Source organism: Coloeus monedula (assembly GCF_965178545.1).
Source record: "Coloeus monedula genome assembly, chromosome: 4".
Lineage (NCBI taxonomy): Eukaryota > Metazoa > Chordata > Aves > Passeriformes > Corvidae > Coloeus > Coloeus monedula.
This window is the reverse complement of record NC_138784.1, coordinates 51,645,184-51,717,272: the sequence shown is the minus strand read 5'-3', so window position 1 is coordinate 51,717,272 and position 72,089 is coordinate 51,645,184. Positions and strand designations below refer to the sequence as shown.

At 39.8% G+C, this 72,089-nt stretch overlaps 1 protein-coding gene across 1 annotated transcript; it reads right to left on the bottom strand.

Moving 5' to 3' along the window:
* Positions 1–25,102: 25,102 nt before the first annotated feature.
* TES (testin LIM domain protein) lies at positions 25,103–53,687 on the bottom strand. The gene is made up of 7 exons (XM_082280811.1): positions 53,656–53,687; positions 42,644–42,729; positions 33,394–33,643; positions 31,953–32,288; positions 28,424–28,639; positions 27,738–27,896; positions 25,103–26,539 (listed from the first exon to the last, which is right to left on the bottom strand). Exons 1-7 carry the CDS (start codon positions 53,680–53,682, stop codon positions 26,348–26,350), a joined length of 1,266 nt encoding a protein of 421 aa, XP_082136937.1. The 5' UTR covers positions 53,683–53,687; the 3' UTR covers positions 25,103–26,347.
* Between the last annotated feature and the right edge of the window lie 18,402 nt (positions 53,688–72,089).

Here is a 72,089-nt window from a genome sequence, read left to right as displayed (position 1 = left end):
CTTGCTGACTTTCAGCTGAGATAGAGCTGAAAGAAGTTTTGTTTATGACTGTCCCTCCACTGGCCAGAGACCAGAGGAGACAGCTCAGGATTTAGTCCAACCAGCAGCTTGGACCCTCAGTGATCCCAAGGCTGGCTCTGCTGGCTGCTGGCTTATAACCCATACAGCAGTTAGGAGAACAAATCCATTCTTCTCCATTTCTTCTTGTGGTCCCCAACCACAGAATTTCCACCATCACTCTTATATATATTATTTTCTAACACCTGTGTATATTTTTCAGTTGTTACTTAAATGGGACTTCTCCAGTGAACTGTGCTTATGGCATTTTGCTGACTCACAGGTAGAGCTTCTCCCACAGGGATGTTTAAATTAGCTGAAATGAGAAGACCATGTTAGGTGAACAGCTCTTCTTTTCTGCCTGGTTTCAGTTCAGTTCTGGCTACAAGTGCACTTGGTACATGCTCAGCTCCTCACTCGTGTTCCTGCTCTGTGGGTCGCTGACTCACCCTTGCTGGCTGAGTCAAGGTGTAGGAACAGTTACTGAAGGCTGCCAGATGGACTAATAGGAAAAATACGTAGGCCAGAGTTTTACAACAAATACCAAAGCAGTTGAGCCTGTTTTATTTCTTGTCCTACAATAAAAGTTTTCATTGTTGTCTAAGCTCTTGCACTTTCCTTTCTTGTGCTTCTTTGCCAAGGTTTGAATCTCTCTTGTTCTTAAACAGAACAAAAAGCACATGGTGAGACTGGGGGAAAGATTTCCTCCACCAAAAATCAAATAGTAACTTGAAGATGAAGAGAAAGAATAAAAACTATTACTGGGATTCCCACATTGCAGTGTCCTTCCTTTGCAGAATATTTACTTCCACTCTCTATGTTGCCTTTTTTTGATCAGCACCTAAATTTGCTCTTCTCCATACAATATGTGGGCGATTGTATGCCTCAGACTGCCTGTCTATGGCTTTATTCACATTTAGAGGTTATTGAAATAAAGCACATAAAGAACAATGTTCTTCAAAGAGTGGCAAAGGGCTGTCAGTGTCATTTTTCAGCTGGGCAAGATTTCTGTGAAGTGCTTCTGACAAGGCTCATTCCTCAGAATACTCTTCATAATAGGGTGAAGGCTCTGGCTTTTCATGTATAATCCATCTCCAGTGATTTCAGACAGGCCTGTATGAATCTCACCTTGGTTAGCATCAGCAAATAAGCCCATGTCTTTTTTCAATTAAAGACTGAAATTTTCATTCCTTACACTGAAGAGCTAGTAAATTAATAATTTTTCCAGGCTCACATCCTCTGTTATTTGGCAGCAGTTACACACACATGTACCAGTGGCTTACACAAATGAAAAAAAAAATTGAAACATGATTCCCATTAATCAGGAACTCCAGATTATTTCCCTGATATTGGCCCATGGTTTTCAGTGGGCAGAGGCTGAGCACTCACCACTGAATTTATAAACTGTACATAAGTCTTCAAAACAGGCACGATATTGTTAAAACTGAACACATGTAATTGAAAGATGCTTTTTGCAGAGCACAGATTCCATGTAGATTGTCTTCTCATATATTTATGGAGTGTTTTGCAGCATTACATGCAGCATTTGAGCCAATAAATTTTATTGCTCCAGAATTTATGTGTTTAGAGACCTGTCTAGGTCATTGCCTTTGGAAAGTCAGGTACCTCCTAATGGTAATCCGGTTTGGTTGCAAAGAATGCATGAAAAATCCTGTTATCCTGAAGTCAGTGAGGAACAAGAGGGGCCAGTTTTCTCTAACGTGTGCAACTGTTCTAAAAGAAGCCTCTTCTGGCCTTTACTGCTGTGTCACACCCTAATCACTTGCTCACCTCTCTCATCCTGGCTAATTCTGCTGTACAGACATGGTTTTTGAACACACATGGCTCCAGTAATCAACGCCAATGCTTCCCCTGCAGAAACCTGTAATCCAGCTTCTTCCCCCAGCAGTAGTTTGCCCTTGTTCAGAGCTTGTTTTCGTTCTTAAAAGTGCTTGTCAGAGTGAAAAGCAGAAATATGCTCAGGATCTGATCTTCTTTCTGCTCTTCTCCCTCTGCCACTATAATCTGGATTTTAAAATTATATTATGGATTAAATCTGGAAAAACCCAATATCATGTAGAAAAATATACTTGGTGGGAGTCAGCCCAATTGAAAATAGCAATAAAACCAGCAGTATGTAAGCTTATTTTATTCCATTAGTAATTGGCCTTGCTTTTCTCATAAAAGAGTCTTTGCATTTAATTTTTTAAAGAGCACATTAAAGACATACAGCTTTTCTCTCTTGTTAGAGCCTTCAACTAAGGTGTGACAACTCTCCATTTTGTTACCTTTCTTTTCATTTCCATTGCAATTTCCCAACTTCAGGATACAGAACAATTGAGAAAGCTAATGTCCCTGTTTCCATTTCATTTGCTTAAGCCAGGAATATGATATGCCACACTGTATTTTTCCCTTTCTGTCCCTATCTCATTTTCTAAGCATCCCAAAAGAATCATCTTGTCTCAACATACTGTTCAGAGGCAAGGGTGAAACCAAAGCACCAAGAGAAAGAAACTTTAAGGCTTTATGCTGGCTTTATCCTTTTCCTAAGTGAGACCAGAGTGTAGGGAGAGTTGGTAACTTCGTGGGAGATATTCACAGAATGCTAAGACAGCACTTTTCTCAACTCTGGCTGTTACACACACAATAGCAGTACTGTTGCTGCCTCTCCCTGCACCTTGCCCTCTCTCTGTCTTGGAGGCAGTTCTCAAAGTCTCTATGCCACCCCTGCACAAAGCTTGAAGAACATAACAGCTTGTCACCTTTACAACCTCTCTTGGCTTGGACAAAATCGTGTACCATCAAGCAATCAGTCAATCAGTTCAGTGCTAGCTGTGCATTTTATACTGTTACCACTACTGCATGTTACTCAAAGCTCTCCTCTCTGATTATTGGGTTTTATTAAGGTTTTTGGGGACTTGCTGTGTCACACACACAGAGGAGAAATTTACAGTTGTTCTGCAGACAGAAGACTATTCTAGCTAAATTTTTGTTTGGCACGATTTCAGTGTGAGATTTTTTGTTTGGGTTTTTTTGTTGTTTTCTTTGCATTTTTTTTTTGCTTGTGTGTGTCCCCATTTGTTTGTTTTTTCTTTTTCCTTTGTATTTGCTGCAGTAACCTTCTTAAGCTTGCTTGAAAGAAACCATTAAGCAGCTTGTATTAATCTTTAGGCTGCTTCTTTTTGATTATTGTGTACAGAGATCACTCCTCAGCTGCCCTTGATCCACAGTGCTCTCCTGCTCTTCTCATTTAGATATTGGTTGCATACATTGCCTCCTGTTTGCTTCTTCTTGGTGGAAGCTGGGAGCTTCTCAGCCACAGAAACTCGGAAGTGTTATTCAGGTGCCAAGTTCAGCATAGAGCTTGAAGCCCTCCAGCCTTGTGCACTATCTGGATTTAAAGTGCAGCACTTTAGAGGCTTCTGATACATGAAACAAATAGTAGCCAAAAAAGTTCTGAACCCTGTACTTTATTCCTCACTGTAAATAACATAGAAATATGTCGCCATTCACACAAAGCTGCAAGACTGGACACAACTTTCTCTGTTGCTGGCATTTTGGGCTTTATCTCTGCACACTCCTAGGTCTTTACTAAGCTCAAGTCAGATTCCTCTATGCATCTCTCATCCTGCCTCTGCAAACACACTGAGTCTGGGGCACAGCCCTGCTCCTTTAAAGACTCACAGGCTTGTCGTGCTCCATCCTGCTCTGTCACCCAGCTCTCTAAACAGCCTGTCCCCACACATCTGTCCAGATATTTAATTAGAGAGGAGGGGATGAAGTGGAAAAAATTTTGAAATTTCCAAAGAGAAATGGAAAAATTAGGTCAAGCAATTGAGATCAAGAGAGAAAGATGAGCAAAACAATGGAAAGCAGAAAAAGATGTCAGCTATTTCTTTCCAGGTCAGCGCCTCAGCAGTAAACCCACGGTTTATTTCCCATGCCATAGGTCTCTATATACAACAAAGAAGATGAAATTTGAAATTAATTTAACAAACATCATTTTATTTCAGCCAGTGAATCACTTTTATCTGCCTACTTATTTTTATAGCTGCCTTCATCACTGTATATGTAAACCACTCAGATAAATATGGTTTGCCATCACAACACTTCTCCAAGGCAGAGAATGATTATGAGCTTATCGTGTCTGGAAAACTGAGGTACAGAAAAATTAGCTACTTGCACAAGGTTAGGGAAGGATTTTCAAATAGACTCCACCCCAGATCACTGACTTTCCTCCTCCATTTTTACAGGGTTTATAAATATATAATCTTTTGTCCTTCTGAGAATCTTATAACTGTTAAATGACTGATTTATAGCATTTCATTCATTTATTTAAAAAATTAGAACACTTAGTACTGCTGATAGATACATTGAATTGGGATTCTTGGCATATGAGTCACAAATTACATGTATTATTCAGAGGCTTCCTAGACAGGAATATGAGCGCAGTTTATAACCCTGCTCTCCCAAGGGATATACGCTAATTTGTTCTGATGGAACCACCAGGAAAAAAAATAGGTATTTATATCTAAACTGATGCTGGCAAGACAGGTGGGTTTGGTATCTTAACTTCCCCTACATTTTGTGACTGCATAGGCCAAATATGTTTCTGTGCCTTTTTGCATATTTCTTTATATTCCACTACATATGCAATTGTCATTGTTATAATAACCACGAAAGATTGAAATAACTGTGAAAGATTGAAATCGTAGTAAAAAGGTGGAATTATCTACTTTTTAACCCCATTCCCATTACTCTAAAGATCAAAGCATTAAAAAAATATAAAGTAGCTTTAATATTAAGTTTCTGGGTTCTCTAGAAAAGTGTCTCAAGACAAATCTACCAAATGTATGGAGCTGTGCAAATAATATTTTTCTAAAGGCTGAATTAAAAAAATTTAATCATAAGCCCCCACTATTTTTAACAGGCTCATGCTTTAAATGGTAATAAAAATAAAATTAATTTAAAATATTTAAATAAAAGTAAACACTTTGTTGGATTAGAAAAATGAATAATTTATGGCATTTTAAATAAAACCGAATAAAATTCAATAAAAATAGGGTACTGTTTTCCAGTTCAGCACTGGTAGCCTTGCTCTCCAAAGGTTACAGCATTCAATTACAGTGCAGTAGAGAACATAAAAGTACCTGCTCTAACCATCTTTGAGTATCAATTGCAGCTCTTCCAGTCTGGTACAAGTTGAAGCTATTCTGCTGTTTAAATTCATGTAAGGCCTAAAAAAAGTGTGCATTCTTCCCTGTTAATGATTCAGTGTTTGAGTACAGTACATTTTTTTCTCTTTTTCTCATTGGGGCATCCTCACCAAAATGATTTCTAATCAGGAAACTAGAGATTTAATATATGGTGAAACTCTAGTTTTTACTTTTAATAAACAACACCCAAATGTAGGGGCTCAGATCCATGCTAGGTCTTGCTGCAAAGGGTCCCAAATGCCAGGCTGACAATATAGATGTTTACCTGAGAATTGACAATTACTGGCATCCATAGGTGAGAGTTATTTTTTCCTCATTTCATTTTAGTTCACTTTAGGTAACTCTTCTTTTGTGTAATTTCTAATGATTATCCATGGACCCTGATCATGAATGGCTGAGGATGCTGGAGTTAATTTTTGGAACAAAATGTATCTGAATTAAGGAATGACAAAGATTTACCTTATCTCTTTGAAGACAGTTTCTGTTAGGTTGTGATGTGTCTCAGTGGAAAGAGCTGAACTTAAAAGCAAAAGTGTTACAGCATTAGTTTTGATGAGTTATTAAAACATGCATTTAGAGGATAAGAGCAGTTGGTGAAATTCTGGCACAGTTACCATCAACAGGAATTTTGTCAGTGACTGTAATGGATTTGCAAATTCACCCATTTAAAGAAATTAAATGAATGAACAGTCCCTTTTTATTCTTTTTGCCATTGTTTTAACACTTTTCTTGCATAATTTTCAAAATACTAAGTGACCAATTCATTTCATCCCATTTTCTCCAGCCTCTTGGAGAGTATGCTTCACAAGAAGATCCAAAAAATCCCCCTGATCTTTATCTTTGTCCTTCTCTGGACCAGTCTGCTTGTGTTTTCCTATTGAGAAGCCTCCTGTCTGCATCCAAGTGCATATCACTGGGCTCCGGAAGGAACCTCTGGTTATGGCATGTTCTGAAGGCAGCTCGCCCAGGGCAGGGAGGAGGGACGAGAGGTGGGTGTTTATTTCCATAGTGGCTGATCTCCCAAATGAAGAACCTAATTATTCATCTCCCTTGCTGAGTTTATGCCTGTGAATAAAGCCAATGCATGTCAGTAGCTGTGGTAGGGAGGGCCCCTGGATCTGGAGAGCAAATGCTGGGGTGGTCCCTACTCCCCACCAAAACTTGTTGGAGCAGAGTCTGCTGCTGAGGTACCCTTGTGTAGTACAAAGGGAGGTTATATTTTTGGGTACATTTTAATTCTTGCTGGTATTAGTCATAGCCTCGGTGACTCATCGATCTGGCTCACAAAGTAAAAACAGATTTACCCTTTATAGGGTTTGGCAGTTGGCAGATGATTGTTTCCCCTCTATGAATCAGACTTTTATTTATTTAGTGTAATCAAGAAGGAACTGTCTGTTTTGTGACCTTCTAGGTTAATGAAAGGGAACAAAGGATTTTTCTTTATTATTATTATTTTTTGGCATCATGCAGTTAGCAGAACAATGCAAAACTATGATAAAGAATCATGCTCTGGTTGGCTGGCTTCTCGGACTGTAGCTGCATGCCACATTATTATTCCAGTTGGTCTGAGGAACTCTGTTACATAAGCAGAAATAAGCTATTTATAACAAATAAAGTAGAATCCATACGCTTTAGAATCAGTCAGGAAACAATGTTCCCTTTTGACAGATACCTAGATAACCATTTAATATTGAGGCACTGAAAGTTCCTCGAGTAACTGCTAAGCTGGACAAAAATAACAAGAGGCTTTTGCAACATGCCTGGCTGTTGGATAGAGTACATCCTTCCAGATTACAGACATATCTCATGCAAATTACAAGAAAAAAACTCAGATGGCAGTCAGGGACTGTGGTAAGGAACTCAAGGACAGCAATTTGGGTAACAGACCTGAAATTCATTTAGAAATTTCTCAATGACATTGGAGCTGAAAGAAATTAGAAAAAGCTAAGAGTAACTAACATGAAATTATTAATTGGTAACTGCTCATTATCCAGATAAGGAGAAAATGCCATTTAGAAAGTTCATGCAGTTCCTAAACTCTGTATTTTGTTTAAAGAAAATGGCTTCACCAGCATGAAGCACAGTAATTCACTCCCTGGGCCTGGCGCTCTGTAGGAATTTTGCTGAGACCTGTAAATGATCTGCAATATGTTCAAGGAATGCCAACAAACATTATCCCTCACTACAACTGCATTTGTTATATAGTTTTGTAAGCTGGCTATTTCTAAACGTTTTTCCCTTCTGCATTTAGCCAGCAAAATGTTTCACATGCCATGAAAAACCTTGGTGCAGAGGGAAGCTGCCGTGGGGCTCTGCAGGGTGGGCTGGCAGTACGTGGTATGCCCTTACCATGAAGGGGCCAATGGCCTTCCTGGCACTGGCAGGGCTCTGAACATTTGCACCCATGAGGAGACAGCTTCTTGTCCTCACTGCATTTCTGTGCTGCCGCACTGTGAAGGTTGTAAATGTGCTGGTTTATTAAGAGTCTCGCCTAAGTAAGGGTATGCTAGAAGAAAAGTTAGAAAAACACTGGTTCCTCAAGCTACATACTTGAAAAGGTACATTGCAAGGTAATCCACACTTCTTTTAAATCAGCACTTTCTAGGGTATTAAAAGTCTTCAAGTTTGAGATGGGAAGAAGTCTGTGTTAGGTATAAATAAAGCATGACTGCCCAATTAGTTTAGACAGGTCAGAGGCATTGCAATAAGACCTCCCATGAACAATTTCTTTATTAAGAAAGATCTTCCTTAATTAGCAGATCTCACTTACCAAATTACCAAATTGAGAGTGTTTTTCAGCAAAGAGTATGCTTTGCTTAGCAGTGTATGGTCAATGAGTGACATCAGATGACCAAGGGATGCTCCAGGTTCTTCCTCACTGGGATCTGCAGACAGGACAAACAATCACCTGTGGGGAACGGTTTCACTGGAAGGTGAGTCAGTGGTATCTTGAGAGCTCTTTCACCACTCTTTTTTTATCTATTAAGGGAAAGATAAAATGATGGAAACCATGTTTGTGGGTCTGAATTCAGAGGTGCATAATTTGACATGGAAGAAGATTGATTCCATTTCTGTTGGAAGTTAATGAAACTCTGAATAGACCCCATTTCATTCTCAGACATATAGCGTTATTGACTTAAGAGAAGACATAAGGAAGTGCTCATATTGAAGAATGTACTTATGGCACATTGCAAGATTCTTTACTCTGACCCTGACAATACCTTGACACACCACTGTTAGTACAATTTTAGTGTGGCTTAACCTGAAATACTCCCAAAGCAAATGTTCTTGAATTTCATAGTGTGAGCTATCTTACAGTAAAATGATCATGAATACAACAAGGAGAGAATTACTTGCAGACACACAAGTGCGCTTTATTTTTCCAGTTTCTTTTCCTCAGAAACATAATAATCCTGAGACCAGCAACTGTCAAAAATAAAACAGTAAAAATAATGCACTTTGTATTTGTGTAAAGATGGTGATTGAAGTTAGTGATATTCATGATTTATGGCTTTCAAGATTTTTAGTGTTCTTCAAGACTTCTTTTCCCCTGTTTTTCTTGTGCCATATGAGAGGCTCTACTATTGCTTAATAAAAAAAAAGATTCTAATCTGCATAACATGAAGAAAGACCTTAAGAGTTCATAACCAGATGCAGAACAGAAAGAAAAAGACAGATTGTTTTTCTTTTTCATTTAAGTATTACAATTTTAAAGTCAACCTAAAAGTTTATTTGTCCTTCCTCTGGATTTGGGGTCTCTGTGTCCTAAGAAAAAAGCAGACTCACTTCCAGAGAACCATTCTGCATACATATACAAGATAAGCAAAGGGTGGGGGAAGGAAACTATTGTTATGAATGTGGAAATTGAGCTTAAGGGATTAATCTGCCAGTGCTTTCAACACTAGGTTATACAGATAAGGTCACAACCCAAGAGGGCACAGAGGTAGCCTGTGGGAGAGCTGGGAACTGACCCCAGCTACTCCTTGGGAGGGGACACAAGTGGCATCAGTGAAAAAAAAAAAAAAGCAGTGCTCAACAGTGATAAAACAGTTGAAAAGCCTAGTGCTACCTTAATGAGTATCACTGTGAAAAATCTCAATGGACTGCCACAATTATCCATGTTTTTGTCTCTAGGTTAAGGGACAGAGATGAGAAACAGCCCAATTATTGCTCTTCATGAAATAGTAGAGCTTGGGAACTGCTGGCCACAGAGTGCTGTGAATGCTAAAAGTTTACAGAGCATCAAAAGGAAGCTGGACAAGCCCACAGGTAAGAAATCAGTAAATAGTACCAAATTAAAAAACACCCAACAAAACCAGTCTGAAGCCTACAACATACCCATATTGTTCTTAGGGCTTACTTTGATTTGAAAATTACCCAAGGGTGAGAACGCATTTCTGTGATATATCTTGTGATTTCCTAGTTCCCACACTCTTCCTTAGACACTGACTTGTGGTCACTGCTGGAGACAGGATGTTGGTGAAAATGGGGTTTTGTTGTGACCTACTACAACTGTCCCAAGGCTGTAATCTTATGGGGGGTGTGCTCTGACACCAGCTGGAGATCTAACCCATGAGCTGTTGGAAGTTTTCTTGATGTTATGTGGGCTTTGTGGCTATTAAGTAGTTTCCAGAGATGCCTTTTCCCAGAGTCTCTTGGCCCTGCAAATAAAGCAATTCTGCATGGTTCTAGCTGCTTTAGACTCTCTGTGAGTCAGTGGTTGGTGCTGCAGCTCATGGAAGGGACTGAAGGCCTTGTTACCAAGGGTAGGCTGCACCACACTGGAAAATTTTTTTTCCTCAGTATACTCCTGACATTTCTAAAATCTAAGAAATGGGCTTCTACAAATAAACAACATCTGTATGTTATCAGTATTACCCATCTTCAAGATGGAACACATTCATCTGGGTAGATCCTGAAAGCCCTCCCAGGAATATCTGAAATCCATTTTCTAGGTAAAGCAAACAGATACTTCTGCCCCAGCCCTGCATCCTACACTGACTCCTGCATTCACGAGGAACCCCAGTGACCTCTCTGGGTCAATACAGGCTAACCAGACTGCAGGGCAGTGCGTTACCTTTTAGAATTAGTACAGTATGGTTTTTTGATGGGTATACTTCAAATTTTTCACTTCTTCCAACAAGGAAATTATGTTTAAATTGGCATCGATGAATAAATTGAAATGTTCAAAGGTCTTAAATGAAGAAGTGTCAAATATCCATGTAAGCTCAAATCAGATATATAAACTATCAGATGAGAAATATAGGTCTTGAAAACAAAGGCTCATCAATATATTTTTTTCAAAAAAATGCATTTCTGTGTAATTAAAAGAAAGACTTGCGGGTGACGTAAATAGTTTGGAAGCTAAATAAGCTCCACTGTAATAATTTATTAAGAAGAAATATGTGTGAATTTCAACGATTTGTAGAAATATAGACCAAATTTGTGAGAAAAAAATCACAACACTTTAATTAAACTGTAGATCAGACTTACACTGTAATATAATTATTTGCCAGCTAAAAAAAGAAAAATGTAGTAAAGGGGAAAATCTTACCATTTTTTCCCCCAGAATCTGCTGGTGAAAGAGTCAATAGTTCTTCAGGCTCCCATTTCTAATTCCATTTGCCTTCTTGATTGCAAGATATTCCTGGCTTTCAGTGGTCTGGCAGTGACTGACTGCTCCAAGCGTGTTCCTGGTCTGTTGCAACCATGAAGTAAACTGGGTTTATAAGCATTCACCCATGAAGATTTGTTTGCTGGGACCACAGGCACATCCAGCCACTGCCATTTGACTGAGACACAGTAAAGATGTGTTAACCTGAGCTTGTGGGAACATATCATTAAAGTGCCTTCACTTCACTAGAAGAAGTATGTTGTGTCAGGCTTGTAATAAAAGTTTTATTTTACTGATACTACATGGAAATTAAAATAAAGCCAGGTACCATGCAAAGGTTCACATCTTCTACCCACATTTTACTCATTCTAGTTTTTATGATCAAGCTTTCCATTTCTTCCTTACAGTACTAAGTGCATTTCCAGAGAAAAAGACATTAGATATTATCACAGGGTTTTTTTGCAGTTTTTATCAGCATTCACAGGATCTCAAGACCACACAGGAAGTCTTTGGCAAACCTCAACTACAGAGTTTTTCACAATGCTGTGTGGCTGCCTTTTGAGAATCTTTAGCTTCAGTTGTGATCCAATTGTTGAAAAAAACTTTTTAACATGTAAGAACTGAAGTGCTGTGCTTTTTTTTTCTCAATAAATTATTAATTCATTTTTAGCTGTGACACCACACCTAGATAAGAGCTCCACTCCTAACAGGCAGTTACTTCTCACTGCCTGAATTCTTTCCATCAGAGAGCTAGGTATAAATTTATCACTGTGGGTGTGACAGCAATCTGCAGATTCAGTAACAGATAAGAAGAGAATAAATTATTTCTCTCTGACAATTTGGTGACCAAGTGATTTCACCTTTGTGTAATAGAAAAAAAAAAAAAAAAGAAGAATTCAAGAGGCTGGTAGCACTTATTTTCTCTTTCTGCTTACATGCAGTAACAGAGGGTACAGACCTTAACTTTGAATTAAAATTATATCAATATTTTGAGCTGATACATAGATTAAATGTGAAATCACTACAAATTCTGCAGAACTTAATACGTAATTAAACTCAATTACTTTGACTCTCAGAAAGTCAGTTGTGTAGTCTAAGCTAAAGTGCTAGCATCAAGAGAGAGTGAGAAAGAGAGGAATAAGTGGGTAAAATTCAATCATTCATAAATAAATGTCTAAAACAGAATCACCCTCTGGAGATGCTTTTACCTCTTCTCTTTAATAACAGGCTGAGTTTTGATGATTAGCTTCAGATTGACATCTTACTGTTAAATGGCTAAAATTAGGTGACATGAACCTTATCTTGCCATTATTTATTTTCACCCAATGCAGCAAAGCATTTAATAGCAATCTTATGTAAAATAAAAAGCCATAGATCTTTTTAAGTGTATTGCTGGACCAGGCCAAGAGGGCTCATCAGTTTGCAGGATTAAATACTGTATCTCTAATGGTGTTTAGCACTTGAAATTCCTATCAATATCATTGTTCTTATTTGCAGTTACAGCTTTAAAATGTGAGGACCAGGTTTGAATGGATTTGTTTACCACTTGTCTATTCTGCCTTTACCAGAGGGTAGTGGAGGTGTAGGAAAAAGAGCTTGCACATGTCACATCCAGCTGAACACTAAGCATCTGAAAGTTATTTTCTTTTGTTATTTTAAAAAGGCAGGAGAAGGGAAAAGCACAGACACTGAAGTGGGAATAGATTTAAATTACAATTATTACATTTACTTAGTGATATACTGTGCTTACTTTAGGCATATACCTTAGGTACAATTAAGGAAATGCAAGTTTAGGAATCCAGATTCCCTTTACAGTCAATGAGAAGAGACATTCAAAGGGACAGCGGGAACATCAGCATTAGCTGCCCATAACCTCCAATGTTACCTATTTTGCTATTTAATTGCAGCATTATTGCCTGGTTGTTTCCTGGCAAGGTATAAAGTACACATGGAAAAATTAGATATTGCAAGAACAGAAAGCACCTTTTTGAGCCCATTTCACTCCCCTGCAAGTTGGCAAGCAAACCCTGCTTTCACTGAAGTCTTGTGTCTAAGCAACACAAAAATGTTTTTCACACAGTATTTATCATATTTTACAGCATTATTTCACAGCAATCGAGATAAGTGCCTTGCATAAACTGTGTAGCAGTTTGAGTATGAGGCTAAACCCTATTCGTGTGCATATCACAAAGATAAAATAGAAGCTACTAAACAGTCCTATGCCTTGACTTTGAACATGGTAAGTATAGCACATTATCATCCGGCAAAAACAAACATGCTGAATTTCTGACAAATATTCAGAAAATTAAGCTTTGACTTATTTAGCCATCCAGTTTCGTTTCCAAAATGACTGAAAGAGTAAAATGCTTCTCTTGCCTTTGTTACTGTTGTTTTAGGCCAAAGAGAGGATTGGTTTTAGCAGCTCTGCTCCGACTTTTATTATATTGTTTGACTTATTACAAAACTGGTCAAAACAAAGCAAAGAAAACATGTCATCTTTTGAAGACTGTTACATACTGGCTTATTTGCAGCTAATATAAAACAGGACTTTTCATTTTCTTCTCTGACTCTAGTTGCCACAATACGTGTTTGTCATTGCTGCCCATTCAAGATGGGCTCTCATATTTTGTGAGGCTCTACTGCAAATAGCTTCATTCTGAGAAAAGTCTTGTCTAAGATGGTGACCTAAATCTTCACTCTCCCACCCATTGTGAGAAGTGAAATATCTACTTAAGTTGGCAGATGTTGAGTGGTCAGTTTGCTAGAGATGTGCTCCAGAAAACAGGAAATTTTGTGAAGGATGAACCAATTTTTTGCACAAAGAGGAAGAGAAATTGCTACCTTGATCTATTTGTTGATGTGAAACATCATCTATTAGTCTAAAGAAGTTACCTTATTCTTACATGCTACTAAGGTAAAATGTGGATCTTCTAATAGCTCCTTCTAAGGCAATACCTAGCGCAGTCTGGTGGACTACGAGACGGTTTGGAGACCCAAAAGCATCATTTTCCAAAGGAAGTCACTTTTGCCTTCTTTCCAATTCAGTTTTCTATTATTATTCTCTAGACTTTACATCATTGCTTATCTATAGATTGTCCCATGCTGCTTTTCCAGGCATAGAGTGCATGCAGCCTCGATGTTATGCTCAAAGTAAGCTGCTGTACAGTCCTGATAATATGAGCATCTACAAAGCTTTTTTTTTAACACTAGAGAAAGTGTCAGCTGCATGCAGATGCTCTGGACAATGGGCTTTTTTGCCTTTTGTCCTTATTAAAGCAAATTCTTCCACCGCGACATTTTCTGATTTAAGCCCGTGTGCTGGTTTGAACTGAGGTATAGTGGACTGAGGGGCTGTGCTTTGGATTTGTGTTGAAAACAGTTCTGGTAATATTGAGATGGTTTTGTTATTGCTGAGCAGTGCTGGTGAGAAGATTAGGGATACATGGGAGGTTGGGAGGAGACACAGCCAGGGCAGGTGACTCAAATTGACCAAAGCAATATTCCATATAACATCATGTTCAGTATGTAAAGTGGGAGGATGAAGGGGGAAGGATGGATGTGATGGTGTTTGACTTCCCAAGTCACTGTTATGTGTGATAGGCCCCTGCTCTCCTGGGGGTGGCTGAACACCCGCCTGCCCATGGGAAGCAGTGAATTAATTCCTTGTTTTTCTTTGCTTGCATGCACGGCTTTTCCTTTCCATATTAAACTGTCTTCATCTCAATCCATGAGTTTTGCAGCTTTACCCTTCTGATTTTACCCCCAGTCCCGCTGGTGGGGCAGTGAGAGAGCAGCTGCGTGGGGCTTGGTTGTGGGCTGGGGTTAAAACACAGCACCCCAAAAGAAAAGAGCACCTCCTAAACCTGAGAACTTTCCTCCTGTACTCAGCATTGGTGATGCCACATCTTGAGTACTAAGTTCAGTTTTGGGCCCCTCACTTTAAAAGGGTCATGGAGACACTGGACTGTGTCCAGTGAAGGGCAATAAGGTGAAAGGTCTAGAAAATGTGTTTTATGAGGAGTGGCTGAGGGAGCTGTGTTTGTTTAGTCTTGAGAAGAGGAGGCTCAGGGAGGAGCTCATCACCCTCCTGAAAGGAGGCTGTCATGAGGTGGGGGCCAGTCGCTTCTACTGTGCCTGCAGTGAAAGGACCAGAGGAAATGGCCTTAAGCTGAGACAGGGGAGTTTCAAATTAGATCTTAGAAAAAAAAAAAATCTCTGTTAGAGTGGTCAGGCACTGGAATAAGTTGCCCAGGGAGGTACGTGACTCACTGTACCTGGAGATGTTTAAGAGGTGTCTGGAACTAGCACTGGGTGATGTGGTTTAGTGGTTACAGTGGTAGTGCTGGGTGGATGGTTGGACTGGAAAATCTTTAAGATCTCTTCCAACTGTGATCATTCTATGATTTTATCAGTCAGCTGAATTTGCTGCAGGTTGGTATGAGCAGGCAGCTGGCCAGGTCTCACTTCTGTACCTTCCCTCTGACAGGTTTCTTGTAAGGGTCACTATTAGCAATAGAAGAGGCAACGTCACTGTCTTGGTGTAAAAGAACTGTGCTTGAACAAAAAGTATACCTCCACATTTCTTGTCCACTGTATAAGACATGGGGAATCCTGTGAAAGTAATTTGCTAGATTAGATGATTCAGATCTACTGTTGCCTCAGTTGTGGATGTCAGCCCTATCATTATGAATGTAAAGTGAAGGATGTGGGTTAGCTAATGGGGTGGGACTCTGACATTCCTCAGAGGCTTCCAATTCCTGTCCTGTTACTGGAGTCCCTAGAGAACCCCTCCCAAAGAGCTCTGTCATGCTATTACCTCTGCTAATGGGACTGAGACCTGTGCACCGCCACCTATGATGAATGCTGGCAGGCTCCAGCCTGGGAGTCTAAAATTCCACATCCTATTCCCTTTCCACAGACTTCTGTCAGTAGGGACCCGTTCTTATCAATTTGAAAGATGAAGCATTTGCTGATACAACCTTTTCCTGCACTAATGAGATCTCCCACCCCACAGATGTTCTCTGAATGATTAGTAGCGCAGACTAGTATAGTGCTACTATAGCAAACAATACTTAAAATTATGCAATCTTAATGAGACCATCTGGGATAATTTTGGATTAAAGGATGTTGATTTTTTTTTTTTAATTTGATTTGATTTGGTTCTTTATTTAAATGTTGTCTTCGGGTAAGTAAATAAATAACTGCAGTTAACTCAGTACGCAAATTCAGTTGGCTGAACTAAGAAGTAAAATTTACCTGCAGTAACACTATCAGGGTGTTTCTGAAATACAAGATACCACACCTTGAGCTGAGATTTGGAGCAGGGAAGCTGAGTTGCAGCATACAACAAGAGCCTCAAAGCCTATGTGTAATAGCCAGGTATTGCTGGCCAAGAAAACTTCTATATTGAGTTCAGTGAAGCTGGAATGTTGAAAACACACTCACCTGGAGGAAACATTTACTGCCTTTCATCTTCAAGTTATTTAAAAATTATTAATTGACTCCAGAAGGTTCCAGCAACATTAGTGCTGCCATCCTAATTTAAAACTAAACTACAGAATTAGAAAAGGTAACGGCTTTCTCTAAGTGGTTAGCAGTGAGAGAAAGAAAACCCAGCCTCAAGATGATACCTCAGGAGCTCTGGTTTTCAGAACTAGTTTTCAGTATAAAAAGTTGCATGTCCTCCAAGCCACCCACAATATACTCAATACTGCACCTTTTCTTGCTAAGTAGAAAGAAATCCTCAGTCTGGGGTATCACATTTGTGTCAGGTTTGGATGCAGCACAGCCCTCTCTGGAACAGTGTGTGCCTTCCAAGTCTGGTCAGACCCTCGTTGTACAACTGTGCCTGAAGGCAAGTGGCAGTGGTTTACATTAGGAGCAGAACTGGGCTTGGGACAGTGAGTTCAGCAAGCATGAGAATAATGCTTCTTTCTTTAGCCATCTGCAGGCTCCACCCCGTTTCTCAAAATTGCTGAACTATTTACAAATGTTTAAGAGAACCTCTGTGTCATGTTTACACTGCCATGCATTTCAGATGCAGGCAGAGCTATACAACCAAGGCCCACCCCAAAGACAAGAGCTGTGCTGTGTTATCAAAATATGTACTGGTTCTACTCTCCACTACCATACAAGGCAGTTCTGCATTCCTCATGGTAACCTTTTATTACCTCCTAAGTTTTCCAGATCACTGCCAGATTTCTTAAACTTCATGGAATGATTACAGGCTTCCTAAATATAAAGCCCAGAGTCTGTTTGGCAGTTTTGTATGGGAATTCCAAAATGAAGAAAAAAGGTATTTCAGAAAAGACTGTTATGACCATTTGTATAACTGCACCGCAGTCATACAGTTTACAGATTCAGTAAACTTTACCGTGTAGTGAACCAGGCCTCAAAACATCCCTGTGAAGTTCTATTACACCCATCCCACATAGGATGTGAACTGAGGAACAGAATGCCCAAGGAATTTAGACAATGTCCCGTTGCATTCAGGCGGCAACTGGAATTAGATGTTGGATGTTTCTGCTTTGCAGTCATACTCTGCAGTCTACTAAATTATGCTGATTACTTATGCTTTTACACAGGAAAGAAATTTTACATAAAAAGGATTCCAAGCAGCCTACATTGATACTTTCCATGCATTGTGATTAAATTAGAGAGGGCTAAGAACCTGTTGGTTTGCTGTAATTAAGAAATTTGTGGAGGAATATTCAGTTTTAGAGATAATTTCCCTAACATTAAAAAGAACAAAACAACAAAAAAAGAAGCAATGGAATAGACACAATTCCACAAAATTGGCCTGAAAAACTTCTGAATGCCTATCATATTGAGAATTTTTGAAGTGAAAAAAAGTGCACTGAATTCCTGGAATGAGAGAGATGGTGTTTGTATTCTGCCCACAATGTTCTGGCTCCCTGTTCTGGAAGGTCATTAAAATGTTTTCTAAGAACTGGTGAACTGTTTACTGATTTTATTCTTACTGATTATACTTGATTTCTCTCCTGAATACACCACCAAACTTACTAATTAAAAATACCTCCCAGCTTGTTTCAGCTGGAACTTTAGGCTGCATTGTTGACTTTTTTCCATGTTTTCTTTGATGAATATGTGTCCAGCTGAGACAAGATAAGCCTCAATAGCTTCCATTGAGTCAAATTTCTATACAATCTAACTAAAAAGTGTCAGTACCTAAAATTTGTCTGTCAGAATGTGCCATTTTTGGGTCCAGAGTTTGAAATTCAGTAAAGGTTAGAGCCAAAATGCCAACATGCTGAACAGAGGGTCACCCCACCAAAACACACCAGTAGGAAGTGCTGCAAATGCTGAACATGGATTTTTCTGCCTGTTCTGAAGCTTGCTAGTGTCAGACAGAAATGGGTGCAGACCACACTGAAGTGTTAGTTAAGGTACTTTTGGAAGGACTCTTCAGACTGAGTCATGTGTGGATGTGTTTTCCATGTAGGCGGTCTGTGTGTGAGACTCTTCCGTAACCTTAGCCAAACTTGGCAGAGGAATAGACATCTAAATATTAAGTTCCTAAAAGTTTCAAAAAACTTGCAAAACAAGTTTTGTCTGTTAATGCTGAACCTCTGCTGAGCCTCAGCCTCTTAAAAGACAAGAGAAACTTCACATGGGCGAATAAGATCTAATAAATTCCCTAACCATGGGAAATGTGTTAGTCAGAGTTTACGTACTAAGCTGCAGGAAACCTCAGAGTTCTTGAGTTATGGAGTCTCTGCTACCTAGTAAATGTAGATGACAATATAAGTCATAAATACATTTATAAGTATGGTTTCCCAATTAGACTCTTTGAAATCTCTAAGGGAGAAACTCTTTCTGCAAACTAATATAATACAATTAGATTGTCAATTAATCACAAAATCTCTGGGAGCTAAACTGCTTTGGTTCAGGTACTTGGAAATGCTTTGACTTACATAAGGAAAATGCTATGGAGCAATGATCTTGGCTAGAGGGAGAAATGGCAGCTGGTAGGTACATTTTCAGTGATGTGTGATGGTGAAAACCAGAGCAGGCCATGAGATACAAAGACCTAAATTACAGCTGTCGTTGGAATAAGCAGGTTGGTGACTATGACTTGTCTGGACAAGGCCCTGAGTAACTTGATGTAGACACAAATTTTACCCGGCTTTCAGCAGAGGATTGAACTTAATGCCTTGTTGGGACTACCTAAAAACAGAGGCTTGACAAAATTAAGAGAATAAAAAATGGGTGTATTTATTGAAGGGCCTTCAGGTGCATTTAGGACAAATGAAACCCACACAGAGACAACACCCAAAAATGGATGACAGGGTCATGGGTTTTCATACTTTTGTAAGTTTGGTCCATTTGCATATTGAGGGTTAATCTTTCACTTACACATTCAGGTAATGAAGTCATTTACCCCAAGATTGTTCCCCTCCAACTCACTTTTGTTTACATTTTTCAGGGACTGAGAGAGTAAGGTGTCCTTGAGTTTCAGGCCTAGAGAGGAACAGTTTTGTCTGACCAAAATGGGAGAACAGCAGCTAACACTGTATATGGAGTTTAGAGTTATGCACTAAAGAATTGCAGAATTACAAATATATGAAAAATATAAAAGCTAAAATCCTAAGGCATCAAACTGGCTGGCTCCTAGAGGTCTCTTTGGTTTAGATCTTTGTGTGATGTTATGAGCCCTCAAACACCGATTCCACAGTTAAAAGATGGGTAGTTGATTTTGCTTTTATGTTGCTTAGCTGTTACCAGTGCATGAACATCTGGCCTGGATGCCCTTAGCTTTTGGAAAATTTAATGGACATCAGTCTCCTGCTTGTTTAGGAACATAGGGATTGCCTCAAACTTTTCCAAATGCCTTCCAAATGCTATTCCTGCATTTCACTTCTGCTCTGATTCCTCAGACTGAGAAGTGAAATTCCTCAGAAACAGATCTCCTTGCTAGGAAGTGTCATAAAGTTAATCTCAGGCAGCAGACTTCAGCACAGTGCATCAGACCATTAGCACACAAAAAGATTTCTGTTTTTTTTATTTAAATGAGGTACACCTATTAATCACCATACAGGTGTAACAGATAACTTTTTAGATGTAAGTGTGAAGCATTAGGAGCATGGATTACTGCTGAATCACAGAATCACTGGAAAGGACCACAGAGGGTCATCTGGTCCAACTTCCCTGCTCAAGCAGGGTCATGCCAGACCACATGGCACAGGATTGTGTTCAGATGGTTATGAATATCTCCAGTGAGGGAGACTCCACAACCTCTCTGGGCGAACTGTTCCAGTGCTCAGTCACCAGCACAGTAAAGTTCTTTGTTATACTCAGAATATAGGATGCACTTCCTGTGCATCGATTTCTGCCTGTTGCTTTTTGTCCTATTGCTCGGTACCACTGAGCAGAGCCTGGCTCTGTCCTCTTGACACCCTCCCTTCAGATGCTGATAGACAGTGATGAGGTCCCTTCTCAGTTGTCTCTTCTCAAGGCTGAACAGGCCCAGCTCCCTCAGCCTTTCCTTATAAGAGAGATGCTCCAGACACTTAATCAGCTTTGTTGGCCTCTGCTGAACCTGCTCCAGAAACTCCAGGTCTTTCTTATTCTGAGGAGCCCAAAACTGGACACAACACTCCAGATATGCCAAACCAGGGCAGGAGAACAACCCTTCCTCACCACCTGTTATCTAGAAGTCCTCTTCTTGTCTCACGACCTTGGTTATTGCAGCCTGTTTCTTACCCTCATGGTCTGATTTCTACCTATAGCAATTGAACAGCATCATCAATTTTCCTTTTCTAGAGAAATTGAACTTCAGCACTTCATGTTTTTCACCTTTTAATAGTAATTCAAAACTATTTCAGAGTGCTTCCATGATGCATTATGCCCTGGTTTATTACATCTTTTTCCCTCTATTTTCCCACTCTACTCATGTTCATTCTAAAATATCTTCCCTGTGCCTCTTTCTCCTATCCAAATTCCTGGTCATGCTGTTTTCCAGTTCTGCACTGCCTCCTGGACCTACAGCCCTGTCCTCAGCTTACTCCTTCTTGAAGCCTTCAGAACACCTCCTTCAGTTCAAAACTTACTTTCCTGCTGTTTCCCAGAGCCCTGCCCTGCGGGACGCAGCAGCCCGTGCACTGAGCGCAGCACAGACGGCATCTGCTGGGGAACTGAGGAACATCAGGTGGCTGCTTCCAATAATTCCGTTACTGCCAACATAAAAATCAAGTCTTGACTCATGTAAACAACTCATTCAGGGCAACCAATAAACAGCCTTGATGCTTTATTGTGACACTAATTTTTTTTAACAAATGAAGTGTTAAAAAAATATATGAAGCTTGACTAGTTTCTCATAAGCTGGGTGCAAAAGTTTTCTGACAATGCTGGGCATGAATCCAAATCTGAACAATGCTGGGCTTAATTTGTAGCAGAAACATCCTCTTATTTGGCTCTTTTTTCACTTGTTTAGGGGGGAGGCAAAGGGGGAAACTGATCTGTTACACTTTGTTGTGATTGCTCATAGCAACCACTGCACCGGACTTTGCTGCGCTGCTCTGGTGGCGGCACAGTGAAGCAGGTATTGCCTCAGTGCTTGCCAGAGGTAAAACCTATCTGGCTCATTTTTTGTGAGTTAGGCAGTGAACACAGGGTGGCAGTCTACAATCTGAGCCTAATCCTGCCTCAGATGGTTTTGGACTTTTGTTCCCTAAAGCTCCTTTACCCACCATTTTATGTTAATAAGGACATGGAAAAAATGAAGGTGTTATTTTCAGTACTTGCTGGTAATTAGATTATATGTTTTCCATTTAACACTTACTTCTAGGACCTCTTTGGCAGTATACTTGACTTTATTAAGTACCATTCTTTGGCCTTATGCTTAATTAACAAACTCAATTTGCTTATTTACTGAAGGATTGAGTAAAGGCAGAAGAGGTGGAAGCCCCTGGCCTATAGACATTTTCAGCCTCAGCTCTTTGAAGCAATAAGGTAGTAGATGCAATACATGAATGTGGATGACCAGCTACAACCTTTCTAAGTGCAGAGAGGGTCCAACTTTATACCTTAACAAGCAGCTCTTTACAAGACAGAAATCCCCAAATCTACTTGTGTGTGACCCTACTAGCTGCTGACTGCTAATGACACAGCAATACAACTTCAATGGTGTACTTCAGCTGACATTAAAAATCATTAGCTGTATCACACGTAGTTTAGGTTGACTATGAAATTCTTAATTGCTTTGGTCTACCTACAACAGATGATATGAAGGGTGCTTACCTGGAGATGACACCACAGCTTGATGGCTGGGACAATTCTCCCAGAAGGTGGGAGGGAGAATTTGGAGCTAAAATGCTTGAGGACAGCCTTGAATCCAGACTTCCCACTTCTGGAAGCAAACACTTCACTCACTGAGAGGCACAAAAGAAGGTGAACGAACCTTCCCTGTGTTTCACCCTGAAAGCTATAAAGAAAATAACATTTGCACTCAATGGAGCCTGGTGGGTATGTGAGGAGCAGCTGGACTGGTTCCTGTCAGTTCTAGGAAAAAATGGCACTCCACAGTCCTGACAAATGAGGTGTATAGGCCTAGCAAAAGATTTTCTACTGGTCTCTCCCACCCTTTTTCACTACACAAAAGCATTCACATATATAGATGTGAATCAGACTGGAATCTTCTCTGACAGTGTTTTGCTTGGGCTGAGAAAGGAGGACTGCTTGGGTCCCAGAGGACTGCTCTTGTGATTTTTAAGATGGTTTTCCACTGAGATTCAACAAGGTATGGGAGTCTGCTATGGTGGGAGAGTACACCCAGGATCTGAGGACACCCTATATGAAGTCTGAATTTCTGCCCTTGAACTACTAACACTAGATCCCTCCATCCTGTTCTTAGTACAGCCATCATGCCACTGGTCCCTTGGAGAGCTTGCTGCTAGGTGAATTGCTGACCCTTTCCTGGACTGCCAACCTCCTTCTTGCCACCCATTCCTAGCTCTAGCATCCCAAACCCATGCTAGATTTGGCAGAAGCTATTGAGCAAAATGTTACCATTCTGCCACCCTCACCTCGCCAGTTCTTCTGGGAACAGACGGTCTAGAGCATCCAAGTACTTCTAGTTCTGAAAGCAAATACTTTTGTGCTAATGGTCATTACTACAACAAAGTCAGATAATTTTGCTTCACACCGTAAACTATATTCCATAAAACTCAAAACCTACAATTCTGCAAGCAAATGGAACACTGCTGTGTTGATTGCTCATTAGCCTGTCTTTTAATACAGAAACTTTAGACTTCCAGAGGTAAAAAATATGTAAGAGATGATTAAAATACATTTTTATTTTATTTCTAGCATGTGTATAACAATACTAAGTTTGAAGTGTAATCTAAATCTCAGTAAAAGTTACAGTTATTCCTACCATGCATAAATATGTTACTAATTCAAAGATGCATTTTCTTAGCTTTGTTCTTTTAAAGTTTTTGCAAAGCTTTTACCAGTCTCCATCTTACAGACCCACAAGATAGCTCTTCCTTAAATAAAAAGATTTTTGTTGTTAAAATGACTGCTTATAAGACTTTCTTACAAACAAAGTTCTACTCTTAAGCAAAGAACTTCAACATTCAAGAGAGGTCAAAATTTCATCTGGAAAGTATATATTTTTATTACAGAAGTATGCAAAAGCTTCCAGCTTCTATTCTTAGCTTATTAAGATAAATAGGTCCAAAGGGACTCCTAATAAAATAGCCAAAATATGCAAGAGAAAAAACCCCAACACTTTACTGCCAATATTTTTATTATGACAGTGACAGAATGAAATCTCCTTAAGGCTTGTTTTCAAGCTCCAGTATGTTGATGTATCTTTCAGCTAACACAAAAAGCAGTAGCTGCAGGAACATAAATTCCTTCCTAGCTCATTACAAGAACAGTCTAGCGCTCTGAATCATCTCTGACCTATTTTGAAGTCACACAGCAGTATCTTTATCTACTCTCTGTATCATCTGTACATTACACTTGATGTTCTTAAGACACAATCCTTTCCAATTACTGCATGAACAGAAACTAAACTTTGCATACCCCAAAGAAGAAACACCCAGATGCATCAGGTTCCAGGGAGGAGAGCCTGAAGGGATCAAGCAGGCAAGCGAAGATACTCAAGAAGAGCCCCAGCTAAAGCCAGCAAGCCAACATGCTTCAGAAAAGGCATGGAAAAAGTCAGTCCTAGTTGATGGACTATTGAAATTGTTTGGTTTGACATAAATTTCCTTAACAATTGTGTCTTGATGGAATAAATAAGCCCTAAGGTATCTCCTGCTCAGCCTTTTAAATGAACGTTACACTATCATCAAGTTTAATAAACAAAACTGTTCAAAAGATTTAAAGTGAAAAGTCTGACTGCTATCAGTGCAAGTAATCACATTTCTGGGAAAGCTGTTACACAGCATGGCAAGGGAAGGGCAGGGAAAGGTGCAAAAGAGCTTTTCACAGTTTAAAAGGTCAGCTGCGTCTTCCAGAAGAGATGTTAGTGAGTGGGGTTTATGTGTCTTGAGTACATCTGTCCTCAGCCACTCACTATTAAGCCATCCTTATGGATAATCATTAAATAAGACCCACCCCCAAACAGCATTCTCACAGCATGTCCTGTACAGGTTAAAGTACAGAACCTGCTACAGGTTAAGTAGCACTTACATGGAAGAACTTTCTCTTACTGAGACATTCTGGTGTTCCTTATTTAGATCTGCAAATCTGGGAAGGATACAGCCCTGTTGGTATGAGCTGAAATACATACATTTTTTTGTACTTCCTGAGGATCTCTGAGAAAAGCTGTACAGGCTCCCAGAACATGGATGTAAAGCCTACAACTTAGACAACATATAAAATCACAATGTATCTCAGTGGGTGTTATTTTTGCAGCACTCAAAGGATCACAATGCACTTTATTTTCTCAATACATTACCTCACTTGTATGAATTCAAAACTTCCCATTCAATGTCTTAAAATAGTTGATGTGAACAAAAAATTACACTAAGCTCTGAAGTTGTGCATTTTTTGGAACAAGACCCACTGTTCTGCACCTATAAGCACATTAACAATGTTACACAAGACAGTAACCACTGTATAGTAATACAGGCCTTCAGTTTTTTTGGAAATTACGTCCAAGCTAATGTAAAGTATGGGAACATTTCCCTTCCTCTTTGCCTCCCCTGAAAGGGATTGAACAAGAACAGAATTAGTAGACAACTTAAGTGAAAAACACTAATTTTATTGATAGGTGTTACAATACAATCACCATAAAACTTACAAGAACTGAACTAAGACTTGCATAGACTTTTCTTTAAAAATTATTTTATTAATTTTTTAGGCTAAAGACATTCAGTGTCTGGCACAAAGATAACTAAGAAGCTTCATTGTAGGTCTGTAATTCTTAAGAAAGCCACACATTTGGTTTATCTAGTAGAGCAAAGCTAATACACAGCTGTGAAATTTTTCACTCAAATACTGAAGTCTTCTGGGAAAGACTTCTTCGTGCTTTGGTTCAGAATGTAAAAATCAAAAGCAGGATCCGTTTGCAGAAATACATTCTTGGAAATGCATACAGTACTGTGTGCCACATCCCTCTTGATAGAAGGCACAACTTACTAAAGGAACACTCATGATATAAAAGAGAAGCCAGTTCTGAAAGGCTAAAAGTGACACCCACTACCTTCTGGTGGATTTTTTTTTAATCTAAGCAAGACCTGCTCTTATTTTCTAACACCAACACCCCCCATCCCCTATCTATAACATAACTTTAGTATTTGTAAAATTAAAGCTTTTCCAGGCATGAACAGTAGCAAGTAACAAACATGAGCCAACAGTTTTCTACTGGTGGAGTTATTTTCAAAACTAGACATAAGAGTAGTCACTATCCCCCAGAAACCCATGTGTCAAAACCAAGGAAATTATTAAAGGCAAAAATTTTTTTTTTAAGTGTCATTCTCCCTGGATACTCGAACTCAGGGAAACAAAGCTGTACATGGCAGTAAAACTGATCATTTTGTCTAAAGTGCTTGATGAAAGCAGAAAAACTACACAAATGATAAATTAGTGAAACCAGAGGTGGAAGAGTTACATTTATCATACAAAACAAGATAAATTGGAGCATTTTCACATTTTCTTGTTCAGTTAGCCAAGATACAGCAAGAAGATTCTTCACAGCGAAGAGCTCCCTTAGAATGTATAGAGCGTGTAACACATTTTTTCTTACATGTCTGTGATAAGAAGTAATTTGAAATAAGACTCACAAAAAGTATTGCAAAAAGAAAGTATTATTATGGCTAAGAAACAAAGATTACATAGGACGTTTTAGACATTAAAAAAAAATCTTTGGAAAAATGCTATTTAATACTTGCAGTAATTTTAAATGTCCTGACACTATATTTTACAGTAGAAATGCAAGAGCCTTTGGAACACAGCAATACTTGATTAGTTCTGTGCATGTCTTCTTTTATGACGTCATCTTTTCCTTACATTCCACGGAGCAGAAAAGCATCCCTTCCACAGATATGAACTTCTGGCCAATTAGACACTTGCTGCAACAGGAACACAAGAAGCATTCCTCCATAGCATGCCAGCTGAAGTTGTTGTATGTCACACGCTGAACTTCTGGATCTATAGCATTATGACAGCCTTGGCAGATCTGTTTAGAAATAAAACAACACTGAAATGAAGCATACACATGCCCTCTTTGAGTCCAGTAAAACCTGGACCTCTTAAATGTTTTTGGAGGAGAGAGACAGGTGTTAAAATAAGCCTTTTAAAAAAGTCTCCAGCTTTTGATTTTTTTCTTTAAGTGTTTTGATTAGAATTCAGCTGAGGGGACAGAATAATAAAATGGATACACAAGTAATTTGCTGCTGGGGCTAAGCTTAGACAGTTATGATGGTTAGGATTTCCCAATAGCCAAATAATCATAAAAACCGTTTATGTCAAACAGCACAGATCTTCATATGTTAACCTAAATATGTGAAGAGATTAACTACAAATCTTCCTGTACATTGACGGCTGTGTGGCAGTGCCAAATAAGTAAAGGTTATTAGAAAGTCTGGGATGCAATTCATCTTAAAATCTGGCTGTTCACAAATTATAATTTAGATCAAGAAAATTAATGTTTTAAGAGGATAAAAAAAAGCCTCTCCAAAAAAACAATTCCTCACACCCACCTCAAAATATTATTAACTGCCAACTAGAGATAATAAATTTTTTCTCCATTTACTATATAAACCATCTAGCTGCACATTAGACTGAGCCCCCAACTAGTAGCTAGTTAACTTACAGATACGAATGGACCATCATCTCAGACTAGTTTCCAGAATAAGCAAGAATCAAGAACTGCCATTCTTTTCCAAACTTCTAGCTTTATCCTGTCAATCACTCTTTTTAACACATGTGGTTAGAAATAAAAGAAACAAAAGTACCTAGACTGCAGTTACCACTACAGGCTTTTAGCAGATCAGCTGAAGCTGATTCCCACCAGGCTCAATGAACTACAATTGATGAGAACTAAATGTTTAGCAGCATCACTCATCTTCACCCACTTTACTCCTTCTGTTACCAAATCCTGCTTCACCGCTGGCTAAGTTCAAGGTATTTTTCCAACAGGTTTCCCCCCCTGCCATCAGTGGCTTTTGTTCAAGTTTATGAACTGACAAAACACTTGCCTGCTTAAAGTTGTGGGTTTTTTTCCCGAAGGGGAAAAAGATGACTGACTCAAACCTAAACACGCATTCAATTGATACTCTTCAGATACTCCCAGACTAAGAGAAAGTAAGAGTTTGAAGCTCCACGGACTTATGTTCCCTTCCTTCACAACACCAAGACATCTGTAAGGACCTTACCGCAGCATGGTTCTTCACGTAGCAGGATTTGCAGACTGGATTGTCATTCACTGTTAAATAGGTTACCCCGGCCAAAACACAATCACAGTCAAAGCAGCAGAAGTGTTTCAGATGCCAGTTCTGCCCTTCGGCCAGAGTATATTCATTGCTGAATATTAGCTATGAGGAAGATATAAACAAGTATACAAGTAAACAAGTACATTCAATTGAACAGTGCACCTTTTAATAAATCTAGCCTCTGGATGCTTTGGAATTTCCAAGGAACTCGCAGCAGTTCCACCATTGTTTAACTGTTTCCCAAAAGCCTCCATGCTGCTCCCAAGAGCCCGCAAATGCCAGAGGCCCCAGGAGGGCTGTTCCCTGTTGCTGCCCAGGGTCAGTTCAGCCCCTAGTGCCCCGATAAGGGAAACAACTGCATAACTGGGACTTGTTGGAAGAATTTGCCCATACATATTACATCCTGTGTCCCCACAGATTGTGCAAAATCACCACCAAATCCAAAGCAAACTATGGATCTTCCTGAATGTGCAGTGTCCATACTGGTTTCAGTTCTCTGCAACTAGAATATTAACTAAACTGCTGAAGGCATATCATCTTCCTGCACTGAAATGTTTTACTAAAACTCTTAATCACTTCTCAGGGGAACAAACTTACGAGCCACAAGAAAGGACTAGGATATTTCCTACCTCATCACATCCAGCACAGCGGGGTCTTTCGCTATCACAGTAATGTCTTCCACAATACAGGTTACCATTCTTCCAGAAATAGATCATGTCTACTAGAAGTTCACTGCAGGTGCAACAGACAAAACAACCTGGATGCCACAATTTGTCATATCCAGCACGTTCTGCATAGACAGCTGGCTCACCTTCCTGCATGTTCAGCTTGCAGTGATAGCAGGACTGGAAAGAGGTTATTAACAAGTTAATTAAGTCTTTGAGAGGTATATTTATAAAAATTACATATTATCGATATATTTAATAAATTCCATCTTTCCAGACTGAAATGAAAGCATAAGTTTAATCCCATGAGTAGACACATCAGTGGTACAGGATATACTTGTACCATGGTTTAGGTTTAACTAAGCAATTCAAGATGATGCACATTCTACTGTCATAGCATCAGTGCTCCTTAAAAGGATTGTTGTATTTCACTGTATTCACATTCTGCAATTGCAGTCCAGTGTTTAAAGAAAATAACAGGCAATCAAAATTCATGTTATGCTCTGTAAACCTTACATGCTCAGGAACAAGGAGAGAATAATGAGCCTCCATCCAAGCTAACAAACTATGACTAGAACGCATGACAAGAAAATGGCTGTACTTAGAGGTCATGAGAATACCAAGCCATATCTGCATCACTGGTGAGGAAAATAAAAAGTGCATATTTCAAACTGATTCTGTATAAAGCTGTGTTCTAGGGATGCTAGTCACCCATGGCTGCTGTCCAACAGCCTGTGAGTAATGATCTTAGGACAGGGAGAGTGACTACGGATAACCTACAAAGTGTATGTACACAGCTGTACTACAAATAGTTCCAGAGAGTTCATAGCCAGCCTTCTGCCCCATACCTGCTTACAGAGAGGGTTTTGCCATCAAGTAAAAAAACACAGATGATTTATGTTACTGAACCAAAAATTTTTTATCTACAGTTTAATCACCAGTTTGGCATTTCCTGCACTCCAGCTGGTCTGTAGACTGGGCTGAACATCCTGGGAAGGTTTTCCTCTGTGACTCACATCAGCCACAAATGGCTTTAATTGTGCGTGCATATAAAAATAAAATACATATAAAGTGCCTCAGCTGTAAGATATATTGATCAGATCCCACATGCCAGACAATTTCAAAAGATATACAGAAAGACACCAAAAGAGGAAGAATAACTTGGAACAGAAACAGAATGCAGAAAAACTAATGAAAGGGAAAGTTCAAATATGCATGTATATAAAGCTTTCTGACCTTTCTACTTTAGACCTCACACTCCAAGAGAAGTCCACTGGAAGGTTAAGCAGCTGCCGAGACCCAGGTCTAGGCAATGGGATTCATTTGCTTACCATCAACATCTCCAGCTTTGGTGGTTAAAAGGTACATAAAATTTCCTCCTTTACAAGATGAAAATATGCTGAGTACCTATTTTTCTTTAATTCAGCTTTCAGTCATAGTGAGAAAGCTTTATATTTTTTAAACACAGAGACAATTATTATAGGTATATTTACATTAATAGTGGAGACCTGGTTGTTAGTGTTGTTTGGTTTGCTTTTTTATTTTTTATCAGGTTTCAAAGAACTGCAGTCTATTCCTATAATGAAAATTATTTTTTCAAGAGATTCTTTTTACCACAGCTACAGGAATACATGCTTTCAAACTCTGTCTGAAAGACAATGTACAAGAAAATCTGATGAGCAAGGCTGCAGAACCAATAAAAAAAAGTGTAGACAAGGACGGCACTTCTGCTAAGTATTTAAGGGCTCTTGTTTGTATCAATTTATTTTGAGCTGTTAAAAAGCAGTTGAGATAATGCTAAATCGTATAGGCAAAACAGAGTCTCCTTGCAGAAACCAGACCCCCACAAAATACTTTAAAATAACATATCTAAATCCCAATTATTTAACCCAGTGTAGACTCAGTACCTAACAATAGGTAAGCAACCCAAATATTCACTTCCCCTGTTAAGTACCTACAAGTCTCTTTCTAAATTACTGCCACAGTGATAATATATGCTTGGCTTAAACTGCAGGAAGAATAGTCAGGTGCTGGAGTAAGAAAAGTATGGAAGTGATAAACAGGTGTAATGTAAAAACAAAGCACCTTCTGATACAATTACTCAAGAGGACAGAGTGCCTCCTGCTGTTGACTTATTGTAGTCCAAGGTAGTTGGCCAGCAGGGCACAATGCATGATGTGTATTTCTGTAGGTCTTCCTTGAGGAGATAAGTTAGGGATTGCTGTTGTGAAACCAAAGTAAACCAGAAGGAAAGCTTGACTTAAGACAAAATGACAGTAAGCTAATCAAGCCATGGTAAAAAAACTTTGCAGTTTCTTAGATTCTCCATAACAAGACAGTGACCAAAAAAAAAAAAAAAAAAAAAAAATTATAATTAGCAAATAGCTACAGGTAACCAAATGGCACAGCTTGAAAATTTTTAGGGTAAGTGGCCATGTCCAAAAAGCTAAAATGTGTTGATTTTATATTTCACACCAGTAGTCATATATACTGTCAGTTAAAAAACAAACAAGAAAAAACCACACCACACCTCTCAATAACACCAAAAGCTACGTTCTACAACCAGTGTTAAGCAAAACTTTTTCTCCATCTAGAACTTGTATATTAATTTTCTGTAAGCAATGCGCAGGAAAATAATTTTAAGGATTCATACATATAATAGCAACATTTCTAGAAATCAGCTTATAGTAGAGCTTTTGACACTGCTAAGTAACGTCTACCTCCACTAAAATGATTTAATGTTCCTTCAGCAACGATACCCCTATTTTGTGTTTGTGATTGGTAGCTGAGACATGCACAGCAGTAGTTATGTCAGAAATACTTGATTAAGGCTATGATTTTTGAAATATCAATGAAAACTAGGTGGTTCTACATACCTTGGTTTTCATTGAGCTATTACAAGGAGAAATCAGATGCCAAAGAAAAAAAAATAGTTAAGAAAATGGAGCTGAATATGAAAAGGCTGGTCAAAAAAGCCATTGTATGGCTCAACTTGTTGGACACAGGATGGAGGTGTAACTTTATTATTCCTCAGTTTCATTTAATTTTTAACACAATTTATCAAGTGGGTAATTTTAGTGCTCTTCCAAGAAAGAGGAGAAAACAATTAAAATTAAATTAAAATTAAATTAAATTAAAATTAAAATTAAACTAAACTCTTCAAGAGGAGAAGAATGTAGCAATTAGTCCATAAGACACTAGCTTTTTGATTATTACTCTGTAAAAGCCACCCTAATACTATCTCCAAGCTAACATGTTTTTGCACTGAGGATGAAAGAGTCACCTGGGAAGTTATTTGCTGCAGTGCATTAAATACTGTCAGAAACCAAGGCTCCATGCAGACATTCACATTTTCCAGTTCCCCTTCTTCCTTTTGCTCCCCAGATTTTTACTATTCCAAATTAACAAACAATTTAATTGGGCTAAAATGACCAAATAGAGCACTCAGATGATAATATACCTTCTTGCTTTATCTTTCCCTTCTTATACTTACATATTGAGATGCTTTCTGATTTGGGGACTTCTCCTCCATTGTTCCAACAGCAGATGAGATACCTCTGTCACCATTTTTCAAGTTATTCTCATCAGGAGCTCTCACTTCCACTTCACCAGGGAGCTTGACATGTCCTACACCAAGTGCCTCTTTTTTGTACTTCTTCACAAATTGTTCCATATGCCTAACTTCACTGGGGGAAAGCTCGTGGCATTTTGAAGGATCCTGATCGTGAGCAGGCAGCTGCTTTGCCAACTGCTTCTTCCTGTACTGTGCGCCTTCTGAGCCAGCAACAGGCTGCTTCTCCTTTGGTAACATCTGCATGTATTGTCTAGCCTGAATCAGGAAGAGTTAGATATCAGATGGCACTTCAACTACATACCCATTCTCATAAGCAAACACAACTAAAATAATCTGTACAGTTTTTAGTGACAGTCAAATTTATTAAAAACAAGGTTCTTTCCATAAACATTAAGCTCCTGAAACAATAATGAAGATAAAATACAGCAGATGCATTAATTGGCTTCTTCCCAGAGAAAGAGACAGGCTCCCTTTTAAGCCTTTTACAACATACAGGAAAGAGTTATTACTTCTCTGAGTAAATAACATTAACACAGCACCATGTCTCTATCTATAAATACTGATCCTGAGGATAGTCTTAGAAAAATAGAATCTGAAATAATCTGCTTGGGGCATACAGCCCACTGAAGAAATAACTCTAGCTAAATAAAGAAAAAAAAAAAAAGCTATAGTTTTAATAAAGCAAAGAAAAGCTTAAAAATCAAATTAGTAAGTCTTATCTGCACAAGGTTTGATTAATTCACTGAAAAGGAATAATTTGAGATAATGTAATTCTGGCATGGATTGCACAACATTTTAGTACAATAAACTAGTAATCAAAGTTTGAAAAGTGAAGCAAAATTCTCAGAAAGCTATCTACCATCTCATCTACTTCAACTGAAAATATACTGGAAGGGAGCTGCTCTTTCAGATGTCAACACTGACCTTGTTCTTACCATATACAGTAAAAGCTATAAGCAAGACTAAGTGTTCCCCTTAACTTTAAACAATAAAATAAATTGATGTGGTGTTTGGTTTGGCTTTTTTTGCCCACACCCCATGCAAATTTTTCAAGTTTGTTTTTAAAAAAAAAAAAAAGCAGGTTACAGAAGTTGATTGGACTCCAGGGACTTAGCAGATAACTCTTAATCCTATCTATTAAAAACTACCTCATCTCCCAAGGTTTTAAAGAACTTCTACAAACAAGCATCCATAAAGCAAGATGACAGATACAAGACTCATTAAACAGGCACCATATTTTCAGTTTTGAGGAGTAAGAAAAGAAGACTACAAGAGGAAAACTTATCCTTCCAGTAAGCTCTACTACTTTATCCCCCACCGACTCCTACCTTGAACATGAAAAAATGTGAGTTGGACTTACAAGTGTCTGATTCTGAACAGGAGGAGCCCACTCATAAGTCACAGTATCAATGGATATGTTCTTGGCTGGCACTGGGTGGGTCAGTATCATTACATTGCGTTTATACATGGGATTGCCATCGTTCTTCAGCTTTGCAATGAGGGTTGTGTATTTCGTATCTTCAAAGAGTTTCCCCACTTTCCGATCTTCCTCATTGCTTGAAGGGATATCATGCTCCTCCTGGCCACATTTGCAGTTGCGGCATATTTTTCTGAAATTCATGGAAAAAGCAACAAAATTACAATCTCACACCATCTGGTGTGTAGTAACATCACCAGGAACCCAAACCCTTGTTTTCAGCACTTTGATTAGGAATTATACATATTTTTAGGCCATATGTCAAACACTTCCTTATGTGTCCTGTTGTATTATTTACATTGTTTATTTACAGATATTGTTATCAGATAGCTATCAGTTGACTACACTAATGCATTTTTAATATGATGCTATGTCATTCCTTCAGTTACATCTCAGTATTGATCAAACACATACATATCCATTATCAGTCACCTACCAGATTTATTATATGATAACTTAATGCATCAACATGACTATCCCAGCAATCATTTGCTTGGACTTTCAGTTTTTCAGTTGCTCTTCATACATTCAAAGTTACACACACTATACTACTTGCTTCATAAGTATTTCACTGTATGCATGATATTTGGTTATCAAAGGGTTGCTATCATGTGGAAACAAATATTTCCTAGAAAGGAAGAAAATGGATCCAGACATACAAAGACTGTTATTGCACCAGGTTCTGTTCAAAGCATAGCATTTAAAGAGAAGACGAAAGAAAAGTGAAAGGCTTATATGGATAAAGCCTTTCAAAACAGCTCTGGACCAAGTCAGAGGTACTCTGGCACATGCTGTAGAGAGAATTTTCACAGAAAACAGCCTTAAAAGGTAGAAGTATATCTACTAACCTGGATATAAATTATATTCTTTCATAAACAACACATTTCAACTGCTTTGGCTAACGAATATTAGAAAGCAATTTGTTACATTAAGCGTAATTAAACAATTCACATATAATGAACAGAACCTTGGATTAGACAAGCTAGTTCATTATTTATTAGTGGTGTCTCCACAACTTCCATTCACAGCAGTCAGCCACAGCATACAGAAATTAGTGAAACTTGATGTTAACTAAAGGTTCTTACTATAGACTAAGAAAACATATCAACCTTCTGGATCTCTAGAGTTTGAAGAGGAATGAGCAGTATTTTACCCCATTATTTATCCTTCATACAGCAAATAGCATAAACTATTACCTACAAAAGGCTTCTGAACCCTGATTGCCAAAACCCATCAAACTCTAATGTTGCTCTGCATCTTGCTTTCTAGTCTTGAAGGCAAGTTAAGTGCCTTAAGCTACGGTATGTAACAGGAACAGAACAAGAACATGCCATGACTACAGCAGGCCCCTGAGGTAATGGGAAAGGAAGGAGGACCTTTAATTGGCCACCTGAAGTTATACAGAGCCAGCCCCAAACACATGCTCCCTATATGTACACCAGTTTAGGATGTAGGGTACTAACATTTCAGTGTGCAGTGGATGCTGCCCTGGTCATGTGGTTATACAGAAACCATACATTGTGGTAACTTAATTTATAAAGCCCACTCCAAACAAAAATAGCTAACTCTACAATAAAAATGAGCCACTCATGCAAAATAAGAATGTTAAGCAGAACTGACTCCACTTTGTAACACAAACACCTAAAGAGATCACTAATTGAGGTGTAGACTGTCTGACAGCTTCCAACTCATTTCCACAACAGGAAAGATGTGCAGAATTTCAAAGCTGATACTTATCTGGATAGCTACTAAACACTAATCACTTTGCAATCTCCCAGTTTACCAAAACACTCAAGCAGGAGCTAGCATTGCCCATTAAGCCTAAAAGCCATACTATGCATCTCAAGCACTCGAAACATAAAATTTTGCAAGATCTTCAGCATCAGCATCCTTCACATAGCTAATACTCAGAGACTATTTAATGTACTAATAAAGCAATACATATTCACTTCACTCATTTTATGGCATGCATGTGACTATACCTTATTACCAATTCTCAATCATACCTTTTTTGAGATCTAATACCAGGTGACAGAATCAGACCTTACTTTTTCCAGATTTAGTGATTACATCATGATCATCATGCAGCTTTATGCCTCACAGTACACATGCTACTGGAATTGAAGCAGTTCATCCATCTGAACAATGACACCAAGCACTTTATTTACTTTTAATCTTTAGCAATAGTAACCCCCAGTTTTAGTCTTGCATCTTGACGGGATGTGATTTAATAACACTGGTGAATGACCAGGTGTTCTCAGGTACCCTGCACAGACTTACTCAAGTGAAGTATGATCATGCTTTCCAGAACTGCTCTGCTTGCAAGACAGACCTCAGTAAGAGCAGTTCATATTGCTGTATTGCCTGTGTGGTCACAACTGCCACGTGACAGGCTGTGCACCCTCCCACTCTACAGAATCCAACTACAGTAAAGCAGCATTGAAAGCCTGCAGAGACCATACCACCTTCCACAAGCTGTAGTGGAAGTTTGTCCTGAGACTTTCACATGTGCTGGAAAAAACACAAGAGCACCTTATTTTCGCTCATGTTGCATCATGAAATTGAGTATCTTTTTTTCTAACAGTATTCTTTCAGAATGCTGAATAGCTTACAGATCCTGTTTCTACTTTCAATTAGATGAACACCCTGACTCAGCTGCCGTCATCATTCTCGGTTCCACCTTGAAGGCTTCACATGTTTCACTGACTGCAGAGTCTGCGAGAGGTTTTTTTTGCTTTCGTCATAAATAGGTAGTTGCAAAGAAGTGAAAGCACACAATTTGTCCTAAAGCATAAAACTGCTGTGCTTTATACTTGCATTGAAAATAATGACGTACTCACTAATCTTCCCCACTCCTGCACCCACTGAAATTAAGAATTTGACTGTGTACATTTCAGTCTAATCTCCTTGGTCTTTCAAAGTTAAGTGAACAATTCTTTGTCAACAGCTTGCAAGAAGCTGTTACAGGGGCTATGTTACAAGTGTAATAGTGGCCTTGGCATTAGGACTTATGTACCACTATGCCTCTGAATACAGGACAAAACAATACAGAAAGAATGCGGAGAATGCTGAGTCACAACTAACGTCAGCAGATCTCAGTAAATCAAAGGAAAAGCCCTAGGTTGTTGTCATTTCCCATGCTCCTCAACACTCCCCCTGGATCTTAGCCATATGAAGATGTCCATACAGCTGCTAACAGCCAAAAAAAGTATCCTGTCTTAATTTATAATCTCTCCTCTTGAGTAATTTCCAGTACCAAAAGATATCCAGTTAACACTTAGACACATAATTCTTCCTGAACAGTACTGTTTACAATTTAGTCCTAACTTCTTTCACTAAGTTGCCACAGCGCAATCCTGCTCATAAGTCACTCACTGTCTCGTCTGCAGAAGGTATATGGCCAATTACTTCTCTTTAGAACAGAACAGCTGGTCATTGCTTTGGCTTTAACATAGCTATCTCAGTGAAGTGACCCCATTTCACTACCTCAAATTTAAATTTCACAAGTCTGTCTGATAATTGACGCTTTATTTTTATCAGTGATGTTAAAGTGAACACCTCACATGTGCAAGAAAGAACAATTGCTGCTATATACACTCACAGACATATAAATACATAAAAACATATACGCTTAGACAATTTTATCTCCTTTGACTCTGTCAAGAGGACAGGCAGGGAAAATTTCTTGTTCTCTCCATCTGCATTGTTGAAAACATGTTGAACACGTCCTTCACTTGAGGACATTCAGCAAGATCCCTACTGAAGGTGGTTTAGGGACTCCTGCTTATGTCTTTACAGCTCTCAGGACTTCATCAAAGCAAAGCAATGTTCCTTCACACACATCTCAGCGACTTGAAAAGCTTTTCCCATTCAAAACATGGAAGATAGGGAACTTCAAATTCTGTGGAATGAAAAATTGTGTATCACTGTAAAAGACACAACTATTAGACAGTGCCTTGCTAGCAGGTCTTGAGTAGTTAGAAAGAACAAGGAAGAAATGTATAGAGATTCCATCCTCTCAAGTGATGAACTCCTGTGTCCTGAATATCTGCTGACAGCAAGGATCAAAGACTTCCAGTTCCTTCTCCAAATTCGAGTGTTAACTGCCCTCCTGATATTCTACATTTTGGTGCATGGAAAGGAAAAATAAGATAAATCATGATCCTTCCTATGCTGGCTCCTAGTGACAGAAGGCAGCAGCTGCAAGCAGAGAAATCCTCAACAAATACCTGGCAAATCCTGAGGCTTGTGCCCTCCCTGCAGAAAGGCTAACCTCTTCCCATTACAGAATCACAGAACGGTAAGGTTGAAAGTCGGTCACAGTAGGCCACCCCAAAGTGGGTCATCTGGTCTAACCTAGAGCATATGGCACAGGACTGTGTCCAGAGGGTTCCTGAATATCCCCAGTGAGGGAGACTCCACAACCTCTCTGGGCAACCTGTTCCAGTGCTCAGTCACCTACACAGTAAAGCAGCTCTTCCTCATATTCAGGCAGAACCTCCTGTACATCAGGTTCTGCCCATTGCCTCTTCTCCTACTGCTTGGCACCACTGAGCAGAGTCTGGGCTCCATCCACTTGGCACCCTCCCTTCAGATACTGATAGACATGGATGAGGTCCCCTCTTGAGTTGTCTCTTCTTGAGGCTGAACAGGCTCAGCTCCCTCAGCCTTTCCTCTTAAGAGAGATGCTCCAGTCCCTTAATCAGCTTTGCTGCCCTCTGCTGAACCCACTCCAGGAGCTACATGTCTCTCTTGTACTGAGGAGCCCAGAATAGGACAGAGCACTCCACATGCAGAATGCACCTCAGGACACCATTGGTCTTGCTGGCCCCCAGGACACACTGCTGGCTCACAGACAGCATGCTGTCCACAGGACCCCCAGGCCCTTCTCCACAGAGCTGCTTTCCAGCAGGGTCAGCTTCCAGCCTGTGCTGGTGAATGGGGTTATTTTTCCTCAGGTGCAGGACCCTGCATTTGCCTTTGTTGAATTTCAGATGGCTCTTCTCTGCCCATCTCTCCAACCTGTCAAAATCCTTCAGAAGGGCTGCACAGTACTCTGGTGTATTGGCCGCTCCTCCCAGCTTTGCGTCATCAGTGAACTTACTGAGAAGGCATTTTGCCTCTTCATCCAAGTCTGTGATGCTGTGATTCCTTCTGTTATGTTTTCTTGCTATTAATACAGCTGTAGTAATTGCATCTGCTTTGAACTGCATCTCAGTACTTCCCTGTCAGTTGCACTATTAGAAAATCTTAAAGCATACTTAAGGCTGTCCCTGCCTTCCACGTACTGCATTTGTGCAGAGAAGCCAGATGCTGAAAAAGATCATTCCCAAGCTTGAGAGTCTTGTTTTCTGAAGTTTTTTTAACATCTTGGCAGGTCACACCAGAGACAGTTACTGCTTTCTGGTCTATACGCAATCAAGATAAACCAGAACCTTCCCTCCTGCTTTTAGCAACTTCTGACTCCAGTCCCATAGTTCCCTCTAGTGGGAAATACATTCCCAAAGAGCAATATGTAACTGAGTAGCAGTCTCTTACAATCTGCCGGAACCACTGGATGTGTGTGGGAGTTGTTTTCCAGTCTAAAATAAATCCAACACCTGAATGAAGAAGACCTTCCCCAACTTCTGCTGCTGTTGTACTTGGACAGAAGCATGATTCTAATGACAATTTTAAAAGCAAAAGCTATTAAGACACTAAGATAAACCAGGTAACTGTTAACCAGTCAACTACCATCCAACTACCAGATGCAGACCACATCTCTCATTTTATTCATTTTGTGTTCAGCTCGCAACACTGAGGCTATCAGAATTTCAAAATTTAGGGATAAATTTTACTAAAGGCTTGGTTTACCACCATTTCTATACTAGCCTCAATTTACAGTTCTGCACCTATAAAACCTGCCCACACAGTGTGTCAAGATTTACAGCACAAACTGCTTAAAATAGCACGTGCCACCCCAGAAGAGATATATTCCAAACACTCCCAGTATAGAAAAGAAGGGTGTAGCAGCTCCTTGTAAAGCCCTGCTATTAGATAGGTATACTTGGATTTTTTGTGCACTTTACAACCTGACTCCCCCGAGGAAGAAATGAGGGCCTTTTGTATGGAAATCCAAAAAGAAATTACACGTTGGCTCTTTGAGGAGCACCGTTCTCATGCATCAGAGCAAGAGCTGTGCGATGTGCTGAAGCTCCTCGGCTGTCCCCAGGAGAGGGCAGTGTCCGCCTTGCACAGCCCGCAGCAGAACCACGCCCGGCACAGGCGGCCGCTACTGCCTCACTTTAAGAGGCTGCATCTGGCTTGCACGGAGGTCACCGTCTTCATAATGCCTTACGGAACTGTGCTTTGGGTTTGTAGCAAACACAGCCTCCACAGGAGTTGCTGTTGCTGGGCACTTCTGGCACAAAGTCAAGGCTTCCCCGTTTTTGAACTCTGCCTCCACCTTGGCTCGTAAAGAAGCTGGGAAGGGGCACAGCTCATTCAAATTGGTCAGCGAGGTTTAAATGCTATACAATGTCATGATCAGCAATACAACAGAAGTAGAGCATGAAGAAGTCAGGGTTTCTGACTTCTAGAGTAGTTACTGCCTGGAGACTGACTGGGCATCAGTGTGCAGTGGGAGATGGCCAGTGATTCCCTTTGCATCACTTGCTCATCCATCACTTCACCTGTTAAACTATTTCAACCCGTAAGTTTCCTCACTTTCGTTTTTCCTTTTTTGTCTCCCATCTTGATGTTTGGGACAGGGACTGAGCAGCTGTGTGGGTGTTTGGCTGCTGACCAGGGTCAATCCCTACCCCCAATTATTCTCCCAATGTGTAACAGTTTCTGTAATTACAATTCTTACTTCAACACTTGTCTTTTACAGATGAGTAGCAATGAAAAAAGTGGGTAAACTTGAACTGATTTTGACTATTCATGTTATAAAGACAATATTCTGTCCACTTGTGCTATGGTTTGTTCCTACTTAAAACAGTTTCAGATTTAAACACTAAGGACTAAGTAAACAGATATTTGGGATGCATCACTTTCCATTTAAGTGGTGGACTACTAAAATACATGCATCATGCAAAGAATATTAATGTATCTTTTCCTTTGAAAACTACTTACACAAAGCTGAATTAAGACTTCAGATTCACACCCTTATTGTCCCCAGCAGCAGCTCAGCTGGAGAAACAGCATTTTCTAACCCATTCTTGAATTGTTTCAATTGTGAACTTTTTGACTGTTTCGGAGGTAAGTACCATGTTTGTCTGACACTTCGATGAAACTTCTCAGACTACTTCCAGCCACCTCATTTATCTGGTCTATCCTATATGAACTCAATTTCCAAATTAAATCTTGGCTAAATAGTCACTGTTTTTACATATTTTTCATTACTTTCTCTTTACTCCATGCTGCCTACAAGCTCTTACTTTCTAGGAGAGACAGTGTTCTGATGAGTTTTGTATTCAGGACCTGACACAATGAGCCCTAACCACGGGAAGATAGTGCAACACAGATAAAGAAAAACAGGCAAAAATCCCTAAATATACACACAGAAGCAGGCACATTTTAACTTTGCAATCATACTATGATGTGACTAAACCACTTTAGACATTTTACTTCTTTTTACTCCAAATTCTTTCATGTTGAAGAAAAAACTAGCAATTACAAGGTATAACATTAGGAACTAAGAAAAAGTTCAAAAAAAAAAGAGAAAGTTAACTGGACTTTTTCCTCCCCCACTTGTGATTTCCCCATCTATCACAGTGACTATGAACAAAAGAGCTTTCAAGTAGAAAGTAATACAATTTCTCATCTAACCATGGATAAACACTATTGACTCCTGTACTTCTTAAAATTCTCTTTTATTGCATTACTTACACACATTAACTCTGCTTTATTTTACTATTACTCCTACACACACCCCCTCAGAGACGCAGTGTGTATTGAAAAAGTCTTTCCATAAATTAATTACATCTTTTATCTTTAGATGAGCACATTTACTTACTAGTGCATTATCACTTCTTGATCCATGTCATTGCTTATAAGTTGTTTCTACAGCTACATATTACAGATAAGACTATAACTTCTTGATTATGTATCAACTTATATCAAGTTTTTGCTGTGTTTTGTCTTTGTTTGGCTGATTGTTTTCTAAACAGTCTGATCTGCAGTCAAATATTTAGACAAAGATGTAAAATCTCCTAGGCCTTCTCCAGCACCTAATGCCACTATGGCTACCTTATAAAACCCCACAAAACAAAACTCTACTGCAAATGCAATTTTCACTGTAATTAGTTATTAGTTATTAGTAATTAGTTATTAATTATTAGTAATTGCATTGGTTAAATGCAATAATTTTCATTGATAGCATGTGCTAGTGCTACTAACAATTATTTTTCTGTTCTTTTCAGGCTTTTCCCTTTGAGAAAGACCTTTTTTCTACAAAATTAGAATTACTAAGCCACATCTTAAAGCACACCCAGTATTATGAGTGTGCCACTGATACAAATATGCATTAATATACATATATACATCTTGTTTCAGTAAAACAAGAAGGGTCTTAATAAAATACAAAGTTTCTAAACAAGTAATGACAGACTATTTACTGCTATCATCAACTCACTGGTTTAGGAACAGCACACCATCCAAGGCTCAGTATTATCTAACTTAGTTGAATTGTGACACTTCTTCCCCACCTGAAGTTGTAGGTGTATACAAAGTTTCAACATATTTTCAAAATAATTTTACCTAGCATCTCAGATCAAAGTTTATGTATTTAGTCAGGAGTTGAAAAAGCATTTTATTACAGAGATAAAACACACTTCTTCCCTGTCATGTCTCTTATCATAAGGCTAGACATATTTTTACAAATCTACTTCAACTGTTCAGTCGGCTAAAGCAAATACTGCAGTAGAAGTATGACCATTCACTTCAGGGCAGATGAAATGTATGTTCACAAGTGATTAGATACTCTGTTGTTATGCAGCTGAGAGGTTCTGGCCTTGAACTGTGTCAGCTTTTTTAAAGCATCTTAATAGTTTAATTGAGAGAGAGAACTTAAGTCGTTACTTAGACATTTGCATACATGTGTCAAGGTCTGCAGTGCTGAGTCACAGCTTAGGATACACCTGGTGTCACTTACCTCCAGTAATGAAGTTCAAATCCTTCACACTTATCCTTGCATTTTAAGCAGGGGGCACCAAATCCTTCCTCATGGCCCAAGCCCATCTGTGTACAGAGCAAGATGACTACAGTCAGCTTCAAGAATTATGCTGCATGAATGATCTTACTGATGCCTTTATAATCTGCAATCAACAGCTAAAGCAAAAGATTAAGCATTTGACTAAGCTGACATAAGGACAGCATTTTGGGGTCCACTCACCTTCCTATTGTATCCATATAAGTAGCAGTGTTCACACAAGCCTGTACACAGGGTTGAGCTAAGCAGGCAGAGTTAGCCTTAGACAAAACCAAGTATTTTTCTGGCGATTTGTCTCCCCAGCCCAGTTTGCTCTACAAACTTCATACGAGAGAAGTAGTAGATTCTTTGCAGCATTTCCTTGGGTCTAAGGCTGTGAAACCACAGTAGTGAGGCCAGAAGACCTCAAGTCAAAGGACATTTAATCCAGCTGTCTGGACAAAGTGATTTACAGTATATGACTTGGCAAAATACAGGAGATCAAGAAATAAACAGACCCCACATTTATATGCACTAACCTGGAATAAAGGAAACAACTAAGTGATAGGTCTAATATTTCTGAGTATATTTGAGGCTACTCTGATAGTAACTGAGAGTAGCATACACCCTGTACAATTACATTTCAGCTGGACTCATACCAGCTTACTTTCTGAGGGGAAAGAGAAACACCACAGTAAGCAAAAGCAATGACCAGAAGTGATATGCAAAGGGTTTCAAAAGTATGGATGACCAATTCATACAGCAGAGGAAATAAAAAACAATGCATAGTAAAGGCTAGGTATTCACACAACATAGCAACACATCAGCAAATTTAACCAAGTAACAGCCACTTGAAGTATGAGGTGAAAAACAAATATGAAGCACGATAACTTATGCATTCATATAACACAGTAAATTTCAAATGTCTCACTCCAGCGCTTTAAACCGTTGAGGAACACTGCTCTCAAATCAGACACATGAAGGACCATGGAAATGTGGCCACAGCTGGGTATGCAGGCTCATGCCCAACACACAGAGAGGAACCCATCCCCACACCCCCAGGCAGCACAAGGAGCGCTCCTAATGAGCTGTAGGTAGAAACAGCTCACCTGCAGTTTGGCTTTTACCATGAATGGAAACTGAGCTAGAACTGACAACTTCTGGTACTAATTTTGGTCCTGGCAACAACAACACAATGTCAGAGTTAATTAGATGTGGTGATACAGTTTTATTATTAAGTTTGCCATTTACTTAGCAAAATCATACTACTATTGTTGTTTGTACAAGGATATAAACCAGATCAACTTTCAACTTGTTTGTCCAAAATAAAGATAAGATTATTCACAAACCACTTGTTTAATACAGAACACACAGCAAAATGCAGCAAATGGCATATTTTCAGTGATTTTATAATTTAAAGGATCACTGCCTCAACAGTCATCAGACATCCCTGACGAAAACTTTCCTGAAGATTGTGATCTATTTAGACAAAAGACGTATGCTGGCAGCTATTAAGCTACTGCAGGGAAGGACATAACACTGTTTCTTGCATATCTGCAAGATGAAATACAAGCTGGCTGTGATCCTGGTGACATCTTCATCAACCTAGGGGCTCAAGAAGTTCACATGTTACAGGTGCTAACCTGAAGTCTACCAGTAGGTATGTAAGCTAAACATAACTTTAAAGATTAGGTTTCTTCATCAGCCACACTTTTGATACACTAACTGGTTAATAAAAGTTCATCTCCACTGAAGATGGGCATTTATAGGAGTCCTCTCATCTGGAATCTGGAGATCCCCCATATGCATGCACAGCCACTACGTACCACAAAAAACCCGAGCACTCTTCTCAATTCACACTCAAAGAGAACAAGATATTGGCCAGGATGTCTTCTCAAGGGAAAAAGGAAGCTAAAGCAACACAAAACAACTGCCTTTTTTTTTTGGGGGGGGGGGGGAGGGGGGGGGAATGGCAAGAAGGAAGGAGAGACAGGTTGTTTTTTATTTGGTGTTGTTTGTCTGGTTTCTAAAGTCATCCTCTCTAAAAAGCTGTTAAAATATGCTTGAACTGCCCCAAACCAAACAAAACTCCCCAAAACCCCCATCTCTCCCCCCCCAAAAAAAGACAACATTAACCTATTCTCTCTTGTTGCTGCTTCAGTTACAAACTGGCATTATTTCTTTATGCTCGGGCTATCCCTTCCTTCGAAAAGAGTGGAATGAGAAGAAAGAGAAATAGTGATAAATTCCTTAGTACTGTAATTACAAGACTTGGAAACACAGGATCACTTGTTTAGAGAATACTGTTTTATAGTACAGAGAAATAACCTTGACATTTCAAGAATTCCCAAAACAATCTGATATTCAAGTAGGAAATATTAAAAGATTGCAAAATCCATTTTAGCTATAATTTACAAGCCTCCTAACATTTAAGTTTTTGTTTTTTTTTTCAGCTAAAAAAAAAACCCTCTTCAGAAACAAATTAAGGAGAGGAAATATGTGTTATCTAAATGCTCCACCCAGAACATATTCTCTCTCCAGATTACAGGGACAACAACCAGCCAGTCTACTTGCACTTTCACAGCCAGCAGTGTCAGTGCAGATTTCTTCAGAAATACAGGATTCTACATTCCCTCCCCAGAAATAATGAGCAAATCATTATGTAAATGATTGTGCAGCTTGAGACAAATGAATGAGCAAATGAAACTTCTTTTGAAACAGGTTTTTCAGTTTGCTGTGAAACAGAAAGAAGGGATGTCTGGGCACCTTATGGAAAAGGTTTAGCTGAAGACTGAGAGGCACACTGAAAACCAGATTAGATGTGATTCTAGATGCACACACAGCCTCAACTTTTGTTCTGACAGAAAAACTACATGGCTGCTTGCCAAAAATTAAGATATAAACCAGCCAAACTCAAAAGCACTGTGGGCTATTGTTATCTAGAAATCGGTGCATTACACATTTCTCCAGAGTCCTGTAACAGGACATCCTTCAGCTGTAAGGAAGCATCAGCCTCAGAAGTCACTTTCTTCTTCAGCAGCCAGTTCAGCTGCAGCTTAGGAAATTCAGAAAGCCTAAAACTGCAGTGTGCTGCTTCTTTACGGCTACCCACATCTATCCCCATGTCTATTCCCATGTAGAACATGGCCAGCTCCAAGCTGAAGCACTCAAGAGATACAAGCAGGCTGAGCACAGCAGAGGTAATGCATGCCTGAGAACAGGAGGGAACCCATTTTCCCCAAAAAGGGAGTTATGGGAGAAATGGCACAGATAGGTCAGCTGAAATAGTGCCAGAAGAAGGTTCCTGTCCGTCTACCACCATTAATTTTCATTTTACAGCAGAAGCTAACCAAACCCATCTGGTATTACTAAAATACCCAATATAGATTTAAATAGCCTGAGCACAGAAGATGATACAACTATGATTGAGATCTCCCATTGCATGCTGCTTTCAAGATTACATAATACTCAAGGGCAAAAAACTTTAAATGGTTACAGCCAAGTGACAATTAGTGAAAAACTGCCCCATTTCAGTTCAGACTGGAATCCAGCGACAAAAGCTGGCTGACTTTACAGTAAGGAGTCATGAACACAAGCTTACTGTCATCTTAAAAACTCAAATGATCATACTCAAGTGTCTAAGAGTTTGTTCAGATGTGCAAGAGAAACAGCAGTTCCTATGAAATAGTTTAAACCTGACTTATCAGAAGGGTTTATTCTTAAGTTTATCGAAGATTTCTTATCTCCTCAGTCCCACCCGGAGACCAGAATTAACTCAGGCCTCAACTGCTTTTCCTTCCTCACCCCAAGAGGACTCCTGTACCACCAAACAGGTGAGCTTCACCCTGCAACAGACAGTAAGACACCATACTGGTACTTCGCCTCTGCAAAAGATCAAAAACCTTTCCAATGTTACAGATCCCTCCAGAATTTGAAAGCATGTGGCTATACAATGAGAATGGATTGCAACAATTAACAGTGAGGCTGAGATTAGAACTAAATCTTCTTCACTATCCTTTTTGCAGATCTTTCTCCTGTGCTCTTCAGTGCTCCAAGCACAGAACTGAAGTGATCCATGTTAAAGCTATTCTTGGATTTACCATAAAATGCTAGGAATGTTCTGGTTTGAAGATTACCTAACTATTGATCTATCTGGATGTTTGAGTGGGAAAACACCTGTATAGCACAACAGATTTCTAGTACATCTTAATGTGCTTTAGGCATTTTTAAAAAAGGGAAGGTAAAGCAAGAACAACAAACAAAAAATCCCAAAAAACCCATAAGAAATCTCATTGCTATGCATGCTCTGTTGCTGAGACCTGATCTTGTATCTATACCATTCTGTACCATCAGAAGTCTTCTCTAGCAGGGAAACACAACAAACTGAAAATTAAAATAGGTTACAACATTTAAGCTTTAAAAACAGAAGAGTGATGCTACTTTTTAAGATTCCATAATGAAAAAAAGAACAAACCACTACCAAAGACATATGAATATCTGGACAATGCTCTTATAAGACTTTGACAGACACTGTATGAGAAGAAAAAAAAAATTCAGATCCGTAATGAAGAACGGTATCCCATGAACCACTCTGTATTTGTTTTTAACATGTCTAATAAAATTGATTGCAAATGTGACATGGGATTTTTTAATATGCATTTTGATTTAGGGAAAAGTTGACTGGAATTAAGAAGCCTGGGTACAGAAGTTCATTTTGCACAGAAAGAAGGATGCCAAAAAAGTGATTGCATCCAAGAAAAATATTTGAAAAATAATTTGGGCAGGACAGGCAGAGGAATAAATCAAGGAGCTGCAGTTGCCTGATAATACGTAAGTCCCAGGAATTCATTTCATTGTGATATCTTCTACTAAATATCAAATAGCTCAGAATTTAAATATTTAAGAACTCTGCTACATAGTGTACCTTCAAAAGCCTAACAGCTATTAAAGCTAGCTCAGCTGGACAGAAAACAAGCCTTGCTTATTCACAAAGTGCAGCATTACACTAGCTTAGTTTGCATGCATCTGACACACACTGTAACACTATCTCTAAACCTCCAATACAACACTATCCATCATCCAGTACTGCAGAGGCATTTTCATAATACTCCATGTATTTGTTTTGACATCAGCACTCTTGCCCAGTTGCATCCTCTAACATTAGGTTTTCAGAAGCAGGCCAGGACACCTACATATTCATTTTTTAGGAGCTTTAGTCATGCAGGAAAGTGCTGCTTTTTTTCTGCTTTTAAAAGCTGTAGCTAGACAACCTCAGACTGAAAACAAGGCACAAATAAAGAGTTAGGCAGACTTAAAAACCAAAACAAAACAACAAAACCAGAAACACATACACAGCAGTACTGGAGTACAAGTTAGATCAGGAATATTCTGGAAATGTCAGGACAGAAGCCTCCTTACTCCCCTGATCTGTACATATGACTAATTTTAAGACTCTAGTTAACAAGTGTGACATGCTTTCATCTTAGCAGCCCTACTCTTCCTGAAGGTCACCAGGCCCTAAAAGAACCCCACCAATTTTGGTCATCAGCAAAAACTATGTATTAGGGGGTTTTGTACATACACACCTCTATAAAAAACCATGCACATATATATGTATATATATACACACACACATCCCATGCTCGTAAGTATTAGTTATATATAAATTAAACATGCATATCTATTTAGGATAGATTGTAAAATACAACTTTAAAATACACTACATTACAGTTACAAGGGGGTAGATGTAAATATCTATAAACTTTGTATCTGCCAGGAAGAAGACAGTAATTTGCATGACATGTTCAGTACACTTTTTGGAAGTAAAAAAAGTTGTCTTAAGCAACATTTACCAATCAAGTTTCATTGACAATTGCTACTCACCATTATTATTACTTACTTGGAGGAAAATAGAAACATTTCTTTCTTTTTTCCAGGAACAACTGCAGAAGCAGATCTTTGTTACTTTTATGACAGAATACTGTAACTCAAAGTAAGCTAATTTTCCCCCTTGCTGTAAAATACTTGGCTTATAATTATACCCTATCCAAGAAAGCTCCATCTGATCTTAAAAGTCACACAGTCCTGCATTCAAAGAGTTTCCTGACTTTCTATTCAGGCACTTCATGATATTTTATAGTCAGACACCTGGGGAGTACTTTTGCCATAGGAAAAAAAAAGTAAAAGTCAAAAAGTTTAATTTAGCCTTGCCATATTTGCCAAGCTTCTATCCAGGGATACTGAACAAAAAAATAACTAGAGGTGTGGATTCAGACAGGTGTTTCAAAAAACTCTTCACAAAATTTAAATTTTTTTTTTTTTAACTTTGGTGGGGGAAAAACCCTCAAACCCCACAGCACATGCAGGAAGCAGTTACTTAGTTTCCATGTGAACAAAACTGAGGTAGTTCCTCTCACATCTTCATAAATGCTTTCATTCTTCTACTTGCAGGCAAAATTCACTCCTGAATGAAAGTACATTTCCTTGATCTTACTATACATATGAAACAGCAGAAAAGATCTACTATAATGGGTTTCCATAGCAGTAACACCAAAACAAACAGTGACCTCAACAGGAAGTGCAGCCCAGCAGACATTACTAAATCATGCTTTGCAAAACACAGAAAAGTTGACTTTGCTCCCATACATACTTTATTCACCGTTCACTTATCAAAGATCATTATAGTTGTTGACTTAGCAATGTCTAAAGCACTCTGTGTTTGGTTTTCCAACTGTAACAGAACAAACTAAGTCTCACACCATAGAAAAATAACCATGCACAAATTCCACTTTAGAGAAGTTGCATCTCTTCCCCCCAAACTGCCCGGCCCCTTCTCCATCACAATCAAAGTTCTTTTTATAAAGCCAGTATTATACTGTGGAAGTTTATATGGAACAGACTCACTGCCAGATTCTTATTTTCTCTAGTGAAGCATGAGACCATGCTGCCAGCAGGGATGAAAAGCAGGACCGTGACCTACTGATTCATTTTACCAAGTTCAGAGGTGGCAGACAGGGCAGGAATCCAGACTTTGAGAACAAAGTTCTGCTAGAGTCTTCAACACAAAGCATTAAATCTTCATTTTCCTTATAGCCTCAAAGCAAGGTTTGAGAACACAGCAGATATTGTATTTGGGAGAAGCAGTGGTCTGTTTTTTTCACAAGTACTTTTCAAGCTGGAGATACTGTTTTTAGCCTTCAGCTCTGTTGTGCAATATTTTTATACACAACACTATCTTCATGATCCTCAAATGCAAGAGCAAATCCAATCTCTTCTGAGAAAAAAAGGAGAAAATTGTACAGTTGCCCTTAAACTCCCCATCCCCTTGAAAGGAAAATTGTAACAGACCATGAAGGTCTCAGTATTCACAAGGCAGCCAAAAAGACACTATTCACTGCCTAGATGTTTGCCAGTCATTTAATATGTCTAAAAAGCATGGTGAACTGACTGCAAAAAAGTTACATGTTATTTCACACATTTGCATATGTTCTGCACATACATTGCTCAGTGCAGAAAGTTCATGCTGAAATTTTCTGTTTCTGGCAGGCTGCGGTTGTCCAGAGCCCAGGATTCAGATCAAGCAAGACATCTGGCTACAAGGTAGTACTGGTTGCTTTGGCCACTTGTTAAGACAGCAAGATGAGTTTTACAAGACATGAAAGAAATCAAATAGCAGAACTTAAATTAAAAGTCTGACCCAAAGTAATTGTGCCCGTAAGATTCCTTAAGAAGGGTATGTTAAACAGGACTGGTGCTTTCCTGTCACGAGGCAGCAAACATATAAGGTATCCACTGCTGAAAGGATGGGTTAGATATTGTGGCAGGTGGGGCAGTATTTCTTCCTCCTGAACAGGTACATTGCTGGAGTCCTAGCAGTCTTCCACTGGAAGGAAGCAATTCCAGTCAGACAAACTGTGCTAGAACTGCTACATTTGGAGAAAAAAACCCACCAAACCTGGTACCAACAAGGAAAACAGACTTTCTCTGAGTGCTTTTTTTCTTTATACAAATCTAGACATGTAGATATAAATGTATGTAGCAGCTTTCCAAAGAGACAATACAGAAGCTCAGAACTGAATAGTGGACTCATGGATTACTGACACTTAGAGAAATCTTAGGAATGTCACCTTGGAAGCTTCATCTATCAAGTTTTCCAGAAACAGAAAACACCCTAATATATTACCCTGTACAGTTATAAATTAGCAGTTGCAGGCGGGGGAAGAAGCTTTTCTACAGCATCAGCTGAGTGTCTGAGCCTCCACACTGCATGCTGCTCCAACAGGCATTCATTTCCTTCTGCTCTGCTGAACACCAGGACTACAGAATAGACAACATCTAAACTCAAACTTAAAGAGTTCAAAAAAGCAATGGAATTACTTATCTGGGGACAACATGACAATTCCTGCTTTCTTCACCCCAGTATTCTAGGAATTTCCAACCCAACAGGCAGGTTAGCCACTCACCAGTCCATAATGTTTACCACATTATTTGCCAGGCAATAAATACATACAAGTCACTACAAAATGGAAAGCTACATAAAGTACAAAGTACATTTTGTAGGAGGACTTAAGCTATTTTGGTGCAGGGTGCAAGATAAAAAAAGGTGAGAACTACAACTTGTGGTAAAGCAACCCATTGCTGCTGATGGACTAAAACTGACACAGGCATCTCCACCTCAGGAGAAGTTTCTTCTAAAAGCCAAGTAGTTTACTGGTTTTGATAAACTTGACTGGAAACTTCTCAGAATGTTCTTCCACCCTTCAAGAAAGAGGAAGTTGGCAAAAAAGAGAGAACCAAAAAGATAACAAAACAAACAGGTTGAGAATTGGAATTAAAGGTCAGAAAAAGAAGATACACAGTTATTCCAGAGTTGACATGAACTGTTATTCTAATCAGTGTACAGAATCTAAGAAGTTTTGGTTAAATAAATCTTGGTAGTCAAAAAAGAAGAATTTTGTACCAAACTTGCTGGTGCCTAGCAAAGCTTCCCAGTTCTCCCTTGGAACAGATACTCTTCTGTTCTCTTGGGAAATAAGCTTCACCCAAGTTACAAAGAGAAAAAAAGATGAGGAGAAGATGAGAGCAAGGCAGGGGAAACAGCTCAATAACAGAAATAGTTTTCTGAATATACATAGAGTAGAAACAGAGAAAATGTGAAGTTTTTCAAATCATAGACGTCTCTGCATATTAATATTAAAGCAGAGCAGAATAGAAATACAAACTACTTTCAATAAACAGAGCTTTGCTGGTTTTCTTTTGCAGCTGTAGCTTCTGTGTCTATCTGAGCAGGTTCAGAAAAGTCTTCAGAATCTTCGAAGTTGATAAAGGAGAAAAGTAAAAGATGAGCGAAGAAAAATATGACAAAAATAGTAAAATAAATCTAAGCCACACACAACTACCCAATAATTACAGTGCAATTTAAAGCAGATGTTCAGCAACTACAAGTTCACTCAAACCAAGACTCCATTATCAGCAGAATTTTATCAGTCATTTCACACCCCATATTTATTTTCTCTTTAGAGGAATAAATTCTGAATTAGACTGCTCTATCTTCCACAAATATGTGTCTCTCACCTCCTGGATTTCAATAAACTTTCAGCAAACAAGCTCTGTGATGCCATTAAGTTTCAGTTTGAAATCGTGCTTAGTAAATGTAAGCAAATCTACTCAATAAGCTGATTTTCATTACATACAAGGAGTCACACAAGGGGAGCAACCCTGTGCACACAACGAGCTTCTAAAGACAGCGATAGTACTTAGCTACACCCATCTATTCACTGATGGCCTAGTGACTGGGGGTTGATACAGGCAGTTCCTCCAAAGCAGGATCCTCACCCAAGTGACACTATCATGTGCTGACATCACTTGAAGCAAGCTGTAGCTCAAGGCTAACCATTGCTAGGATTCAGCCTTAACAGGTAGCCTTCCACACTACACAACTACTTCCATTCCCGAGTCAGTTTCTGGCCTGCAAGCTGGAAAAGCACATAGGTATACAAAAATGCATATGTGTATTTTAAAACAAGTTGCTACCTTTAAATAAAACAGTTGAGGAATAAACCCCACACACGTTCATACAACATGCATTTCAAAAGACTAGTTCTCATATATCAATGAAGGTTATGTACAGATTTAACTCATGTTCACATATAAAGCTCCTTTTCCCACTATCATATAGTATCAAAACAGATACTACAAATAAGTTTTTAATTTAAAAAAATCAGTGCTTTAGCACTACATTTAATTTGTGAAACAACTAGAAGCAGAGGCCTATGAATATCCCACCTTAAGTCAGTTTTACATCGGAAGTTTTAAATTGTGAGTTTTGGAAAGAGATTCAATACAATTGGATTACCCATTGCTTTCTGTTACTTTCCTTTTGTTTCTTGCCAGTCTGACGCAACTAACTAGTCAATATGCCTTTAAAAAGAAAGAAAAACCAACCCCAGGCTTCTTGCTCAAGGGGGTAATGCATAGGAAGGCTGACATCACACTTGTAAGGAGTCAGTCACATCACAGGTCAGAAAATAATCACTAACGTAGCGACAGAGTCTTGGCTGCTTGTAATTTAAGTTTCATACCTACATACACAGGGTACATATATGAAAACAACTCTCGGATCTCAGGGGTTTACTGGGGGGACCGAACACATGTTTTACTTGCATGACAGAACAGCGGCACGTCCCCACCTGGGGCACCGACTGCGGCGACTACCTACGGTCGGGAGCAGCGAGGCAGCCCGGCTCTATGGGCACCGGGGCAGCGGAAGGTCCCCGGCAGGCAGCTCTCCTGCCTCCCACCTCTGCGACGGGGGCCGGGCAGGAAGAGCGGGGCGCCGGGAAGGGCTGATCCCGGCACCCGGGAGGCGACCCCAGGGCAGTCCCCGCGGGGGCTGCAGCGACGAGGCGGATCCGCCACTCTCCCGAGAGCGGACACCGGCGGGGGCGACAGATAACCCGGCGGGCAGCCCCCCTTACCTTCTTCACTTTATTCTCTAGGTTCATGGCGGGGCGGGTCCGGCTGTGAGGCAGCTCCCACGGAGGACGCTCCGCTCGCGCGCCCCGCGACGCTCAAACTTCCGCTGCCCTGCAGCAGTGGCTGCAGCCGAACAAAGGCCGCGCGGCAGCCAATCCCCGCCGGCCGCCGCCGGCCCCGCAGCCAATCCCCGCCGGCCGCCCCGCCACGCCCCGCCACGCCCCGCCCCGCCCGGCCGTGAGTCAGCCCCGGCGGGACCGGGGGTCACGGGGAAGGCGCTGCCGGTGCAGCCTCTCGCCTTCGGGTACAGATACCTGCAAACGCGGAGCCTCCCGACGGAAAAGAAAAGAGGAAATCTCGGGCTATAATCCGAGTGTGCCCTTGAGGCAAGGAGGCCAGTGGTAGCCTGGGGTGCATAGGGAAGAGTATGGCCAGCAAGTGGTCCTGCCCCTCTACTCGGCCCTAGTGAGGCGATGTCTGGAGTGCTGTATGCAGTTCTGGGCTCCTCAGTACAAGAAACACAGCTGCTGGAGAGGGTCCAATTGAGGGCCACAAAGGTCATTTGGGGTCCGGAGCATCTCTTTTATGAGGAGAGACTGCAGCAGCTGGGCCTGTTTAGTCTAGAGAGCACTGAGAAGGGATCACATTCACGCATATAAATATCTCAAAGGCAGGTGTCAGTCGGATGGTGACTGGCTCTCTGCAGTGGTGCACAGTGACAGAACGTGGAAAAAACCACAGAAACACAGAAAACCCAGAAAGTTTCACCTGTAAGGAGGAACCTTTTCACACTGAGGATGATAGAGCCCTGGAACAGGCTGCCCAGAGAAGTCGTGGAGTCCCTCTCTCTGGAGGCATTTAAAACCTATCTGGCCACCTGCTCTGGGTGACCCTGCCTTGTCAGGGAAATTGGACTAGATGATCTCCAGAGGTCCCTCCCAACGCTAACAATTCTATGCTTCTGTGATTTATTGACACGAGGAGGAGCAGGAGGCAGCAGCGGGCGAGGTCCTGCCGTGCCGTGCCCCGCCTAGCCGAGACTGCTCCTGACTTCCCGGCGGCTTCCCGGGCACAAGGAAGTCCTTGCCGTGCCCACAAGGGCTGGGTCCCAGCCTGCACCTACTTGCCGGTGGAAAAAAATTAGACTCTGATCCCAGTCCAAACTCTTATGCGTGTGTTCAGTCCTGGGATGTCACCGACAGTATAAAATATTTTTTTACCTATGATGTATACGTAATGCAAAATGACAGAAAAATGAAGCATTTGCAAGACTGAATATTTCCATAAATATTTTAATGTTTCATATTTATTTTATCTTTGGAAAAAGTAGCAAACATTCATACAGACTTTATAGCTACCCTAGGAAGTGGTGGTGAATAATTTGATAGATAATTTTGTCATTCATTTGCCGAATCTAATGTTTTCTCTCCACACATACCAGCTTTTCTCAAGTAGATCTTAGGTCATTTTGTTTCTTCCCCAGGGGCCAGAGATACTTATATTTCAGTGTTTAATACTTTTGTCTGACACCACTTATTGAAAGATGTTTCCAACAAAGCAAAAATGAGACCAGGTCTGTTTGATATCTGTTAACATATACAAGCAAAACCCTGACTTTTCTGCTAGGACTGGCATCATGGTGTATGCCATGGGCCAACAGCTCCTACAGGTGAATCTATGCAGCAGACCTTGGCCAAGAAGTTCAATACAAAACTAAGAGAGAGTGGACTCAAGCTGTAGCATTAGAAAAAATGAGAGAACATAGTCCACCAGGTAATGGTGCTGTGTTTAGTGTGTGTCTCCCTAATAGAGGTGAATAATGAGAGCTGTTGCATGTATTTTGTTTGGTTGTGTTTGAAATTTTGTTTTTCAGTTCTGGTTCTCATTCTGTTTTGTTTGGTTTAGTGGTTACTTCCTGCTGGTTTGGGGGTTGAAAGACAAGGGGAAGTTAAGAGTGCCTGATGTTGGGGTACCTGGGACCATATAGTTTGAATACCATCAAGCCTCATAACTTCCTCAGTCTAAAATCAAAAGAATAAGCAGGAGATGGTTCCTGTTCAGTGAATGTGCTGTTGAATGCCAGCAATTACAAAGACTAGCTAGGTACCTTTGACCAACTTAAGCAGAGAAGTGAAACCATCATAGTCCTCATTATATGCTTTTTGTATGGGAATGGATGTAGGAGCATATTTTCATTCTAGGAAACAAAAAAAAGTGAAAGAAAATCTTCTATGATTTAAGCATATTTTGCTTATCCTTATCTCTCTGGGTATAATAGCATAATAATTGTTTTGATAATATAATTTTTTTTCCCTACTAAGCTATAACACTGCTCAGTTAAAAATAATTTCATTTGCTTATATTTTTCCCAAACTTCTTGAGCTGGGGATTCTCTAGTTGTGATTTGTGCATATTTCAATTGTGTCATTTAGTACCAGAATACAGCAATCTTTCCTATCTACAAATTCCTATATGAAGCCTACAAATTCATGTATATAGTGGAAAATGCAGACAGTAATATAAAACTTCTGATTTGCAAACAGCAGATAGCTGTTACAACACATTTTCTCTGAGACCTGGATCAATTAAGAATACATTTTAAGGTTCTAACTGTTTTCTGTGCTTTCTATGGCTTTAATTAGCCTGGCAGAAATAACTTCCTATTCCGTGAATGTGGTCTGGTATAACTCTTCTACTTAAGGATTCTGAAGTTGCCAGGAGTGCAGCATTGATGTGTCAGGGCACAGAGCTGGGCTTTCTTATAATTGGCGGGGAACTATCAAATGCCTGTTTTAAATATTAGTATTTTCTAAGGAAAGTGCAGAATGTATCTCAGCACTAACCTTCCCACAGCAACGTTCATGAACCCAACAGGTAGAAGATGGGAAAAGGCTAATACTTCTACCATATACGTTTCTGGGAGCATGGACAGCAGAGAGTGGATGGTCTGTCAGATAATTTTCCTGGTTTTACAAATTTCTTTGCACTCAGATATCATAATGATAAGCATAACTATGTTTCTCCAAACATTAGATATGTAGATTATACAGGGGATTTATATGTCCATCCTCAAATGGAAGGTATCATAATAGCTTAGCAATGCTGAAAATTTGTTTCCAGTAAAGCTGTTATTTAATAAACAGTTCTTCTGTTTAAACTTTTCAAGCAAATACTTGAGACTAGCTTCCAGTTAAATTCTTCTAGTTTTGCTGTTTACTCAGTGCTTTATATGTTAGAAGTAATGACACTGCTTTTAAGATCTTTTTTTGTAAGTATAATCTGAAGTGTAATATAAATATAAGGAGTCTGTCTTGTGTCAAAGTGGCTTAATACACTAATTTAGTTTAAAAAACATTTCAGTTTGAGAAAGGAATAACATTTGCCTTTCTGTATCCGTTTGAATAAACAAAGGAATGTTACATGAAATGCCCTGTGCCAGGTCTGATAAAAACCCAGAAGGGAATTTGGGTGCAGAAATCAAAAGTTGTAAGTCTGGAGGTGTTACTGATTATCTGGTTACCAGGTAAGCATATAGTTGGTTCTCCATTGTACTTTAATTCTTTTGTTTTTTACTGTCTCAGATTTCAGATACTGTGGATGTAAATATTGACACAGTAATTTTGATAACTATTTCATGCTTGGTCCATGCAAAATCTAGAGACTAAACTTCACTGTATTTCACTCTTCAGAGAGGCTTATTATGCTAGGAATTTCAGACCATGCATGAAATAGAGGCTGATTTAAGAACCTTGTGAAGTTTAGTAATAACTGTAGCTTTTGTAAAAGAATATAGAAAAAAGGGGCTCTGCACCACTTTTTCTATAAAGCCTGAGTAGACAGTGGACCTTCCCCCAAGTCAGAATACAAAGTTGTAAGATTTTTCTCAGCATGATGGGGAATCAAACTACAGCTTTCATATGTTAGGACTGTGGCCTCGCTACCAGACTTTGGTTGCATAGTTTAATAAGATGTACTAACTATACTTTTGAAGTGTACAGAAAAGAAAAAGTGCTCCACTGAAATAGTGACAGGGTAGATCTGTCTACATGGCCATGCAGTCCCAAAGCCTACATTGGCCAGATATTGGGTAAACTTACAGTTTTACAAAGGAGGGCTTGTTATCCAAAGAAACCTTAACACAGGCTACAGTCATGCTCTTTCTTGTTCTCCCTGATTATCCCTGTGACTTTTCAGTTTTTGAAACAGTGGCAAAGCAAAGTGGTGGAAAAATGTGTTGTAGCTTCATGATTATGGCACTTTCTGGGAAAATCAAAGCTGCCTTCAATCAGAAGAGGAACTTGAACCTGTATATTCTACTTTGTGCACAGTTTTAGGGACATAAAGAGAAAGGGAGAAAACAATAAAAGAAAAACCTCTTCTAAAAGGAAAGAATAAGTTGTGCTCCGTTCTTTGAAAAAATTGGGATAGAAGGAGTCTCTGTTTCCCAACAGACAGAGCTATTTTCTATCAAGTATGTGTGATTCAGCTAAGTTGAGAGACAGCAGTTTGATGACTATCGTTTCTTTTTTCCTCGGTGTGCTTCATGGCTTGGAGTCTGTTCCGAATGATGGGACTGCTTCATGAACTGTGTGCTTTAGGTCCCTGGCACAGAAAGTAAATGTATCACTTTTAGGTTTCTAAGTCAATTACGGGATACAACTCAGAAATGATGTTCTGGAGAAGGGAGCTAGTTCTTTATTTCATCTCTGGTTTTCAGTCCCAGTCACAACATCAGTAGCTACAACCTGAAGAAGGATCCTGCATTATTAAATCTCTAATAGAGGTAAATTTACTTAGCCAACAAGCCCTACTCAACACCTTCTCAAGCACCTACTCAAAATGTATTATAAATTATAAGAAATTAAATGTATGGTATCAGAAAAATACTGAGTAAAGCCAGAGATGCACTTTTTGTTCTTTGAAAATCTTTTTGTATAGTAAGTTTCCAAAGATAATTCATTCATAGATGAACAAGGAGCTCTTGGCAAAAGTCAAACATGAAAAAAGAGTTTATAGAAGGTGGAAGCAGGGATGGGTAACGTGAGAGGAATAGTGAGGCACTGTCTGGCATGAAAAGATAGGTCTATGAAAGCCACAGTCCACTTGTAGCTGAACCTGAGAAATGATGTCAAAAGCAGCAAGATAAAGTTCTTGAGTATGCAAGTAGCAAAAGGAAGAGTAGGGGAAATGTGGACATGCTGCTGGGAAGTGGCCCTGGTGACATGGGATATGCAAAAGGCATTGCCGTCTTCACCTCAGTCTTTACTAATAAGACTGGCCTTCAGAAATCCCAAATACCAGTGGAAGAGACTGGAACAAGGAAGACATACCTTTGGTGGAAGAAGATCAGGTCAGGGCATACACAAGCAAACTGGACATATGTAAGTCTATAGGTCCTAGTGGGAGCTATCCATGACTGCCAAGAAAGCTGGATGATGCCATTGTGAGACCAGTTGATAATTTTGGATTCATCATGGTGACTGGGAGAAGTGCCTGAAGACTGGAGACAAGTAAATGTCACTACTGTCTTCAAAAAAAGCAGGAGAAGGAGGACCAAGGGAACTACAGGCCAGTCAACCTCACCTTTATCCCTGTGATGGTGATGGAGCAGCTAATCCCGAAAACCATTTCCAGGCACATAAAGGACAAAGGTAGTCAGCATGGATTTACCGAGTCATGATTGACCAACCTGATATGATCCTGAGGTGCATCCATGACTGGCTTGGTAGATGAGAGTAGCATCCTCATTACTGGGTGGTGGGGCAGAGTGTATCCACAGCAAGCTTGCTGATGATGCAAAACAAGTGGGTGTAACAGAGGGTCCTACTGCCATCTAGAGTGATCTGGACAGGCTGGAGAAATGGGCTGACAGAAACCTCATGAAATTCAGCAGGAATTGCAGAGTCCTGCAGCTGAGGAGGAACAGCCCCAGGTACCATTACCCACTGGGGGCTGAGCAGCTGAAAAGCAACTTTGCAGAAAAGGACATGGGGGTGTTGGTGGACACCAAGTTGATCATGCACTAGCAATGTGCCTTTGTGGCAAAGAAAGCATGTGGTACCCTGAGCAGCAGTTTGAGGGAGGTGATCCACTGATAAGGCCATATTGGAAGTATTGTGTCCAGATCTGGGCTCCCTGGTACAAAAGAAACAGGTTTACTTTGATTTGGAACAGCTGTCTACATACTTGTATTTTCCATCTGAAGAGATCAAAAATTTGATGTTTATCTATTAGCTACATGGACTTCATCTAAATCAATAATTTTTTTTTTTTGTGAATTATGTTAAAGGTCACTCAATATCCAGAGGCAAAATTTTGAAAATTATGGTTATTTAGAAATTTTATGACAAACAGTTTTTTATTTTGTCATGACAACAGAGCAGTTCTTTGAAATCAAAATTTTCTGCAGGAATTCAAACACTAGGAATAGCATTTTTGACCACAATAGAGAACGCAGGAAAACAATTTCAATTTCATTATGGGTAAGGTATTTACATGACTTGCAGAAGACCAATATCTGATGCTGGTTTGCCTAGCTCAGACTAGAAAACTGTAACCATTGTGAAGGCTTTCACTGTGGGAGTAGTTAGTTCAATAAAGGGCGAAGGCTGTTTCTCTCAGGTTTCTCACTTGGAACATTCTTGGTTTTGTTCCAATGCAATGCAAGACAATTTTTTATTTATACTCTCAAAAAAACTGTGGAATGGGAACTAATTTCCTATACAGCTCTGCTGACAATATAATGTTATGAGCATTTGTTTGGCTTCTTTCCCATGCAAGAGAGGTCCAGCAAAGAATCTGTGGTTCTCAGATTTTCCATTACTAACAATTTACGTAAAGATTGTATATGTCTAGAGAAGGATAATTTAAGTACCATCTGGATAGAATCATAGCAACTCTTTTGCTATAATGTGTATTTAATAACTTCAGCCTAGGCTTGCAGAGATGATTTAAAGAAAGTAGTTACAGTATATGAGATCATGCTTTTATGACTACAAATGCCAAGGAACATTAATAGGTAATTGAATTCTTTACGTGTCTGTTCATATTACAGTATCTTGTGATACTTGCCACCCACATCTGATAAAACCAAACCTGTTAAGTCTTAGGAAACAGGCTCTGATCATCAGCCTTTCTGCATACCAGACTCCTTTTAGAGCCATGAAAAAATTTTCTGGCTTGGCTCTGCAAGCACAAATTTTTCCATTAAATGGACTGAAGTTGTCATTAAGGTCATAGGTCTTCAAGCTGTCATTTTGATAAATCAAACACTCTTGCTTTTTCTACTGATCAAACCTACTCTTAGCCCAGCCAAAAAGGTACCCACTTGAGATCTTACTCAGTAACTTACAGGTTGTCAAAGGACTATTCTCAGGGGATATGATTTATAGTTTCAGATAGTATGTATGGTGTACAGGAAGAAAAATTTAAATTAGGACAATTATCTGAACTACAATGAGTAAACTCCTTGCTTGGGCTTGCCACTTCTGACTTTCTACTGCACTCTAATCCTTCTTCATATAATAATGTCATATAATAATATGGCCTTGCTATGAGTCTAGCATTGGCTGCCTCTATTGAAATACAAGTTTAGGCTCTGATACAGCAGATGGAAATGCTAGCTGAGAGTCATAAGTTAGCCACAGAGAGAATTTCCCTACATTTGTGCCTTCATTTAAAATGAAAATACATGGCATGCAATTCACTTTGGCCATTTTATTCTGCTGTTTGACTTGGAGGCCTTTGGTGTAGAGGTTTTCTAGCTCTGCAACAGATGAAAAGCATGGCTCAAGAGATCTGATATGCAGGACTGCAGGTGACATTGTTTCAAGAATCAGAGCAAACTGCATTTTCAACCAATAAAACATTTTTCAAAAGTTTTCAGAAAATCTGATTTCTTTTCTGTGACAAAGAGCCTACAAAGGGATAAGTTCAGCCCCAAGTGAATGATTATTTTTGCTTACTGGTTTTGGTCTTTCTTAGGCTTGTCCTACAAGTAGGTTGCCTATGCTTTTAGCTTGACACAGCCACATGGTGCAATTGACTTTAAGTGGTTTAATGACTTGCATACCATTAAAAAATGTGTTTTGGGGGAGAAATAAAAACATTTCCACATTATTGAAAAAAATGTTCAGTAAAGGTGGCTCTTAGCTGAGGAGCAATGAGAGAAGACATCTGGTCCTAACATCCATTTCTGGCTAAACCAGCAGTTCTGATTTTTACTTCTTTATTTCTGCCCTTTGCCCAGTCTAATGACCTTACTTGTGCCATATCTGGTTCTTACCTCATTCCTTGAGTAGCCAGTTCAGCTCAGGAACCAGAAGAAATGTATTTATCTTTTGATTATTTAGTTTTCTGTCAGCTTAGTGAGCTGAATTTAGAGACCTGAACTGGCTGTAGAAGAAATCAAACACCAGAGAGAGCAGAAGGAGAGAAGCATGATGGTGTAGTTAGTAGCAGAGAAGTTCTTATGGAACTTCAAAGTGAGGGAGCTGGATAATGAGAGACGTCATTGCAGAAGCAGAATTGGGAGGACTATTAAATACAGCTGTGAGACAGCTTTATGACAAAACGATGTCCAGAAGGGATTAGGGATTAGCCTTTGAAGATGAATAGGTGGAGGCAAGCATGGGGGGCTGGTTACTCAGGAGACAATCTAGAATTCATGTCTTCTATACAGAATCATGGGGAAGCTGTCTGTTGTACATACCACAGACCAAGAAACAAGTCACAAAGATTATCAGCATGTTTGTATGTCTTGAACTACGGTACTGTCTAGATTCTGGCTTGTTCAGTAGGAAGTAGTAAAATTACAACAGTATGTAAGGTAAGAACTGAAAACTGTATCATTCACTGGTTCAAGCATTGAGTACTAATGAATGATGGGTATATTGTGTCTCAAAAGCTGTTGGATAGAATATGATACAGGAGTGATGAGGAAAACGAAACTATTGAACTTGTATCTCATTTTAAGTTTTTCACTTCTTCATTGCCTCTATGGTGTATTTCTTCTTTTCTGTGTATAGCAGGCACGAAACATTACAACACAATCTATCACAGATGTTTTATGTATGCAACAACTGTACTCTTTTACTGGTAGAGACTAAAGGATTCACAAAACATTATTAAAAAGAAACTGTATGAACAACATGGTTCATCAGATTAGAGCTTTTCATATATTTCCCTCATTCTTCTCTATGTATGCCTTTTTCTATGCTTTGCTGCTCTGTTATTTGGTTTCCATCTTCTTCCCACTCCCTTATAAGCAGTGACTGAAGTCTTAGTTTACTTTTCTCATCCATTTTTTGCCTTCCATTCTCAAAACAAGCATTTTAATATAACTTGATAGCATCTTGTATTTGTCAGTTACTAGGGGAATATATACAAAAAGGTACACAAGAAAAGAAAGTCAGCATTCAGTGTGCCCATGTATGTGCCTACCTCTCAAATGCTTTTTTCATTCATTTCTTTGCTTATTTTTCCACCAGTGACAAAATACAGTACCAAGAGCCAAGGCTATCCAATGCTCCCTGGTACAGGGTCTATTTTCAGCTTGTTATAACTTTATCAAGCATCAGCCATTTCAGATGAAAGCTTTACTGCTTCACATTGTACCCAGCATAATAGCATTCCATTCTTATTTTTAAATTTGTTTACTGTTTATTGTTATTTTTTGTGTGTATGTGTGTGTGTGGAGTGGAACATTAGAGGAGAGAAAGAAGCTGATTTGATTTATTGTTAATGCCAGATAATTAAGGTGTTTCCTAGAACATGAATAGTGAAGAATATTTTTCCTTCTTTTGCCACAGCTAAAAATTCTTGTGCCTGTTTCTCTGAAAAGTTCTGACAGCTAGAGTCTCATTTTGGAGGCATTTTGAATAGAAATCAGTGGCTACATTCAGCAAACAACCTAAGTGGGTGTATTGATCTCTTCTTGGATAGTCTTGTGTTTAGGGCCTTCAGCTGTACTTGAAGTATGGGACAGCCTTGTCTAGTACTTTTTATTTTTATATTTAATCTCCCACACAAATCCTGTAACCTGTTTCCTGTAAGGAAACATTCTGTCTCACCTTGTATGTACTTAAAGTATTTTGTACTGAACAGAACAGCTTTGACAAGAAATGTGCTTTTTCTAATATATCCATTTCTGTGCAGAATCCCTGCTGTGAAGGAGAAACCCCTGCGTAGGGATAATTACCCATTCCATTTAATGTGGAATAATTGTGAGTGAAGTTGCACTTAGAATATATAAACTGGACCATTTCTATATTCCCTGACAACTTTATTATGCACTAGTGGATAAATTTTGGGAAGAAAATGCATTTTTCTTTCCTGGTTTTGTAAATGATCCCTGAAAATGGCTGTTTTGGTTTGGGTTTTTTTAGAAAGCCTATTTTTCAGGTTCAGCCCAGCATCATAGATGCCATTAAAAAATGTAAAATTGCTTTTTTGTTAAATTGATTATTCCCTCCAAAAGTGGATCCAACTGTAATTCTAATATTTCTAGTCTGTTCAATGAATACTTGAATTTTTGCAGAAAATAAGTCTGGGTTTTCTCTTTTCGTCTTTAGTAAAGAACAGATGAATTTAATTATAACCTTATAATTGTTATGGTACGATTATTACGATTATTAGAGAGAGATGCCTCTGTGTGAATTAAGATGCAAGTAAGACTGTATGCCAAAGCCAATAGTACAGATTTTGTGAATATAATGTGAAATAGAGAAAGAGAGAAAGAAATAGAAAAGAGAGGATGGGAGGGAGAAAGAGAGTGAAAGAGAGACAACTTAAGTAGGAAAAGTCACCACCCCTGCAGATCCAGTGGCATCCCATTGGTCCTTTTCACCCTGAGCTTGTTGGTGTTGGGGGTCCCATGAAACTTAAGAGTTCTGTGGATTAATATAGTTCAGGTATAGGTGGGAATGCCCAAGCACCTCCCCTGAGGTGGGGGGATGTTTAACGTTGCCTTTTGCAACAGTGAGTCTGTTGCAACATGTGGATTAAGTGCAATCCTCTGGTGGAAGGCCTCAGGAATGAGGGGCACTTCTGGAGCCTTTGATGGTTTATGACACCTTCTAGACATGACAGCTGCCTCTCACATCATGGCAGTTGAATGTCCCATGAAAATGTGACATTTTGAGGGGGTGGGAGGGAGAGTTTTACAGCTGGGCCAGTTTATATAAAGGAAGACAACTGGCATGGTAAAAAAAACACCATTTTGTCTCTGCTGGGTCTGCTTCTCATCTGGCCTAAATCTCAGCTTGTAGCCTCCAGAGGTGGATGTTCACCTCTGTTGTAGCCGCTGAGCCAGCGATTGTGATGGCTGAAGGGCCAAGGAGCCCCAAAATAGCAGGGGCCTGCTGGTGGACTGATTCCGAGGTTTAAGAACTCCCCCTGACCTCATAGTGACAAATGAAAAGCCTCTCCCATCAGGCTTTTTGGTGCTGTGTGGACTTAGTCTGTTTGATTGACTTGTGCCCCTTCATGCCCCCAGACCTTCTCCATTGGTTCCCATTCCCTAGTCCCACCTTTTTACCACCCCTGTGCCCTCCCATCATTGGTCTCTGATGCTCCCTCCACTCCTGTATAAAACCCTGGGACTGTTTGGTCTATGCTCTTTCACCTTTGATCCGTTCTGCAGGTGCGGCAATAAACCATCTCCTGTGGAATGCCATGTGGAAGAGCCTTCCTGACTCTTTGCCTCTGGTAACGCGTGAGCTATCCGGCTTGAGTGTGTGTGTATGTGAGATCCGCGCCCGACAGCCGCGTGGGTGAAAGGAGCAAGCTTGCTGCAGTGCTGTACTGCACCCACCTCAACGATCCCATTGCCAGCGACATTTCAGGGAAATGCAGCTCCCCTTCACGAACCCACAGATGCAGTGCATTACCCCTCCTCTGTTTTATGCAGACCAGAGGCTTTGTCACCACCTCCCCAAAATCTCTCCTCTTCCCACTTGGTTTGTAGGAGGAGAGCATGCAAACCTGGCCTCATCATATGAGTCTGTGGGCTGTGGCATCCCCCAGCCTCGTTTGCTTCTCCTTAGACCTGAGATAATTGGACAATAGTACAGCCTTTATCTTATCTCAATTTCCTGTCAGGAAGCGTAACTCACAGACAGGTTTCCTGAAATCCAGAAGGTGTATCTGGAGGGGTGGGCTTTGGTGGTTTTAGATGAGCAGTTGCTTCTTTGCACAGTTTGCTACAGTGGGCAAAGTCCTTTGGTGATCTTAACAGTGTTTGAGACAATTATAATTTTTAAGTCTCTTACAATAATAATAAAAGCTTCTGAAAAATTGTGTTCTCAAAAACATGTCACAGTTTGGTAGCTCAATTTGAAACCTGTCAATACCATGTAGTTTGCAACCATTCACCCTAAGCTCAGTAACCTGAAAAGGATACATGACTCTGAATAATGTATTGGGGATAAAAATTTCAGAAGTAGAGTCAGCTAACTTAATCTTTTGAAAAATCTGATTTTTCTGTATCTCGGTATTAATGTCTAAAATACGAAGAATAACTCTTCCTTAAATCCATATGACATTTCAAGAAAAGTGAATTAAAACAATCAAGAATCCAGGAGCTTCAGATGCAGCAAGGGACAAACTTCATTAACACCTGAAATAGATATATTGCTCTGGAGTAATTCAGTAGAGACTCAGTTTCAACATTTTATTATTTCCTAATTTTAGTTAAGTAAAATAACATATATTTATTAATTTCTTATGAATTACCCTATCTTTCCTATTGAGGGGATGCCTTGTCTGAACCAGATAATTCAGTTAAGATTTTGATCCACTGAAATTATTAAGAGAAGTTTTTCTGTCATCAGTGTGCCTTGCATCAGATGGCCAGCTACATCAACTAACAACAAATTACAGGCTTGTTTTATCAAGCGCTGCTATGCTTTTAAAGGTCTGCTTAGCCCTGCAAATAAAGATTCTACTCCTTTTGGCAGAAGAATGCTGAATTTTCCTTTAAATTCAATTTGCAATTCAAATCATGTCTTCAAAACAGGATTATCAAACATCAGGTTCATGCAGGATTCCTAAAACATCTTAATGCAAGTTGGCAGTTGCTTATCACACATTTATTAAACAGTTTTCAGAAATCACAATGTTGTCACTGTAATTAGAAGCCTCTTTATATTGTACTGCATAAGTGGCTTATTAATCTGAAAAGAAAGTTATTAATAGAAGGGTCTTAATTGCTATAATTACAATAAAAGTAGTCTTGTTGTAAAGCCTGAGAAAGCCCTAGTTGCTTTACAGACTTTCATGTCTTTGGATGATCATTATGAAATGCCAGTGATTTTAAATTAGCTTTCAGAGATAATTATGATTTAAATGGTAAACGCCACGTTAGTATGGTATACCCTGAAAATACCTTCTGCTTTGAAATTCTAATATAACTGAGGATAATTCTACCAAGACTGCCATCACAATTTTGGTATAATTTTTAATTTTTTTTGTTGGGGCCCTCCCCCCTGCCATGTAGTCCTGGGAGAGGGGCCCTGGGGGGGAGGCACGGGGTTTCCCTGCCCCTGGTCATTCTCATTCCCCATGGGTTGGTTTGTGTTCCCCTGCGCAGGCAGGGACCCTCGGGTCCCGTGATTGCAGCTGTTCCTCGGCAGAGCCCCGGCCATGCGGCTGGGGAAATAAACATCTCTGAAACATCCATCAGGAATCCGTCCATATATATTTCTTTCCACGGGCCTCGTTGTCTGATACACGTGTTGCAGTATCTGCACTGTAACATTTTTTTTTAACTTTTTTTTTTGGAGTATTAATGAATGATTTTCTTGTCTTGTTTGAAGGGCAGGTAAACCTGGTGAGAAGCAGATCATCCAACTACCAACTACAATGCGATCTTAGAATTACACAGATTGTAATCTTGGTTTACTTCAGAGGTCAGCAAAGGGAAAGTGATACTGTTCTCAAAATACTTGCTTTTTGTAAGTATTTTTAAGGTTCTCACCTATAAAGAAGGTAAGAATTGAATTTGGAAAGCCAGATCAGATTTCCAGAGCTGCTACTGCATGGATTGGAGTGGGAGCCTCGCCATTTGCAGTTATGTTCACTTTCATTCACAGAGTTACCCATGATTTGTCTCTGCATACAATTGATGGAGGGGAAAAAGAATATTTCACAGAATCATTCAGATTGGAAGGGTGCTCATGCTCATCCACTCCAGCTTCCTGGCCAGAGCAGCATCAACAATCAGACATAACTGCTCAGTGTTTTGTCCTCTTGCGTCTTGAAAACCTCCAAGGATGGAATTCATGTAACTCCTCTGGGCAAACTGCTCCAGTGCTTATTTATAATGTTTTCCTTGTATAGTCAGGATATCCCATCTTTTCAGTTTATGGGCACTGTTTCTCATTTTCCCACTGCACCTTAGGGAAGAGTCTGACTCTGTCTTCTTGATGGTCCCTAAGTTCCCCTGAAGCTGCCTCTTCTGAACAAGATAAATAAGCTCAGCTCTCACAGCCTCTTTTCACAAGAAAAATGCTCCAGTCATTGATGATCTTGGTGGCTCTTTGCTGAAGTCTCACCAGCTGGTCAATGTCTTTAATGTACTGAGGGGCCCCAAACTGAATGTGGGGCCCCACGTGTTGGGGAGCTCCTCTCAGAGTGGTTTAACAAGGGCCAAGTTGAGGTGATTGATCACTTCCCTTGACTTAGTAGCTGCAGTCTTTTTTTTTTCCTTTACAACGCAGTATGCAGTTAGCCTGAAGAATCACACGTTTTTGAACCCACTGTTGTGGTTTAACCCTAGGTAACAACTGAGACCCATGCAGTCGCTCACTCCCCTTCAGTTCTGGAGAGAGAATCAAAAGGGTAAAATTGAAGAAAACTCATTGGTGAAATAAAAGCAATACAATAAAATAAGGGGAAAAAAGTAAGGAAAAAACCCCAACAAAGAGAAAGGAAAAAAAAATCCAAGAATGTTTTCTTGACAATGTAAAAGAAAACAATTGCTCACCACCAACTGACCAATGCCTAGCCAAGTCCCACCAACCTCCCTCAGTTTTGGTGCTGAGCACAACATCCTGTGATCTGGAATATCTTCATGGTCAGTAGATGAAATCTGTCCTGGCTGTCTTCCCTCCAGGGTGTCTTGTGCACCCCCAGCCTCCTCACTGGAAGAGGGAATGTCAGGAGCAGAAAAGCCTTTGACTCACTGTGTAAGCCCTGCTCAGCAGTAACTAAAGCATCCCTGCACTACCAACACTGTTTTCAGCACAAATCCAAAACACAGCTACTGGGGAGAAAATTGACTCTATCCCAGTGAAAATGAGTAGAAACATCCAGCAGTTAGTCTATGTAGACTATAACGTCCCAACATCGGTACAAGAAAGCTGTGGAACATCTCAAGGCCTTGCTAAAGAAAAGATGGAGGACATCCACTATCCTCCCCACATCCACAAATATTCTTTCATCATAAAGGGCATTTGGCACTGGATATGCTAACCATGGTATACTTTGGTGTACATGGTCTAACCGTGCTGCCTATGCCCAGTCACCTTCTTTGCCTTCTTGTGCCTAGAAATAGCTTTCAAAAGGACACATTCTTTCATATTGCCAGGGACTAAATTGTGATCTGATCAGATCAACAAGATCTTAAGATGAATGCTACATTAGCCTTCCCCCAGTCATCAGAACATCTCCTGATTTCTACAGTCTTTCAAAAATAGTGTAAAGCAGCTTTACAGTGGTGATGGCAAGCAGTCAGATGCATATCACCTGATCCTGTGGATCTGTATGTTTAAATATTTCTTAAAGATACTCGACTCTATTGCTTTCCACTGTGGATGGTTCTTTTCTTAAATCCTCTCTCTAAGGACAGAGGCCAGTGTGAAGTCTTCATGTCCAGGCAATGTTTCTATATTTTTCTTAGTAGCTTGCCCTTGCTTCTTTTTTACACTGGAGCTTAGCTGTGTTCCCTTTTTAGGAAAAACATCTGAAACATCTGATCATTTTTCTGAGTATTGGGATAATTCTGTTTTGGCACTTGAAGGTTTCCTTAAGGACCTGCCAGGTCTCTTGAGCTTTTTGCTTTCAGAGATCCCTCCCACAGGATCCCATGCATCAGTTCCTTGAGGAAGGCAAATCTTGCTCTTCTGATTATGAGGTCTGTATATTCACCTTTCTCCTTCCCCTTTGGGATTTTGAACTCCACTGTTTCCTGGTCCCTACAGCCAAGGCTGCCATTGATTGTCACATTGCCAAACAGTTCTTGTTCAAGATCATGGTTGATCCCCTTAAAATATGTGGTAATAAGTTTTCCCTGACAGCCTCCAGTTGCCTCCTAGTTTTTCATCTTGGTGTGTCACCCCTTCAGAATATGTAAGAGAAGATAAATCTCCCATAAGAGCCAGAGTCTGGTATGAGTTGCTTAAAAAAAATCTTCACAGAAGCTTCATTTACTTCCTGAGTACAGTGCTGCCCTCAGTGGTCTCTTCTCTGACCCTGATTCATGAGTTTTCACCCAGTCTGTAACTTATTCCAAAGCAACACTCAAACTGCTCCTTCATGTATTCAGCAATACCCTCTCCTCTTCTCCTCTGCCTCTTTTCTGCAGAGCTTGTGTCCATCCATCAGTGATGTCCTTTTGAATCCACGAGAACTGAAAAACTCAGAACATGTTTTGCTGACTCTGTACTTGGCCACTAGCTTGCACTAGCATTGACAATAGGTTGTGTAGCTCAGACTGCATCAAGAAGCAGTGGAGGCTGCTGTATGCAAATAAATGTCCCAGGACTGCTCATACAGCTGGTAAGAAAAAGGTCTCTTGGAGGGACCATTCTCATACAATCCGCTGATGCATCAGTATGACTGCTTCTAAGTAGCTGAGGTTGGCTTTTAAACTGTTGCTCTGACTAGTAACTGTGCATGTGTAAGTGAACTGTGTGAGGGAAATGTACTGTGTGAATAGTTAACTTCTGTTGATAACAATAGCTTAATCAGTAAATGCTCTAACAAATATTGACTGTGACCTACATCTACCTCTGACTTGTTCTCCTGTCATGGAAAAAGGAATTTATAACGTAGTCATAAAAACCAAAGTACTAGTCATGACACCAGCCATGCAATCAGCTGGTATGAGCGTGTTTAATTCTACTGGGCCTTTCCCTTTCACCTCTAGGATTGTGGAAAATTCTGCTTGGATTCCCATTTCTATTGATGCCATGAAGATTTTTTTGCCTTTTCTTTTATACCCCTCTTATACCTTTTTACAACTTCTGTATTCTTAGTGCTTTTTGCCTACATTCTTGGACTTGTTTGTTCAGCTAGAAGACCAAACATTTGAGAAGCTTCATAGCTAGGGATCAGTGTGCCCCAGACCCCAAGGTCCTCTCCAGAACACATTCTGTAAACCGAGATAGAACCATCCAGGGGAAGGTTCCTTGCAGAGGGGGGCTCACTCAAGCCTCTAAATGGGGAATTTTTGATAGATATGCTAATTAGTTAAACCTATAATGTTATACCAGGTCTTTTAGAGGTGTGCACTGAGGTGTGTATTGAGGTGTATTCCACCTGGACGTAGTGCACCTAAGGATCCTTAAAATAAATACCAAAGTAAAATCCCTTTTCCCCTTCTAACTGTGTTTGATTCTTGATTTTAAGACCAGGAAATGGCATCACCATCACCTCTGTCACTTCAGCAAAGTGTACTCTCTAGAGTTGCTGCAGGTCTCCCTCGGTGCCTGTGTAGATAAGCAATGAGAAATATTAGTCTGAGAGCACAATGAGCCCCAGCAGTTTTTCCACAGTGTCCTTAATCAACGCAGCAAGCAGGAAACTCTGTGACAGCAGCTCCATCCCCTACACAAGGGGGTCTCCAACCACTACCAGATACTATTTCATCTTGGTGCTAATGCGTATTTTGGGCTCCAGATTCTCCCCAGTGGAGCTTGTGCCCATTTTTTCACCCTCAGGGCCCTCTAAGCTCAGGTCAGAAGGCAGAGGAGGACCCATTCTGTTGGTGTCAGAAGGCATAAGCTCACAGTTTTCCCTTCTGAGGGGGATCTCCATGCACCATGGGTTCAAGCATAGTCTCATGCCATGCTTACTCATTGTATGGCTCAGGCTCTTGCCTCCGTAAGGTGTCAGGAAGACCCGGTGCTCTTTTCTTCTTCCTCCATGGTAGTGTGCAGTCAACTCACCTCACAACCCCTTCACCTGGCAGCCTTAACAAAGCACACCTCCCACAGATGAGGCCACCATTAACCCCAGCCCAGACTCCTTTCATCCTATCACCTGGCCACAACATGTTCATTTTCCCTCCAGACTGTCATCAGGGTTGAGGTCTTTTATGTGCTTTCTCCAGCTGGTGGCAGAGACAGCACCTCACAGTGCATCACCAGTTCTGGTGGCACAGTTTCGTGCCACTGGAAGCATGTTTTTTTAAAGCCTGTATAAACGAGCTGCTCTA

Excerpts from the sequence above, each read along its gene's own strand:
- TES (XM_082280811.1), bottom strand. The coding sequence starts at position 53,682 with ATGAACCTAGAGAATAAAGTGAAGAAG. Across the intron at positions 32,289-33,393 it reads CTGTTCAGAATCAGACACTT|GCTAGACAATACATGCAGAT; the intron begins GTAAGTCCAACT and ends TTCCTGATTCAG. Across the intron at positions 26,540-27,737 it reads ACGTGAAGAACCATGCTGCG|ATCTGCCAAGGCTGTCATAA; the intron begins GTAAGGTCCTTA and ends ATTTCTAAACAG.